At 37.1% G+C, this 72089-nt stretch overlaps 1 long non-coding RNA gene across 1 annotated transcript; it reads left to right on the forward strand.

Moving 5' to 3' along the window:
- The first annotated feature begins 22193 nt into the window (after window positions 1-22193).
- On the forward strand, window positions 22194-48018 carry LOC145524424 (uncharacterized). The gene is made up of 3 exons (XR_014067494.1): window positions 22194-22275; window positions 39721-39915; window positions 48002-48018. It is a non-coding gene; the product is annotated as an uncharacterized LOC145524424 (long non-coding RNA).
- The last annotated feature ends 24071 nt before the right edge of the window (window positions 48019-72089 follow it).

Here is a 72089-nt window from a genome sequence, read left to right on the forward strand (position 1 = left end):
TATTATAGAAACTCAGAGTTAGGGATGGTCTCCACATTTGATCTCCCCCCTCCCTTTCCTCTACTTATTGCAAATAAGTAGATGAGATTTTCTATGTGGAGTCAGACAATTCAAACCCAGCTGTCACTTGATAGCTGATGACCTGGGCATATCACTTAGTTCTTCGGTTCATGGTTTATTCATATGAAAGATGTTAAAATAATATATAATTCTCAGAATTGCTGAGAGTGTTTTAAAAGATACAGATTACATAGAATTAGTGGTCAGCAAAATTGAATTTCACTTCCCTTAGCAATTCATAAAAAGTTGTGTTGGTCAATTGCTTGTTTATTCTCAGATTTATCATCACCCATGCCCTGCTCCGGCTAACTGGTACCAATGTTATCTCTGTATGAATGATAGTTTCTATTTTCCTGGCTGGGTGATGTCTAGTACAATCATTTAATCTCCTTGTGAAGGGTTATTATCACAGATTTTATTTTTATTTGGGTTTACTTTTTAAGTTAATCATGGCTATTTTCAGTTATTCACATTTCCCTGGTTAGCATAGGTTTATAAGAATCGAAATGAACAAAGTGATTAGACACTTTTATTTTTCTTTTTGCACATTAGGAAAAGTTTCATAAATCTAATTTTACTATTCTTTAGCTGTGCCACATCTTCTAATTTGTATTTACAAGTAATTTCACCCAGTGAATAAGCACTTGGACTATTTCAAATTATGCTTATGGAAATCGCATTCTAATTTCATTCTAATTTTTTTAAAATTATATTTTAATAGCTTCAGTGCTCTCAAATGCAATAACTGTTTAATTATTTTGACTATATTGTAATGTGTGCCTATTTTCTATTCATGATCCATCTGTGTTATTGAAAACCTTGCAATTAATTCTTAGGAGTTAATGAATTACTAGAGGGAAAAATCTAATGTTGGCCATTGAAGGACTGAATTATTTACTACTCAGAGAAAGATAGAGTGCATGTATTTACATAGATGATCATTTAGTTTCATCTTATCCCAGAGTATAATAGCTGAGTGGTAATCACTCTTAACTTGGAGACAGTTTTGTCCAACTCTGCGCAGCTGTTGAAAGGAAAAGTTATTATACATGTTCAGCATTGAGGGTAAGGAGGAAGGATTATAAAGAGGCTGTTTTCATTAGTTAGGATAAGTAATGCTAATGGCTGCAACACACTGAGATCTCAGTGGATTAAAGAAATGAAAAAGTTTTTTTTTGCTAATTAAAAAAATGTTTCTCTTTTTCTTAATATAAGAAAATGTTTAATATTTTATTGTCTTTTTAATTTTTACAATGTTTTGTTGTTTTCTGCTATACAACAATGCAAATCTGCCACAATTTTACATACATCCCCTCCCGGCCCTCCTCCCATCGTATCCCTTCTGGTCATTACCTGTAAATCAGCTATGCTGCTGCTGCTAAGACACTTCAGTCGTGTCCGACTCTGTGTGACCCCCTAGACGGCAGCCCACCAGGCTCCTCTGTCCCTGGGATTCTCCAGGCAAGAACACTGGAGTGGGTTGCCATTTTCTTCTCCAATGCATGAAAGTGAAAAGTGAAAGTGAAGTTGCTCAGTCGTGTCCAACTCTTAGCGACCCCATGGACTGCAGCCCACCAAGCTCCTCCGTCCATGGGATTCTCCAGGCAAGAGTACTGGAGTGAGTTGCCATTACATTCTCCGTTACAAGGATACCTATATCCCCTCCCTCTTGGATCTTCCTCCCGATGCAATGATACAGGCTCCATCAAACTTGTAATCCAACCATCTCACCTATGGACTTCACGTAGGATGTTTTCAAGGAGCAGAACTGGAAATAATTTACATCACTTCTGCCTGATTCATTGATCAGCACCTGGTATCACCGACTTAATCTAATTACAAGATAAGTTCCAACAGCACAGGGAATAATAGGTGAATGTTTTCTATGTCTGCTATGTTCATAGAAGGTGGGGATGGGAACCAGGAGAAAAAACTGCACATCAGTCTTTTTCTTCCTGGAATATCTGGACTTCTTGCTTTTCTGAGGAATTCTTCTATAGGTCTTTTGGTAAGAGATAGAGATTTGGAAGCTACTTTCTTCTTGACGCCTATCCAAATAACCTTCAGGCAAAATGTTCATTGCTCTTTTCCCTACATTAAAATTTTTTTGTATCATTAATGTCAATAACAGCTTCTAATCATTGAACACTTACTTTATGGCACTCTATATATATATACATATATATATATACTTCTATGTATATCTGTATATCCTCATATAATTTATTAAATTCCACCCCAAATTCTATAATATAGATATTATCACTCTTTTATAAATGAGGACATGGAGGATTTAAAAATTAAGTAAAAAACTCACTTTTGCAACACAGAGCTAAGATGCAGAGCAAATGCAGGAGTTAAAGGTCTGTCTGTTTCCAAACAAACACTCTTTCCCATGATGTGTATCTGCCTTCACTGTCTATCTTGTATCTTTTCATAGAGCAATTAATAAAATGCATTGCAACTGTGCAGATGGTCTCTCTGAGCTAGTCTTTAAAACTCCAGAGTCCAGAATGTTTCAAGTCTTCCAAACACATATGCTAATAAATGATAGACCATTAATTAAGGCTCATGAGAATTTACAGATGTTCTTTCTTTCCTTCTTTCTATACCTTCTTTACCTTGTCAACTGGTTGCAGTACAGCCTAGGTTAACTAGAAAGTGCAAGCAGTTATTTTGTGTAGCGCTTGATAATACCTGAGCTCTGAGAAGAGCTCAGGGCAGTTTCCATCACTGACTTAGTTCACACGAGCAATCTAAGGAGATGTTTCCCTGCTGTTGTTCTCCTTCACTTGTTTCCCTGCTGTTACTACTACTTGCATCAGTTTCTTAAGGTCACTGTACAAAGTGCCACAAACTTGTTGATTTAAAACAATAGTTATTTATGTTTTCATAAAGGCTAAAAGCTTTTTTCATAGAGGCTAAAAGCTCAACATCATGGTGTTAGCAGGGCCATGCTCTCTCTGAAACCTGTAGCAGACAATCCTTCCTTGTCTTTTCCTAGCTTCTAGGGGTAAACAGGCTTTTCCTAGCTTCTCTCCATCCTCGGTGCCTCTCAGCCTGATTTCCGCCTCTTTCCTCATATGCCTTTTCCATGTGTGTTTATTTTCAGATGGCGTTTTTCTCTTCATATAAGGACATCAGTCAGATTAGATTAGAGCCACTTTAATAATTTATCTTAATTTGATTACACCTGTGAACAAACCAGTTTGCCGGTGTTGGGAAGTAGGACTTCAATACATAAGTTTCGGAGATGGAATTCAATCAATAACACTATGCTAATTATACTAACTTCCCCGCTTGAGCCCTTTATCTTGCCAATGCAACTGTGTTCATTCACATTCAGCTCATTTACCCCTACTTTCTGTGGCTTGTATAAATTACTACAACTTATCTTTCATCTTTGCTCTGATTTCTTCTCCTTTCTTACTCTGCTGCCTAATTCAGGCCCTTTTGATCCAGGAGCCAGGATTCCTGTAGGTTGGTGGTACCTGGAGTAATCCCTGTTAACTCAAAGACATCATCATCTCCGTTCACCTGCTGCATCTCTGGTTTCTACATGACAGTTCCAGGAAATTCTAAAGCTAAAGTACATTCCATCCCTCCTAAAAAGTGGATTCCCAATGGATTTATAACAGAGTCCTTTGGAGGATACTCAAAGAGGTAGATGAGTTCTTATCATTTGATATGCTAGATGAAGTCTAAGTCATTCACACATGCATTTATTTTGGTATTCACTGAGCAATTAATTAAAACATATTTTGGGGAGATTTAATTGACGTGGAGGAGCCTGGCATAGAATACAATTTTAGTACATCAGGAAAAAAGTTGTGTAGAAAGTGGGGGTCAAAGTACCCCCAAAACATTTACTGGCTTTCCTGCTCTAAGGGGCTTCCCTTGTGGCTCAGCTGGTAAAGAATCTGCCTACAATGTGGGAGACCTGGATTCAGTCCCTGGGTTGGGATGATCCCCTGGAGAAGGGAAAGGCTAGCCACTCCAGTATTCTGCCCTGGAGAATTCCACGGACTGTAAAGTCTATGGGGTCGCAAAGAGTCGGACACGACTGAGAGACTTCCATTTTTACTGCTCTAAAGCAAGACATACTCATGGCAACCCTTTGATGAGTGGAGCCATTTTAGAAAGTTTGAAATTGAAGAATAAAACATGTTTTGGGAGATTTCATTGTAGTGGAGGAACCCAGCATAACATATGATTTCAGTACATCAGGCAAAAAATAGTTGTGTAGAAAGAGGGGGTCAAAGTACCCACAAAACATTCATTGGCTTTACTGCTCTAAAGCAAGACATACTCATGGCAACCCTTTGATGAGCGGGACCATTTTAGAACGTTTAACTTTTTTTAAGAGGTTTTGAATATAGCCACTATAAGGGCCCACTTTATACCAGGCACTTCAGAAAACCATATGAAGGTTGGAGTCCAGCTGTGATATAGCTACATATGAGGAGTCTGCTCTAGACTTGGCTAGCCCTAGAAAGAAGCCAGAATGCTACAAAACCTAGGCTAGCCCCCCAAACATTTCAGGTTATAAATATTGAAATTGTAGATTTTCTAGCTCCTGGAGGATAGGAGTTATCTTCCACTTTTTTGTTTATTTAATTTATAGTGCCCAATAAAGTTCCTGGTTCAAAGTAGATACTCAACAAAGTGTTAAATAATTCCATGTATGCTAGTACCTGTAGATGCAATTGCAAACACTTTAAGCTTCACACCTTTGACCAATGACTCTTTCATCTCTGCCTCTCCAATCCTTAATAAGGGTTCTAGAATACAATAAGCTTGACTTTAGTTTGATTAGCTATCAATATTGTCCAATTTTAAAATGTGCTACAATCTGTCAAGCACCCACATTTGCTGCATTTGGCTGAGAGCTTACCTCAAGAAAAAATACCCAAACCTTTTCCATTGAGTTGCTTTTTATTCTTAGAAGAAGCTAGTTGATTAATTATCTACTCTGATGATTTATTTTTGGAACAATTGCTCATGATGTTTAATGCAAAGTAATGGCAAACTGGGATTGGCAGCATGTGGGCTCAATGTAATGTGTGATTATTTTCTTCATTAATTATATCCAAAGCTGATTATTTCTTTTGCAGTTTTCTTGACGTTTAATAATTTTTCAGGTAATTCAGGAGAATGTATTTTTTTTTTTTTTTGCAAAAGACATAATTTGGTTTAATTCCCAGTACTTGGTTTCTAAGTGGGTTTAAAAAACAATCTATATAGATTTCTTTTTTCTCTTGCCTTAAGAGAAATATTGATCACCAGATTGCTCCTTTGTAAAGAGGGGTCAAATCACCCAATTCTTCAGGAAAAATAAAACAAAACTTACTCAACTGATGACCTCACTTCTTTTATTCATAAATACTTTTGTTCATATATATTCATGATAAAGTAAGATCAATATTGAATAATTTCAATACATATAACTTTTCGAAGCATCATTGAATTCATTCAGAAACTTTTTGTAGATTTTATATTTGAGGACTCTTTGTTACAAACTTATTGTATGGTGGCATAATAAAATATGTGAATGTCCAATATTTTAAGAGTAAAGTATTTAAAATAATAAGAAAAACTCTAGGATTTCCAATTTAAATTTAGACTGATACATACAACATTAATTTCCAATAGAATAGAGTGATGATAAAATTTACCATAGTTTTTTCAGAGAAAATAGATTTTCCAATAGAGAAATTTACACTTGATATTACAAAAAAAATCTGAATAGAAATACTTCAAAATAGCATTGACTATGACAGTTCTAAAAACATTAGACACTCAATTCTAGTAACCTAAATGTTCCTCATCCAATCTGAATTTGATGGTCCATGTATTTTATGCAGTTCCTTTCATCTGCTTGGGACATTTTAGTCTCCATGTCTCCACATCTGTCAAGGACTCATCAAGGCTTAGTTCAAATTGTTCCTCCTTACAAGGATTCCATACTCACTCCCTAGCATTTTTGGAAGTGATCTGTCCCATAAGGTTTTTTTTTTCTTTTTACACATTTTTTGTTTGTATATGTATAATTATATGGATTCATGTGGGCAACCATGAGCTTCTTGAGGATAGACAGAGCAATTGATATATTTCCATCTCCTAAGCAACTAGTTCTGATAGAATGGGAAACAGGCCTCTATCTCCAACCAGAAACAAAGGCACACGAACCAGCCAAAGTCAACTTCAAAAAACACAGAAATTATACCCCCAGACTTTGACTTCCCTCGGTCTCTGTGCTATATTGTAATGCATTATGAATAAGTTGTCTCATTAAATGCTAAAAACACCTAGTGAGAAAATCATGAAACTGTGCCCCATATTCTGTCATGCACAGTGTTATGGTTACCACTCTACGCACACTAAATATTTCCAGAGACCTCCCCCTCCAAGGAGAATTACAATTTTCTTGAGAAATAAAATAATCCATAATCCACCTCTTGCTGCTTCAGGGCAAAGGTAATAGGATGTGTAATATGAGCAAATAAGATTCTACTGAGTTCCTGCTGCTGTTTCTCCTAGGGTGCTTGGTGGCACTTTTGTATTTTTTAGATTTTCTATTTGTTATTCTCATTCCATGTCTTTTTTTCTTATGCCTGAAATATTTTCCACCCTTTCAACATTCTTTTAAAGCCCTGTGAGTGTCATTGTACACCAAATCTGTACAATGTAGCGATATCTGCCTCTTTCTAATAAAATCCAAGGGTGAAAGGTATTCTTCAGTACAAAAAATTTGACATTTGCTCTAATCTATCATCTGTTTTGTCTGCAAGTTTATTATTTTAAGGTACTCATTATTTGAGTAATTCCTAAATGTCCTCAACGAACACTCTCTACATTTTCTCCCATCTCCTACTGCTTTGATAATAAAATTAGACTCCTTTATTAGTCAATGAAAACACTCTGAAATTTAAATTTCAGAGACTCTTTAAATTTTATTCTAATCTCCTCATATTTCCTTTTTGAAAATGTCTATTAATAACCCAATCAATATTTTGTGTCTTAGTTCATGCTATGGAATTTCAGGTGCTTTTGGACAACTTGAATCGCATTGTAACTCTCAGTGTCCTGAACCTGTGTTTCACATTTTCAGAAAAGTCTGACCACAAAAGTATCTTTGTTTTGCATTAAAATAAGCCATTTTCTTAAAATGTTTTCCCACTAATCTTCTAACCTCTAACCATCTAATTCAAGGCCAATTTGAATGGATTTAACTCATCTTTACAAATTACAGCTTATTATTTTATGTTCTCAAAGTTCGCTTTCTCTTGGATGATCCAGTTACTGCTACTTCAGTCATGTGGCTCCTATTTTCTTGACATTATCTTTTCACCTATGTATCTCTTTTGAAATGTGATATTCAAAACTGAGCCCTGTCTTCCAAGAATGATATGAAAAATGTTGAACAGAGACACATTTTTCTTCAGTGTGTCTCTGCCCGGTGATTTCAAGTTCCCTTGGCTTCCCAGAACTGCATACTCTATCTCTTCATTCAGTGATCTGACTGTGTTCCCTGGAGATTTACAGGCAGCAGTTTGGAGCAGTCCTAGGACTCACTCCATTTAATTCTCACTTCTCAGGGCTCAATTATTATTATTATTATTATTATTATTTTTATTTTTATTATTTTGGTCTGGTGTCCAGTGTCTAGACAGTCATTGCCCAATATATTTTTTTTTTCTAGTTTTCAGTTGTTTCAAGGCAAGATAGTGCAAGAAATCCCTGGATTGCTTCTTTAGTTAGAGTCCCCATTGGGTTTTGTTAACTATTTCTCCTGGCACCCCTGTCTCTGCTTTTTTAAAAATATGCTTTGAAATTTGTCATATAATACTTCCATCTTTAATGGGTTTTCTTTTCTTTCTCTTTGTTATAACTTTCCCCTCCTCAAACTAAGTCCAGATGTGTTGCAGCTTCTCCATCTATGTTTGTGAGGATGTTTAGTTGAGAGTAGTATCTTACAGTAGCTCTGGGAGTCTTTCCTTAGTAATATTAGATATATCAGTGATGTAGTTGCTAAGCCAAAAGGAAACTGCTTATGCTTTGGCTTTGAAACTTTTGTTTTCCTTACCTACTAAAGAAACATTGGAATCTTTAATTCTAGAGGTTTAGGATATCCACTCGAGCAGCTTATTTCAAGCAATATTAGAGTACCACATATCTGACATATTTATTTCATCACATAAAGAAACTTGAGCTTTGTTTACACTAACCCCAGAACCCAGAGAACACATATTTTTCCAGCTCTGGACCTCAGAGATATTTAGCTTGTATTTGTCATTATTTTTAAATTGTATCTATTTGAATATTGGAGCTGAATAGCTGGAAAAGGACAACAAAGTCATCTTATTCTGAAGTCTCCAGATATTTTTTTTTTCTTTTTAATATGCCTTTAATACATTACTCACCACTTGCTCTTATTAGCTAATGGTACATGTAACTTTTTCCTTCCTAACAGTGTGGATTGTTTGAAGGTAAGAACTGTGAGATAAAATACATTTATCTCTGTATTATTTTCCCCCTATATTTAGACCTTTAAGACACTTTGAAACTCCCACTCACCTAACGAACCATACTTGTGAATCATAAATAGTTATTTGTACTCAGAGAAAATACCCATTTAATAAACAGAAAACACATCTATTTTCAGAGTCTACCACAGATTGTCTTAGGAAGAAAATATCATCTTTGTAATGGCTCTGTGAGCTAAGAGAGTCTGGGTGGTATGGGTTGAGACAAAATTATTGTTTACTTGCTTTTGATTAAAAACAAAACTGGAGAGAGATTTGTGATGGAGAAAGAAGAAGCAAAAGTAAAACATGGAAAAGTGAATCCAATTAAAGTGACTGAAGTCTAAGTCTCTATAGAGCAAAAAAGACTGACAGACTCTTAAAAAAAGGCTTAGCTAATACAACTTTAATTGTTGACTGTAATTCATCATACTGTAGCTCATTTTATGTTTACTTAGACTTTGATAAAGTTTCCCTAACATGACCTTATGGTACTATGTCTTGTTAGTTTTTCTTTTCTTTTATAATTAAGAGTGAAAATAATATTTACTTGGAATGGGAATAAATAGGAATTATAGTACATAAAAGAATGAGCAAGGATCAATATCAGGTATATACATCTGTATATGGTAAACTTTTATAGCAATTATTAATAAAATGACAATAATATTGTATTTACTAGTGATTCACACATCATTTAATTCTCCAAAAGTCTACAAATGAGAAAAATCTAGATTCACAGAGCTTGACTTTCCCATTCTCATACATCCAGCACATTTTAGACTGAGAGAGAATTCAAATCCTGGGTATTCTGAGTTCAGGTGGGGTGCTCATCATAAGATAATACTGTTCTTACAGAGAAGATGAAATACAAAAGCCACACATTTCTGTTTATATTACTGGAATAAATAAGATACATATTAAGGAGAAAAGAAAGCAGATTACTGTTAAATTTATTTAGAGCTTAATTTATTTAGACACTGTAGTGTTTTACTTGCATTAATCCAATTCTTTTTCACAACTAGTTTATAAATAAGTTGGTATTATTTCTCTGTATTACATATTACAAAGTGAGGGTGAGAAGCTGAAGTTACTTCACCAAAATCACAGGTCAGGCAAGTCATAGTATCAGAACTCAAGCTCCGGCAGCCTCTAGTCAAGTATTAAGCCTAAGCTAGTCTTAATACTGTTCTATACTGTACCCTTGGTTTTAAAGATGAAATAGACAGGGGAACTTTCAAATTTGTTGGTAATTGAGGGAAACTGCATCAATAGATCCAGCCATTACTGAAAACCAAGCTCTTCAACAAGACATATTCAAGCATACATGACACAACTGCCTTTCTGTTCAATTGACTTTAGTCATATAATCAGCGAGCATTCATCATGCTGAACGCAAGCAGTATGGCGCACGCGTTTAAGATAAAGGGGTTTTAAAGATTCATGCCTTTTCTTTTTCCTTCATTCCTTCTCTTATAGAAAAATAACAATATATCATAAGGACACTGCCAAGCAATTTATAACCTTCCCTGTTGTGAGCAAGAAAATATACTTTACAGTGACTTTTAATTACATGATTTATTTACGTATTCATTTAATTAGGTAAGCACATAGATCCTCTAAAGCAATGTTTCTTAATCTTTATTTAGATTATGTACCCTCAGTCAAGGTTTACTAAGTTCTTCATTCTGTCTTTTGCACAATGAGAATCACACAATCATTTTTCCAGACATAAAATATTTTAATATTGCATATGATCTTTAAAGGGCATGTATGTCACTCTACTTTACCTTACTTCAGAATTTTCCATTATCATATTTTTCTCTTATCCTCTCCCTCTGTCTTTAAGAATCCCCATTCTAACACCAATATTCTTTTAACGGTCATATTGTTCCCCTAAACTCCTTCCCTACTTCCCTCAACTCTGCCCTCTATACCTGCTCTCCATGTGATAAATCTATTTAAAGTCCTCTGAGAATATTGGAAATAAAAGCAAAAATAAACAAATGGGACCTAATTAAAATTAAAAGCTTTTGCACAACAAAGGAAACTATAAGCAAGGTGAAAAGGCAGCCTTCAGAATGGGAGAAAATAATAGCAAATGAAGCAACAGACAATTAATCTCAAAAATATACAAGCAACTCCTGCAGCTGAATTCCAGAAAAATAAACGACCCAATCAAAAAATGGGCCAAAGAACTAAACAGACATTTCTCCAAAGAAGACATACAGATGGCTAACAAACACATGAAAAGATGCTTCAACATCACTCATTATTAGAGAAATGCAAATCAAAACCACAATGAGGTACCATTTCACGCCCGTCAGAATGGCTGCTATCCAAAAGTCTACAAGCAATAAATGCTGGAGAGGGTGTGGAGAAAAGGGAACCCTCTTACACTGTTGGTGGGAATGCAAACTAGTACAGCCACTATGGAGAACAGTGTGGAGATTCCTTAAAAAACTGGGAATAGAACTGCCATACGACCCAGCAATCCCACTGCTGGGCATACACACTGAGGAAACCAGAATTGAAAGAGACGCATGTACCCCAATGTTCATCGCAGCACTGTTTACAATAGCCAGGACATGGAAGCAACCTAGATGTCCATCAGCAGACGAATGGATAAGGAAGCTGTGGTACATATACACAATGGAATATTACTCAGCCATTAAAAAAAATACATCGAGATGGATGAAAGTGGAGCCCATTATACAGAGTGAAGTAAGCCAGAAAGAAAAACACCAATACAGTATACTAATGCATATATATGGAATTTGAAAGATGGTGACGATAACCCTATATGCGAGACAGAATAAGAGACACAGATGCATAGAACAGTCTTATGGACTCTGAAGGAGAAGGTGAGGGTGGGACGTTCTGAGACAATAACACTGAAACATGTATATTATCATATGTGAAACAGAACACCATTCCAGGTTTGATGCATGAGACAAAAGCTCAGGGCTGGGGCAATGGGATGACCCAGAGGGATGGGATGGGGAGGGAGGTGGGAGGGGGGTTCAGGAAGGGGAACACATGTAAACCCATGGCTGATGCATGTCAGTGTATGGTAAAAACCACTATAATATTGTAAAGTATTTAGCCCCCAACTAAAATAAATAAATTTATTAATAAAAATAAAAAAAATAAAGTCCTCTGGTATTTAAAATATTTGTTTATAGATACAGAGCTTGCATTTCCATCACTTTATTCTTTTGCCTGATAGGTAGCTCTGAAACAAGTTATCTTATTCATTAGAAGTAATGGGGTGGTGGTAGGCGGGTAAGACAACAAAGCTCAAGAAGTGAAATGTTATCTACTTTGCTGTTCTTTCTCCAAGAAAATTAGTAATTAGGTTTATTGATTGGGGTAACCTCAATCGCATCGATTTTCAAGAAGCTGCAGAGAAAAAAAAGCAAGTAAGAAAGAAAAGAAAACTCATTTCCTGTCTACCTTTGTAGAAAATAGCTTTTCTAAACCTCAGTTTTACAAGCACTATTCTGTACAAATAAACCTTAGAGGCTGTGACTTTTTGCTTAAGATTCTTTCAGTGTTCAGGAAATGTGGGCTCTGAGATGCCAGGAGGATCATCTGCAAAGCAAATCTAGGGGTCCCGGATATTAGTCTCATAGCTGAGATGCATGAAAAACACCCAGAATAAGGTGAAACCACATCGTTCTGTCAAGAAAGAAGAAAAAGGTAACAGGGAACTAAGAATTCAACATATGGGATGTCAGAGGCATTGTGGGGAATTCTGCCGCAGGGGAAAAGACAGAGAAATGGCTGAGAGAAGAGGCCTTAGCAGAGGTTTGGAAGTGACAGGTGTGCATGTGGAAACAGCTCATGAAAGGGGGTGTGTGGTTGTTCTGATGAAAAAAGAAAAGAAACAAATATTCCTGCCCCCTTGAAAACATCTGCTTGTCCATTGCTATGTGAACAGCGAGATTTCAGAATTCACTGATAAAAATACAATTTTGTCATCTTATCATTCAAGGTTTAGTAACAGCTCTAGTCACATACTCTTTATGGGGTTCTGGAGGCAAGAATGCTGGAGTGGTTTGCCATTCCCTTCTCCAGTGGACAAGGTTTTGTCAGAACTCTCCACGATGACCCATCAGTCTTGGATGAGATGATTGGATGACGTCATCCTCCTAATCCATAGCCATAAGTTTGAGCAAACTGTGGGAGATAGTGAAGGACAGGGAAGTCTGGCGTGTTACACCTTAAGGGGTTGCAGAGTCAGACACGACTTAGCAGCTGAACAACAACTAATCACTTAGCGCTTAAATAAGTTCTGTATCCTCTCTAAATTTCAAGCTTGTGTGTGTGTGTGTGTGTGTGAAATGGGGATTATGAAACCCATTTTGTGGGATTCATATGATAACTTAAATGGTGTATTAACTTGCCTTACTAGCACATGGGTATCAATCACTCATTTCGAGGTGTTTGAAAAAATTAAATGAAGATGTTGCCTAGAGAAGACGATCCTAAGAAAACTATGAGAGGATGAGCAGTGAGTAAAGCCCTTAAGGGACCACCACCTGAGCAAATGGAGGATAATCCGAAAGAAAGAAAACTATGGCACTTACTCTTTATATGTCAGTGAATAGGCGCTCACATGGTCACAAATAGTAAGAAATTTGTTACTGAAAGTAATATTTTTCAGCCCTTTATGTCAGGCACTGTTTTGAGATCTCAGAACTTGTCTTTAATCCTACCCAACGAGATATATTCTATTCATATTCTTATTTTATGAATGAAAAATCTAATGAACAAAGAGATTAACCTCATGGCCGCTGAGGTAAGCAGAGTAAAACCCCAGGAGGAGACCTTATTAGAAAATGTGTATCTTAATCAGCTTGAAATCCTGCCTCTCACTGTGTTGATACGGGGATATATGTATTTCATAGTTTTACACTCAAACCATTGAATTGATGTTGTTTTACATTAGCTAAATGCATGAATTCATGACACAGATAATGTACCTATATCTCAGTTATCCTACAAACTGCTGGCAGGTAGCATAGTGAATATGGTCACAATGCAATATCCTAAATCTTCTCACTCAGTCTGCTGTATATCTGAGGATTTGCATCACTGTCCGTGTAGTTGTTAAGTCTCAAGTGTGGTCTTAATTCCTCACTTAGTCTCACCTTACCAATTTCAGTCTATTTATAATACTAAAGATTCTACCTGGAAACACTTTTTTCCCATATCATTTTTAAAAATCTGTATTATGACTACCTTAGACCGAGCCACAGTTGTTTTATCATGCTCACAAATGCAACATCTTCTCAACTGGTATTCCTGTCAAAATTCATTCTCTTTACAGGGCCTTCCTGATTTAGCCCTGCCTACCTAGGCACAGTCTCCCATCTCTCTTCCCCTTCCCCTCTACATTTTTTCCACCCTGGCTTTTTTATGAACCTTGAAACACAGCTCATATCTACTTTCAAGCCGGAACTTTGCATTACTAGTGTCTTTCTTGTCCTTAAGTTTTCAGGTTAAATGTCACCATTTCTAGTAAGAACTCTCATGACCACCCAATCAGAAATAAAGAGCAATAAATGAATAATCATTAAACTGATTCTCATTTTTATTAAAATGTTAATAATCATTAAAAGACTACCAATAAAATTGTTGTAAGAACGTACCAATACAAATGTTTCCATCATAAGGGGTTGTTAATTGCTCAGATGAGTGACAGACTAAAAGAGGACTTAAGATCAAGCATGTACTGGATTAGCTGACAATAAAAAGTTGGCCAACAGTTTGTGTGCCTGAAGCTTACTCTACTTGGAGTCTAAATCTATTTAGAAGTGAGGGATATATTCAGGATCAATCTTAGGCATGGACATACCTCTTGATTTGGTTTCTGTCGTGAGAGGTAGTCATCATAAGCCTTGAATTTGGAAAGGTGTGCTCTGAAAAGGAGTACAAACATTGCTGTATTAAAAATAAATGTTTCTCTTTGCTCAGTTGTCTCCAAAACTCTCTATAGGGGTTAATTAGACTAAAGAGATAAATAGGGTTTAGGAAGGGAAAATATAAATAAAATAAATAGAAGTCAAGTGTTGTTTTCCCCCCTCTCTCTCCCCTCTTTCTTTCTTTCTTTTCTTCTTTTGTTCTTTATTTTGATGTGAGCTTGAGAGAGAGAAAGTGCAGGAGGGTCTTGGGATTCTGTTGATGTCTTTGTTATTAAGAAATAGAGAATTGCTGGAGGAGGTTGTTTAGCAGCTTGGACTGTATTTTTATCTTCTAATTTCCTTTGGTTTGGAGGTAATAGGAACAGACATAAGACTGGATTATCTCGATTGGGGGAAGGATACAGAAGCATCTGATGTCCTCTGGGGAACATCTCATTAACAGCAGTAACAATCCCTGCAATTTATTGAGCGCTCTCTCTATACCAGAACTGTGCCAAGCTCTTTATGCAACATTTTGGATATGTTGGATTGAATTCAATTCTCACAATCCTATGGAGCTGTTATTATCATCTTTATTTTATTTTGCAAGCATAAAAACCGAGGCTTAGAAATGTTTTATAATTTACCCCAAAGAATTCAGCTAAGATAGGATTGCAGACAGAATCAATTTTACCTGTTTTTAAGGTTTGACTATTTTGCTATATTGTTTATATCTATGTCAACTAATTTGGATTAATTAAAGTTTCCAAAGTTTATTTTTCCAGATGTCAAGCATTTTTGCATCAGAGATAGGAGTCAATAATTCTTTCCTTCTCCCCACCTCCTGAAATAGCCATTCCTAGGAATCCACATCTCCTTCTTAAGGACAGGAGTGATTCTCTTTTGTCTGCTTACTGTTTGCAGCCAATACTATTGTCCCTTCTCTACAATTGTAAGCAATCATTTTACATATCCCTTTCAGTTCTCTTGAGTTTTCCTTTTTTACATACTATTGTTTAGGGGAGTAGATATTGGACAATTGCATGCAGTAATTCCATAAATAAATATTTGTTTTCTAAGACAAGTATTGAATATTCAAAATTTTAAAATATTGTGGTATTAAATATATATTAGAAGGAAGGCAAATAAGCAAGCCTCATCAATATTCCTTGTTGTAAGCGTGGACTAGAGTGGTATCACAAGAGGAATCAAGAGGTAGGATTCTGAATAGATTTTTAATGTATTCAGCAGAACTTCCTATAGAGTTTCATGAATGGCTTGAACAAAAGAGAAAAATAACAGATGGTTTCAAAATTTTGGCCCAAATAATTTTTTTAGAAATGTTGCCATCAACTGAAATGATAATTCCAAAAGGGTACACATTTTGGAGGGAGATGGTGAATTCAGTATCAGTAGTAGATATTAAATATCAAAGGGGAGAGACTCAGTAGCCAGTTAGATATATAAATTGGAGTTTGGAAGAGGTTTCTGGACTAACCATAAAAATGTTGTATTTTAGAATGTTGCACATGAAATGGAGAAAAACTAAGAAAGAAAGAAGATAGGCAATTGTGCACATAATGAAGTTCAGTTCAGTTCAGTCTCTCAGTCGTGTCCGACTCTCTGCGACCCCATGAATTGCAGCACGCCAGGCCTCTCTGTCCATCACCAACTCCCGGAGTCTATCCAAACCCATGTTCATCGAGTCGGTGATGCCACCCAACCATCTCATCCTCTGTCGTCCCCTTCTCCTCCCGCCCCCAATCCTACCCAGCATTAGGGTCTTTTCCAATGAGTCGACACTTCGCATGAGGTGCCCAAAGTATTGGAGTTTCAGCTTCAACATCAGTCCTTCCAATGAACACCCAGGATTGATCTCTTTTAGGATGGATTAATTGGATCTCCTTGCAGTCCAAGGGACTCTCAAGAGTCTTCTCCAACACCACAGTTCAAAAGCATCAATTCTGCGGCTCTCAGCTTTCTTCACCATCCAACTCTCACATCCATACGTGACCACTGGAAAAACCACAGCCTTGACTAGACAGACTTTTGTTGGCAAAGTAATGTCTCTGCTTTTAAATATGCTATCTAGGTTGGCCATAACCTTCCTTCCAGGGAGTAACCGTCTTTTAATTTCATGGCTGCAGTCACCATCAGCAGTGATTCTGGAGCCCAAAAAAGTAAAGTCTCACACTGTTTCCACTGTTTCCCCATCTATTTCCCATGGAGTGATGGGACCAGATGCCATGATCTTAGTTTTCTGAATGTTGAGCTTTAAGCCAACTTTTTCACTCTCCTCCTTCACCTTCATCAAGAGGCTCTTTAGTTCTTCTTCACTCTCTGCCATAAGGGTGGTGTCATCCACATATCTGAGGTTATTGATATTTCTCCCGGCAATCTTGATTCCAGCTTGTGTTTCTTCCAGCCCAGCATTTCTCATGATGTACTCTGCATATAAGTTAAATAAGCAGGGTGACAATATACAGCCTTGACGTACTCGTTTTCCTATTTGGAACCAGTCTGTTGTTCCATGTCCAGTTCTAACTGTTGCTTCCTGACCTGCATACAGGTTTCTCAAGAGACAGGTCAGATGGTCTGGTATTCCCATCTCTTTCAGAATTTCCACAGTTTATTGTGATCCACACAGTCAAAGGCTTTGGCATAGTCAATAAAGCAGAAATACATGTTTTTCTGGAACTCTCTTGCTTTTTCGATGATCCAGTGGATATTGGCAATTTGATCTCTGGTTCCTCTGCCTTTTCTAAAACCAGCTTGAACATCTGGAAGTTCACGGTTCACGTATTGCTGAAGCCTGGCTTGGAGAATTTTCAGCATTACTTTACTAGCATGTGAGATGAGTGCAATTGTGTGGTAGTTTGAGCATTCTTTGGCATTGCCTTTCTTTGGGATTGGAACGAAAACTGACCTTTTCCAGTCCTGTGGCCGCTGCTGAGTTTTCCAAATTTGCTGGCATATCGAGTGCAGCACTTTCACAGCATCACCTTTGAGGATTTGAAATAGCTCAACTGGAATTCCATCACCTCCACGTAATGAAGAGAGGGTTGAAATTTTAAACAGTGATGAGGGAGGGTGTCATTCAGAAGATGACATTTGGGTAAAGACCTATACTAAGTGAGAGAGTGAGTCATATGGATATGAATGGAAAAGAAACTCTTGGAGATGCACAAAGGCTCTGGATCTGAATGTGTCTGGAGTAGAGTAAGCATGGATGCGGCTAACAGGAGATAAAAGTCAGAGCAGTAGCTGTGGGTCAAATCATCTAGTGCTTTGTGCATGCTAAGTCGCTTCAGGTCTCGTCCAACTCTTTGCAACCCTATGGACTGTAGCCTCCCAAGCTTCTCTGTCCATGGGATTCTCCAGGCAAGAATACTGAGTGGATTGCCATGCCCTTTTCCAGGGGAACCTTCCCAACTCAGGGATCGAACCCATGTCTCTTACATCTCCTGCATTGGCAGGCAGGTTCTTTGCCACTAGCGCCATCTGGAATCTATCACAAAGATATTATATTTTTTTATATTGAATGAACATAAATTTGTATTGAATTATACAAATATATATAGACAGATTTATATTGAATGAAATAGAAAGATATTGGAGTGTTTTGAGAAAGTTGTGATATGAGTCAACTTGCATTCTAAGAGTCATTTTGGACTGTGTGTTGACTACAGCCTGAAGGGTGGCAAGGTATAAGAAAAAGAGTAATTAGGAAATTAATGCAACAATCCACGAAAGAGGTGATGCTCCCTTGTACAAGACAGTGGAAAGCAGCAGTTGAGGACAAAGTAGCATTGGGACTCTAGATATATTTTAAAGCTATAACATACTCATTTGAGTAGAAGTGAGATATTCATGTTTGCTCACCACAAAGGAATTCAGGAGAACTTAATATTTCTAAGTTTTCTCAATAAATATTAGCTGCAGATCTACAAAATTCCAGGAATTGTCTTAGATAATCAAGAGCAACAAGACAAAGATGTAAGTCTACAGTTCGGCGTAGGGAAGAAGATACCAAAGCAAGCAATTGAAGAAATGTTAGGAATATGAGTGGCTAGGAAATTCCTTAAAATGAACTGAAGAGCTTTTATGGGAACTGGGATAAGAGGGTAGGTGCTTAATCTGGGCACTTGTAAAAGACTTTATATGTAGTATCTACCAATTAAAATCTTACCCATATCAAGACTTTTCTTAAGAATCCTGACAGAGGGAGTAAGATTTTATATAGGTGAATATGGTATTCTGCTTCATTATTCTTTCAGGGGAATACACAGAAGAATAATGAAAGACATGAAAAGTCAAAAATCAAGGTCTTTGAAATATGGAAAACTCTATTCTTCCTTTTCTACTATGCAATGCTATTTTCTAACCAGCAACTTCTTTTCATATTCAAGTTTCAGCAATACTAATACAGTTTGGCCAATTTCCTTCACTATTTCATAAGCATTTCCTCACCAGCCTCCACCATCTCTACTACCCCACAATAAATTTCCATCTTTTAAATACTTCCCTATGTTCATTCATTTACTAAGCATGTCAGTTCAGTACAGTTTAGTTCAGTTCAGTTGCTCAGTTGTATCCAACTCTTTGCGACTCCATGAACTGCAGCACGCCAGGCCTCCCTGTCCATCACCAACTCCTGGAGTTTACCCAAACTCATGTCCATTGAGTCGATAATGCCATGCAACCATCTCATCCTCTGTTGTCCCCTTCTCCTCCCGCCTTCAATCTTTCCCAGCATCAGGGTCTTTTCAAATGAGTCAGCTCTTCGCATCATGTGGACAAAGCATTGGAGTTTCAGCTTCAACATCAGTCCTTCCAATGAACACTCAGGACTGATCTCCTTTAGGATGGACAATTTGAATTGCCTCGCAATCCAAGGGACTCTCAATAGTCTTCTCCAACACCACAGTTCAAAAGCATCAATTCTTCAGCACTCAGCTTTCTTTACAGTCCAACTCTCACATCCATACATGACCACTGGAAAAACCATAGCCTTGACTAGACGGACCTTTGTTGGCATGTATTGAATATAATTGTGTGCCATGTTCCGAGCAGGAATCTATACATATAAGGAGAAGTAAAATAAAAAAAATAGTTCTCCTGCTTTCATTAAAATTTCTCCATTCTCAGAGCAGTGGCTTTACATTTAGACTCTCATACTTCTTCTGAACAATAACTTTTCATTAATCTTCTTATCCCCAATCTCTCTACTGCAATCTATTCTCTATTCTGGCATCAGAGTGACAGTGAACTGTGAAGAAAATACACGCCTGATCACTTTACATCCTTGATTTATGTTAGCACTTTTTTGGTTGTAGACAATACAAGTTAATTCAAATTGGCTTAACCAAAAAAATGGAAATTCTTTAATATACACAACTGAAAACTCTAAGCATGTTGTGGGCGTTAGGAAAGACAAAGCAAATCTTCAAATCTTCCCCAAATCTTCAAATGACAAAGCAAGTCTCAGTCTCTCTTCATCATTAGCTTTGCTCTGCAAGATGTTGGCTTCATTTCTAAGAAGGCTTTATCACATGGCATGATGTACATTTTTCATTTCAGTGACTTTTATTGAACTAGTAAATCTGAAGTAAGGGAAAGATATAACTTTCAACTTTATTTTACAGGTTATAATGATAAGATTAATTTTCAGTTTTTCTTTTTCTTTTTCCTGAAAAGTGAGTTTGATGTATGTAGATAAATAAAACTACCCTCGATACAACTAACAGTAAATTTCGTTCATGGTTCTCTAGGTTAGTACCTATTATTTCCCAGAGTTTAGATACAACATATTTTCCTGTTGTTGTGACAGAGTTGTCAGAGGTTGAAAAGGGCCTTTATTGAAATAGCTTAAACAAATGGAAATAGAAGCTCCTAAAGGCCTTTAAGGCTGGTATGAAAATATAGAGGGCTATTTGGTCAGATAGCAATTGCAATCCATCTCCTCCCTGACCTCAAAAGCTATTAACAGATGTCAAAGACAAACAGTTATTACAAGTTTCTTTTACATGGGCCAATCCCTGGTGTGTAGTAAAACAGACTGCTATTTTTTACTCTTTTGAAGGAATGGGGGCCAATGAAGTTTGGAGGAAAGAAGAGAAGGGAGAAGGAAGTGCCTGGGTGCTAGTTTATGAGAAGAGAAGTATCAGGTTACCTTAAACCTGCAGAAGATGGCCAAATTTGGTTGTGTTTTTTTGTTTTTTTTTTTTCTTTTTAATCTAGGTTATCCCAGGCAAGAATACTGGAGTGGGTTGCCATTCCCTTCTCCAGGAAAACTTCCCAACCCAGGGATCAAACCTGGATCTCCTGCATTGCAGGCAGATTCTTAACCATCTGAGCCACCAGGAAACCCCTTAATCTAGGTTACAGGTTGTTAAAATTGAATAGGATATTGGATATCACCTATTACATAACTCTGATTTTAGGAACTTGGAGCTCAGAGGCCTTAAGCAGTTATGGAGACAGGCTGGACCCTGGGACCTGGGATCCTATGCTGCAGAGCTTGCACCTGGACAAACATCTCCTCCAGCAACAGAATACAAAGAAACTAAACAACTGTATATATGTGCAGTTGGAGCATTAAATTGTGAACAAAAAGGCAGAACACCCAACTTCCACTTTAGGAACAAATCAGGGTCCTGCACATGGTCCCCACACAACACCGGCAAAGGGTAGGCAGACCACCTAAGCCATCCCTTTGGCCCAAACCACGGGTCCACCCCTACCCTCATCCCATTTTAAGGGACCAACTTGCTTTCCCCGGCCCTTCCCCCTCCCCACTCTCCTCTCCACTGCTCCGACCAGAGCAAACAAGGGAACCTGTACTTGTTTTCAGTCCCTCATGATGCAGCCTGAGTCCCAGTAGAGCTTTGTCTGAATTGCTCATTGGCCTCATCAATTTCTACAGATTAAAGAGCCCAAGAACCCAGATTGATACAATCCAAGGTCACACAGCAAGTGACAGGCAAAGGTTTGATATGTGTCTCTTTGACTCTTGACCCAATAGTCTTCCTATTGCTCTTCTTGAGTGTTCATTTATAAATCATCTTAGGAAGTGCCTACTTCCTAAGGGTTATGACATTCAACAAGACACTCATGAACAAAATAATTATCAAAATAGAGATAGAGGAACTTCATATGAGGAACTATGTGGTAGAAAAATCTTGGCCATTTATTCTTTATTCCTGTGTGATCCTGACTCAGTAATCCTAAGGGTATCTGAGGCTTCTAGGAAGGGATTACAGGGCTCATGTTGCCAAAGATTGAGTAGCTTTGAGAAAATGGGAGATGTTTGAGGTCAATGCAAAGATACATGCCTATCCTCGCACATCCTTGCCTGCAGTGTCATAATAATTACTAACCATGACAAACCAGAAAGAACCATTTTTGATAAAAGAGGTGTTTCCTCTCCTGTTTGCTGTGTGTGTTTGTGTGTATGTGTGTATGTGTCTGTGTACACATGCATCTATGTTTATAATTTTAACTACCCTAATTTCAGTTTAAATCTGAGTAAAAAAAAAATAGCAGGCATTATAACATAATGAAGAAAGATATGGTTGAAGACCTAAAAATTCAGGACTCCACTATTGTTTTTGTTTAGTTGCTAAGTCGTGTCCGATTCTTTGTGACCCAATGGACTGTAGCCTATCAGGCTCCTCTGTCCTTGGAATTCTCCAGGCAAGAATACTGGAGTGGGTTGCCATTTCCTTCCCCAGGGGATCTTCCCAACCCAGGGATCAAACCTGAGTCTCCTTCATTCGCAGGTAGGTTCTTTACCACTGAACCATCAGGGAAGCCCCCAGGACGCCACTAGATGACAGTAAAATGTGACCTTGCATAAATCACTATTTCTTGTAGAATCTGAGTTTTTCTCGTAGTACAACAGAGGACTAGAAAAGATGATCACTTTGGCCGTCTTTCAGAGTTGAGAGCCCTGTGGGTAGGAAGGCAGCAGTCAGCTCGGGTGCCTGTTGTGCTGCAGCTTGGCTCTGCCCAGGCCCCCGCTGCTTCTTGGCACCACCGGTCTCCTTGATCATTGATGCTGGCGTGATCTTTATTTTAATCACATCTTTCACTTACTTTTGGAAAGTGTGTGTTTTGCTCTGATTCTTCCTCCTACCATCTGCTTTTCCCACTAGTTCAAATAAAAGATTAACTGCATTTTTTTTGCCTTCTGAAATAATATGTCAATACATTGCAGTTGATTTCATTTTATGATAGCCTTTTTTGAAGAGCCATGACTTCTGCCAGCCTTCTCCTTTCATCATCTTCCTTTGCTTTTCTCTCGGGCACGTTGTTTGAGTCCCTTATCTTCCTTCTGGAATGGCTTCCAGCCTCCTCACTTCTCTTTATGCCTTCTCTTTTCATCCTCCAGACATTTCACAGAGTGAAGTTCCCAGTTTATTTCTGTCCCAAGTGTAAACAGTCCATAAAATATTAACAAACAGTCATATCTGGCTTCTGGGTTCCTCATTCCAAAAATTAATGTTTTTCATAATCCTAAGTAATCCCCTTAAAAAAGCAAACGTAAAAACAAAGCAAACTCAGGTACAAGAGTTTTCTAGAACCCTGAGAGAGGGATATATTTTACTTGGGATTGAAGATATTAATAATTTTCTAGATATGTTGCTTGCAACTTCATCCATTATAGAAGAATAGTCACATATTTTAGAAAAAGAGAAAGTTTAATTCAAGTCTCAGCTTCATCTTTCATCCACTGAGACCTTGTGAAATTATTGAAACTTTCTAAGTCTTTCATTGTCTTCCCTCTCAATTGTTGATAGTTAACCCACAAATTTTAAAAGATGTCAAGAAATACATTTCAAAACTTCCAAGATCTATCAGCTGTCTAAGAAGAAATAAAAGGATAGAAAAATGAAATAATATTTATCACTGGGCTAATTCTCTGGTGGTATGCTTCTCGAAAGAACTTATACTATTTATACTTATACTACTTATCTGCTCTGAGACATCCTTTCTAGTCTGAAACTAAATTTGCTTTGAGGAGACTTTGTTAGTGTATTGGAAATGGATTAGAACTTTCACAAGTATGTCAAAGGCTCTCCACATTTAGTTGTTGATAAACCACTTAACAGTATGTTATTCTAAAGTAGTGTAATGGCATTATGGGGATACATTAAAACCAAATAGCCAAACACTTTTTGCAATCATATCACAACAAATGTAGTTTTTACTTCATTAATTATCTTGAATGTCTGCTTTATGCTAGACGGTAATAGATTCTGAGGATGCAGGGATGAACGATATAAGCTTCCTTCTCTCATGGAGCCTATAGTTAAGCTCTACACTGGTTTAAGGATCAAATCAACCCAGGGTAGGTCACAGTGCTTACAACAAAGTACTTATAAACAAACAGAATTACCCTAAGGTGAATGAAGTATAAATTTCAGGGACCTGCAGCTGCACCATTATTCCAAGGGGTCCACAGGGACACTGATATTGATACACATGCTCATAGCGCTATACTAAAGTGTTTTTTTGGGGGGTGTGTGTGTGTGCAGAGTATAATTACTTAACAATACTCTGTTAGTTTCTGCTAGCCAGGACACAGAAACAGTCTAAACGTCCAACAAGAGATGAGTGGTTAAAGAAGATATGATACATTTATTAAACTTTTGATGTGAAATAATTGTAGATTCACATGCAGTTGGAATAGATTTCTCCAATGGTAATATCTTGTAAAACAATGGTATAACATCAAAACCATGAGTGTGCCATTGATACAATAAACAATATAGATACAATGTACAATACACATCTTATTAAATTTCATCAGTTTGCATGTATTCATTTTTGTGTGTCTTTGTGTATTTAGTTCTCTACAATGTTATCACACATGTGGTTTTCTGTGTCCTCTGTATCCTTCCTCACAGTCATGATACCTTTTTATAACAATATCCCCCTTCCTTCCACTGTTCCTTCTGGAGCCACTAATCTGTTCTACATCTCTGTTGTTATTTTGAGATTTGGTATATAAATGAAATCATACCATTACTCCCTCCATATAATTCTCTCAGTTTACATCTAAGTCATTGCATATATCAACAGTTCATTCCTTCATATTGCTGAATATTGTCAATTTTTAGTATTCATCTTTGTCAATTTTGCCTTGAAAATACACAGGAAGTATTTTGGACCAGAGACAGATGATCATACTCACTGAAAAATCAAATAATGCCTATGTCTAGAGGTTTTAGCAAAATTTATTCAAAAAGATCAGGTCTACAGAAACATAAAAACCTCTTACCTACAATCTATAGTAGTACTACGTGTTATTAATATTTCTGTTTGTTATACCACCTTAAGGACAATTGGGTTGTTTCCATTGTTTGGCTATTACAAATGAAACTTCAATGTACATTCATGCATGTTTTTTTTTTTTTTAAATAAGAACATAAGTTTTTATTTCTCTGGTATAAATGCCCAAGAGCACTATTAGTAGGTCATATGGAAATTGCATGCTTTATATGAAACTGCCAAACTGTTTTCCAGAGTGACTGTACCATTTTATATCCCATTTTTATAAAAAAGTGTAAAATATTTATAAAATATTATTTTATAATAATTTATAAAATATTTTAACCACATGCAATTTAGACCACTCTCTCCAACTCACATCTTATCATATCTTCTCTTGTTGAGGAGCAATGTATCTACTGTAGATAATTTTGTGATCCAGCTGTTGAGAAATTGAATGAGAGATACACTTGTATTGAATTTAGTGAAACAATTACATGGTTTAAAGTCATATGCGTATAGTTCGGTATTCTCGTCTCAGTATAGGAATGGCTTTTAGAAATACTTTCACTATTCTATATCAACTCCATTGGTGATTTCAAATAAAGGTACACAATATGAATATATTTTACCCAGTGGAAGTAGAGATATTATAGATTAGAACTAAGGTTTGATACATAGAGAACCAAGAGTTTGCCTATGGAAAGTTCTTCCAAATTTTACATCTCATATATTTAAGACAATTTCTATAGATTTTCCCAAATTTGACAACATTCCTAAACTTAAAAAATATAGAACATTTATACGACTGAATTTTTGGTCATACAATAAATTAGTATGTGAATTACACTTCCTTAAGCATCAATAATTCCAAACACATTTAAATCAGCTCTACTAGGTAAAACACTTTTATCTTTTATTATCTCTATAGAGAAAGGAAAAAAAGAAACAAAATTTTGTTCTTATTGGTAGGCAATCAAAAAGCATGTAAATATGTACTTATTATGAGTATGTTGGAAGATAATAAAATTATTTTTTTTCCTGTTTTGGTGACTTTGTATTATTAGTATAGTTAGCTTTTTATAATTTGTACTTTGTTATAAACTATTTTCTTCAACTGATTGTATATTAACTGATATACCTCATTTTGCATGCTTACTTTTCTATTATCTTTATTAAAATAGTGCCCAAACTGTTGAACTCTAGGCCCCACAAAATCTGAACCTATCCCTACTTTTAAGCCAAGTTGTCATAAATTAACCAACTTAAATTTGACAAAAATGGCCAACATTAAGTAGCCATACCAATTTACCAGATTCACTTAATAATTTTACAAGTGAGAGATGAAGACTTTAGCATCCCAACCTAGTTCTGAAAATAGATAAACACACTTACTCCACAAAATCTAGAATAGGAGTGCCTAAAGAGAATTTATAAATTTATAAGAAATAGTGTTATTACTACTAACACTATTAATAAAATGTTTTTAGCAATTAGTATTTATTCTCTTTTTTAACTTAAAAATCACTTTAAATTTTTTGTTTAAGATTTAAAAAATTTTCTGGAATAATAATAACAGAAATATTATAACAAGATCTTCACTTTACACACTGGAAAAGGGAGTTTCAGCAAGATTGGATGACTTTCTTTGGGCCATAAAACTAATGTGGAACTGAAAAATGCCAGTCTTTTTACACCACAGTCCGTGGTTAATTCATTGCTCTTTATTGGATCCAAACAGAAGAAAGGCTCACTGCCAACATCATGACAGATAATAAACTATATCTGTGAATATCTTTAATTATAAATGCTGAAAGCATCTTTTAGAATGAATGTCAAAGTTGACCCTATTACAAGACTAGATTTATTCTTAAAGATATATTATGTTAAATGAAGCAAGTAAAGTGTGGTGTTAATTACAGTCTAAAATGGTGTGAAAATGTACCTGGGGGATGGCTAATTCATGAGGTCTAAAGGTCTTAGGTAATTTTAACATGAACAGGGCTTCCCAGGTGGCACAGTGGTGAAAAAATCTGTCTGCCAATCTGGCAGGAAAATTCCCTTTTTTTGGCAGAAAAATTCCTCTGCCACAGAATCCTTTTGCCATTGCAAGAGACATGAGAGAAGCCTGTTGATCCCTGGGTCAGGAAGATACTCTGGAGTAGGAAATGGCAACTCACTTCAGTATTCTTGCCTGGAAAATTCATGGACAAAGGAGTCTGGTGAGCTAAGTCCATGGGGTTTCAAAGAGTCAGACAGGACTGGCCATGAAGGTACGCACACATAAGAAGATAAAGGAGTCTTATCTTTCTAGGGGGCTATAGAATTCTCTTTCTCCTAATATATTTCTCCATTTTTATATACACAATTCTGAATAGTAACTAATCCTTCCCATTCTTTCTCTGTACTTTCCTTCTTTTAACTAATATTTTCATATGTATCACATCCTGGTCTATATTACATATTGTTTATCTGTTTATTGATTCAACAAATATTTGTTGAGTATTCACTATGTCCTAAGCACTATATTAGACACCGAGATAGAGATATGAACTAAACTAACAAAAATAAGTGTCTTTGTGTTTTTTTTCTTCATGAAACAAGAACCTCTATGGGTTGGGTCCAAGACAAACTCCCATCTTAGTATGAAAATTTCTCTGAATATCTCAAGTCAATTAAAGCACCAGGTGTTGAGTTGGACCTTGTAAATTGAGAACAAGGACTTTAAGGGAGAAAAAATTAGCTTTCATTGTTTTAAGGTTGTTCCATACCTAATCATACAACAGCCTTAGTGACTTGCTCAAGGTCAAAATAAACTAGTGAATTGCACAGACAGCACTTGAGCCTAGAAGTCTATGCTCTTATCCGTAGCCTATCAAAATTGTGGATGACTGTGAGAACAACACTTTTACATTGCCAATGGTGAAAGACTTGGCAATTGTTACATAATTTGTTGGCCAAAAGGAATTGTTTTATAAGAAATCAAATTGGGATTTAAGGAAGTGGGATTTGGAAGTATGCATAAGCTGGAGGATCTCAGGCAGGGTAACCATCTGTGGGTAAGAGATAATCATAAAATACCGGTATTTGCATGCAAAATATGCTATGTATTAGGCATTTCTCTCATCATTCAATGTACAAAACATAACTTTTTACTGTATTTCCATTTTCCTTATATTCCAAGATTTTTTCCTAATAAGTATTTATTGTGGAATTCTCAAATTCATATCTGGAAAAAAATTGCCTTTGACAAATGACTGATATGGATTTGACATTTACAGTAAAATATGCTAAATGTGATGATGCTGAGACCATTAAGGAGGGTTTAAAATTGGAGAAAGACTGTCAGAGCTTAAATTCACTTATTTCAATTCCTTCATTTTAGTAAGGATAAAATTGAACACCAGAGAGATTATGCATCTTAGTCAAATATATACGGTGATGTTGTGATAGAGCCTGATCAGGAACTCAGAAGTGTTCCCTATTTTGTCATCTTTTTTAAAAAATATAATGGTACTCTGATAAATATGAAGTAAGGACATTGCCTACTTTGTTCAAAAAATTTTATCCAAAAATTGTTTCATAGAAAATATGAATTATATATGCAAATTCACCCCTCCTGATTGTGTCAGGGTAAATTTCAATATTCGAAGTTAACCACCATCATCCCACGGCCTTTGATTCATTTAAGAATAGCTCACAATATACTTCAGACCAGTGTGAAAAGATGGGGAGACTGCTGGGAAAAGTCTTTGGAAATTTTTTTTTTTCATTGATTAAGAAAAACAAGGCAAAAAAAGAATTTAGTTCATCTTTTTTTGATACAAGGCACTGTGTCTTGCTCCTTGGAAGAAAAGTTATGACCAACCTAGACAGCATATTAAAAAGCAGAGTCCATCTAGCCAAAGCTATGGTTTTTCCAGTAATCATGTATGGATGTGAGAGTTGGACTATAAAGAAAGCTGAGCACCGGAGAATTGATGCTTTAGAACTGTGGTGTTGGAGAAGACTCTTGAGAGTCCCTTGGACTGCAAGGAGATCCAAGCAGTCCATCCTAAAGGAAATGAGTCCTGAATATTCATTGGAAGGACTGATGTTGAAGCCGAAACTCCAATACTTTGGCCACCTGACTCGAAGAACTGACTCATTTGAAAAGACCATGATGCTAGGAAAGATTGAAGGTAGGAGGAGGAGGGGACAACAGAGGATGAGATGGTTGGATGGCATCACCAACTCAATGGACATGAGTTTGAGTAAATTGCGGGAGTTGGTGATGGACAGGGAGGCCTGGCATGCTGTAGTCCATAGGGTCACAAAGAGTCAGAGATGACTGAGCGACTAAACTGAATTGAACTGTGTCTTCATGTGATACATGGAGTCTCAGCAGCCATGTTGCAACCATGAGGTAAGCTAGACTGATATACTGAAAATGTAAAAGAAGAAACCTGTAAAGAACCTGGACTTTTATGACACTACTAGCCATAAGAATTCTTGGGGCTGATGTTTCTAGACACATCTTGTTATGCAAGATGGTTAGTCTTCTGTTAACATCTTGTTATGCAAGTGTTTTAGGGAAAATGAGCCAGAGTTCAGTGTTGCTTAGCTAAAAGCATCCTAAATTACTCTAAGTCAAGGGTCAACAAACTATGACCATGAACCAAATTCAGCAATGCTCATTCATTCACTTTTTGTCTACAGCTGTGTTGAGTAGTTGTGACTGAGTTCATATCACTGGCAAAACGGAAAACGTTTGCTATCTGACTCTACAGAAAAAGCTTAATGACACGTTCTCTTGGACATGGTTATGTCTAAAATTTATTAAAATAAAAACATTTATTTAAATCACTGAATGTTTATACTGTTTAACCTATGAACTTGAGTCACAATAAAGTCACTACCAGATTGCAATTTCCATTCAATACTCTGAACTCAAGTGATTAAATTGTAGAATCCTAGCATGTTTGGCAGCTAGTCATTTGATTAATGAACTTTCATTTCATATTCCTTATTAGATAATATATGTACATGTGGGGCCTATGTTAATGAGCTATACCTGAAGGCTCACCTATCAGAATGCATGCTGATTGTGAATTTAACAATAAAGGCAGGGAGATGAGAAGGATGCTAACCATAAGTAAAAGAAAGGACTTTCATGCTGGGGATCACGCCCTACAAATTTTAGTGATTATTATGGCCATTTTTAAATATGGGAGGAAAAGCTGGAGTATACCTTATATATATGGCCCTGATGGTTGACAAGAAGAATGATTAAGGATCAAGAATGAAACTTAGATATGTGTGTGGATCTGTGCATGCACAATTGTGTATTTGTACACAAACACAGTTATCCTACATAAAAACATTATGATTCAAATGGCTAATTCTGACATAGGTATTTTGAATCTCTCCACAAGGTGACATTCATACTTGGTATTAGCTTCTCCTGTAAAGCAAATTGCAGAATTTTAGATGGTTGTAGAATAAACAGAAATATGATTTATGTTTTACAACTTCCATAGCTGATTTCACTGATTTCATAACAGTCATAAAAAGGCAAATGCTATGCTGCCATTTATACAAAGCTATAACTAAGCATTATGGTAAAGGAAAAATTAAAAAAAATGAAAAACCCTCCAATTTTGAATGAACCTGTGGATACTTCATATGTAAAAACTATCAAAATTGCAAAATTAATCACAGTGAATGTGTTAGAAATAGTAGGGAGTTTGATGACAGATGGCCTAGATTGTAAAGTTTTGTTATATTGTTAAAATCTGGGTAGTTTTAATTTAATAATTGAGAATATGAGCATGTTTTGCCTCTAAAATGGGTGAAATATCCCTTCTGGTCCTTAGGGTAAAATTTTAAAAATTGGGAAATGCCTCAACATGGGCGCTTGACGCTTAATAGATGCTCTATAAACAGTTGTGTTCTTACCCTTCTCGCATATTTACAATATTTCATGTACTATAAAGACTGCGCGCGCATGCGCGCACACACACACACACACACATATGCATGTGAGTGCACACTTTTAAGTATTAGAAGTATACTTTGCTCCTGATGATATGGCTGCTTTCCAAAACAGTCTCAAGTCTCTTGAACCTATCTGGAAGAGATCTCTGTAATGTTATCTATAACAGTTACTGTGTGATGTGTTCATTAGAGATATATTATGCTGAGCCATAAAAATGGCCATTTTTGATGTAAAAATGGCCAAATATAAACAATTTTATAGCATTTAACTAATAGATAACATTGAAGTTGGAGATAAAAATAAAGTGGGGAATGGGCATTTACATATATCGGTTCTTAAATGATGGACAGGATCCAGATACACTGCTGATGGGGAAGTCTTTCCAGGTACAAAAATACCTTGTTAATAGAGAAACTATTCAGAATGGAAACAGTCACCCCTCACAGGGTGTTCCCAGTAACAGAGACAAACGTTATGCATCCTTGTAAGAAAATGTGTCCACATTCCAAGAAAAAGCATGACAATATCCCTGTCAGTAGATGCTTAAATTCCTTTTATTAATTCTGATCCACTTGTGACCAGTTTCTGAGTATTTGATATAATAGCTTAAAGTCACCGAGCTCTTTTTCTTCACAAATAATATTTGTATTTCCTTGACAGTCAGTTTATTAAAGAAAACTCATTATAATCTTTTGCCTCATTCGGTCAAGTTATCCATCATAATTTCCAATGTATAAAGTGTGTTCAAGCATGGTGTAGATCTAATCACCAAGTACAAAAACAACAATAGTATCACAGTCTGCACTAATTCCATGGGATCTTAAAGGTAAATAATGACAAGCCTTAGATATTAGATCTGACAATTGTAGGCAAAGAGAAAATCTGTCAGAAGAGAGAATACCATGTTGATGCATGTTGTCATGTAAAACAGAAATAACATGTGTTTTGGGCTCAAAAGAAGAGATGTATGTATTTATCTTTTACTTCTTCCACTTAACACATAATCACTGAAAGAACAAATCAGCACTCAACTACTTAATAACCTAATTTTTAGATTTAATCAGAAATCCTTACATAGCTTTTGAGATTTAACTCAACTAATACAACTAATCTTGGATTGTAGAATAGATAGGGCACATTTATTTCTCTGAGTGTTTTTGTAGGATATATACATGTATGATGCATATGCTCAGATTAATTTTTTTTCCCCAAACTTCCTCTGAATTTACATGGAGAAGTCTCCTGAGTGTTTATTTCTGTTCACCTCAAAATGAAGCAAAACAAAAAAAACCAGTTTGTCTTAAGCTATGTGTACTGAAGCTCTCATGGGAAGTGGGAATGAAAAATAAACAAAATATCATTTGTATCTGTTTCATCAGACTGGAATCTAGTAGTTGCATAACTACAAAGGTCTAGGTGGACTGCCAGTGAGGATCCTGGCCTGGGGCTGGTGGGGAAGGAGCAGGAGGGACCACGGTAACAGGTGTCAGCAAACACAAATACTTGTGAGGCAAAAACAAACAAAATCTGCAGGGGCTTTGGTTTCTTCAGTGGCGAAAGCTGCTGAGATTGTTTGCAGGTAAGTCACTGGGCACAGAATTAGCTCTTATTGCTTGGCTGATATTGGTAGCTTCTACTTTTCTTTCTAGTTCCTAGCAGCCTCTACACATCTCAGCTTTGCTGGTCTCTGGTTGCGGTGAAACTAAAGTGGGTCTTTCACGCGGTTCTCTGAAAGGCTGGGGAAACTGGTCATTCCCTGCTTCTTCCCCGATTGAGTGAAAATTTTTCTAGCTGGGGAGTTTCCTCTTGAAAATTGTCATTGTCCTGTCATTGTCCTTGAAAAGTGTCGTTGTCCTGAGCAATGACACTTTAGAAGGTGAGATGATGCAGCAAATGAAGCTGTCCTTTTTTCCCTTTATGATCAATCATTTTCAATTTGTTGGTTCTACCCTGTCGCTTTGTGTTGCATAAGTTTCTTAAGTGAACTAGAGAAATTTCCCAGAACTGTTTTTATCCATGCCTAGATTTGTGAGGTGACGGAGGCTGATAAATCTTACTACACCATCTTGGTAATATTGGAGGTTCATTTGTTTTATTCATCGATTCATTGAAAGATATTTAGTAAATATTAACTATGCATGTGGCACTATGATCGAAGCTTCAGTATGGAAGTTACTTGAGTGTAGGATCCCTGCCCAATGCATCTTTGACTCTCTCAGCCCTTGAATAATATGAAGAAAAAGTAAAAGGAAATATACCTGTATATTTCCTGTAAAAGGCATGGAAGTGGAAAAAGGGTAAAGAATGAGGGAAGATGACAGTGAAGGGAAACAGAATGAGAGGAGGAAGGGTAGAAATGTCCAGATGTGGTTATAAAAATAATTTGTGTCAGAAGACACCTCTGATCTCCAAGGCCACTTTTATAATCACTACATATGTCATCTTTGGCCTCATTTCCCTTATCTTGATAATGAGGATAATAATAGACACTTTCTTCTTGTGATGATTAAATGAGAACATCACTACAAAGAGTTTGGCACAAAATCATTCAATACAGGATAGTTGCTGTTATCTAGATAAATAAATCTTAGGAGTTATATCTTTTGAGACATTTTCTTTCCAAAATCCTTGAGGATAATGTATATGGGAAGAATTAAGACCAAGAAAATCAAATCTGAAGAAGCAGTGAAATTAAATGAACTCATTATTATGACCCACATTACAGAGATTAATGAATTTCAAAAGAATAAGCAACAATGCAAATACAGAATAAGGAAGAATTTAATTAAAGAATACAAAAAGAAAGACTAGTAAGATCATGGTTGCCGTAACTAAGTAGTTAGAATACGTGAGGGAATGGAAGCTGGCCTGTCCTTCCACTCTATATCAGTCAAACTCTCTTTCCATTAAAACTCTGGGTCCCTAAATGTAAGACCAGAAACTATAAAACTCTTAGAGGACTTTTATGCAGGCAGAACCACTAGATGGCACAAATCAAAGCAAGATCCTCTATGATCCACCTGCTAGAGTAATGGAAATAAAAACAAAAGTAAGCAAGTGGGACCTGATTAAATTTAAAAGCTTTTTGCACAGAAAAAGAAACTATAATGAGGGTGAAAAGACAACCCTTGGAATGAGAGAAAATAATAGCAAATGAAACAACCACCAAAGGATTAATTTCCAAATATAGAGCAGCTCATACAACTCAATGCCAGAGAAACAAACAACCCAACCAAAAAGTGGGAAAAAGACCTAAACAGACATTTCTCCAGAGAAGACATACAGATGGCTAATAAACACATGAAATGATGCTCAACATCGCTCATTATTAGGGAATTGCAAATCAAAACTATAATGATATATCCCCTCACACCAGTCAGAACAGCCATCATCAAAAAGTCTACAATCAGTAAATGCTGGCGAGGGTGTGGAGAAAAGAGAATGCTCTTGCACTGTTGGTGGGAATGTAAATTGATACAGCCACTATGGAAGACACTATAGAGATTCCTTAAAAGACAAGGAATGAAATCACCATATGATCCAGCAATCCCACTTCTAGGCATATACCCCGAGGAAACCAAAATTGAAAAAGACACATGTATCCCATTGATGATTGCAGCATTATTTACAATAGCTAGAACATGGAAGCAGCCTAGATGTCCATCAACAGATGAATGGATAAAGAAGCTGTGGTACATATACACAATGGAATATTACTCAGCCATAATAAAGGAACACATTTGAGTCAGCTCTGATGAGGTGGATGAACCTAGAACCTATTACACAGAGTGAAGTGATTCAGAAAGAGAAAGATAAATATCGTATTCTAACATATATATGCGGAATCTAGAAGAATGGCCGGAGAAGGCAATGGCACCCCACTCCAGTACTCTTGTCTGGAAAATCCCATGGATGGAGGAGCCTGGTAGGCTGCAGTTCATGGGGTCGCGAAGAGTCGGACACGACTGAGCAACTTCACTTTCACTTTTCACTTTCATGCATTGGAGAAGGAAATGGCAACCCACTGCAGTGTTCTTGCCTGGAGAATCCCAGGGACGGCGGAGCCTGGTGGGCTGCCGTCTGTGGGGTCGCACAGAGTCGGACACGACTGAAGTGACTTAGCAGCAGCAGCAGCAGCAGAATGGTACTGAAGAACTTATTTATAGGACAGCAAAAGAGAAGCAGACATAGAGAACAGACTTATGGACATGGGGAGAGGGGAGAAGAGGGTGAGATGTATGGAAAGAGTAACATGGAAACTTACGTTACCATATGTAAAATAGATAGCCAAAGGGAATTTGCTGTATGGCTCAGGAAACTCAAACTGGGGCTCTGTATCAACCTAGAGGAGTGGGATGGGGAGGGAGATAGGAGGGAGGTTGAAAAGAGAGGGGATATATGTATACCTATGGCTGATTCATGTTGAGGTTTGACAGAGAAGAGCAAAATTCTGTAACGCAATTACCCTTCAATAAAAAAAAATAAATTAAAAAAAAAGAAAAAGGAGAATTTGAACATCTAAAAAAAAAAAAACCAAACAAACCTCTGGGTCCCATTTGGGCTGCCTTTGTTTAAAAGGATGAAGTGAAACTAGAAAAGCTTTTAGAATGAATGATAATAATGGAACAAAATCTTTTAAAGAAGTGATAGAAATAATTTAACTCATATGACTTAGCATACAGCTGAGTATGAAGCTACATAATTAGTTATGTAATTTATACAAGGGCCTTAAATTCACCTTTTTTCCTGAATATGTAAATGAGTATTTTCCACAGAAACATAAAAAGGAAGAAACAAAAAGAAGGGAAGTGCAAAAGCTCAAATTAAAACAAGAATGATTTTAGTTAAAACGAGGGAAGAGCTTAATTTATAATAAAACCATGAGAAGAGATGGCCTGAGGGTATTGTTTGCAGTCTATTACTTGTGCATTTTTCAACATGTTAACAAAGAAACTACTATTTATCCTCGATTGTTTGTATATAGTCCTTTTGAAAGGCCAGAAACTCTAATGATGAATCTCTAATTTTAGTCATTAATAGTTCAGACAAATCATTTAATTATTTCAAATTCATTAGTCATAGAAGAACCAAGTAATTGTGTGCTGGGTGTAGAGTTGCGTTATACAATAGCTAAGCTAGAGTAGAAACTGAAATCCTAATTAACAGAGTTATATGCAATTATCAGATAGTGATAATAGTCAATGTTTTCTGAGTGCCTATCCTTGTCAAAGATTATGGTAAGCCATTTAACACTTGTTTTTTCATTCACTCCTCGCAATATATTTGAGTCAGCCAGTATTAATCTTTCCATTAAGACCCCAGATCAATTCCTCGTTCGGGAAGATCCTCTTGAGAATGGATAGACTACCCACTCCAGTAATCTTGGGCTTCCCTGGAGACTCAGACGGTAAAGAACCCACCTGCAATGTGGGAGACCTGGGTTCAATCCCTGGGTTGGGGATCAGCTACACACTCCAGTATTCTTGCCAGGAGGATTTCATGGAAAGAGGAGCCTGACAGGCTACAGTCCATGGGATCACAAGAGTTGGACATGACTAAGCCACTTTCAATTTAAAGGGTTATAGAAGAGTTTTAAAGACATATACTAAATATGAGAGCTGAGATGTAGACCCAAGCCCAAGCAGAAACCCAGGGTCAAGGTCTTAACATTAAACCATGCTGATTTTCAGACTAAGTTAGCATACTGGTTTTGACACCCCTTTTAGTATAAGGGCAGAATGGACATTTACAACATGTAACAGTGAGTTGTATGGTTTTTTTTTTTTTTTTCAAATAATGTCAACTGAAAATTTAGTCACGACCTGAAAGTACAGAGTTATTTTATTTGGTGAGAATGTTAAGGACTCCAAGCCCTGGAGACAGTATCTCAGTAGCCCTGAGAAAATTGCTCCAAAGAGGCAAGAGAGGGAGTCAGGCCACATATAAGTTTGCAACAAAGCAGGCAGGCGGTCTGAACGTCAAAGATGTTAACAATAAAGTATTAAGGAAAATCAGATATCAAGCTAAGGACTTTAGCCTTTTACTAGGTAAGGGAAGATCCAAGTCTGTAGGCTCACCCACTTCAGTCTTTTCATATGCACCCCAGCTATCTGGGGCCGAATCCTGTCTAGATTGTTCTCAACCTTAATTCCTTGTTCACTATAAGGGGTCCGGTGTAATGGATGGCAGCTTTTTTCATCTACCACTCCCCAGCTGCTCAGCAATCACTGTGGGTGGGGGGGTGGGGGCCCCTGCTGGATGGTAGGCAGGCATTATTTTCACTTTTGGGAGCCCTCATTCACATTTGGAGGTTAGAAATTGTTGATGGCTGTGACATTTCTTGCCCACCAACATGGCAAGAAATATTTCATTTTGCAATAACCATGATTTTTGCTCAGGAATCTAATACTCTGAAATGACAAACAGGAATAATTGAGGATCTTATTTTTTATTTCATTTTCACTTACCTATTTTCATATGATGCTCTGTGTTACTTTCAAATCAACTGGAACACAACAACTAATGAAAGTTTTTTTGACTTAAACACTCATCAAATTGTTTTTTAATTTGTATGTAAACTTAAATGTTCTCAAGTTCAGTGTCCTTTTCATGATTAAGATGGCATTTTTCTACTTTAAAAATAAAAACAAAACAACTTTCTCTTAAGAGAAAGAAAAAAGAACAATCATTCTATATATTATCAGTTTTGAGAAGCAGCATGTTTTTTTTTTCTTTTTAATTAGAGGAAACTTGCTTTACAGTGTTGTGAGAAACATCATGTTTTTTAATCTTAAAATAGAGAACCTTTTTTTTTTAACTGAGTGATTAAATCTCATTCATAACTACCAAGGCTGAATATGAACTGTCAGATATCCAGGATATATATTCTCATCTGAAATTCCTGACCTGAACCATATATCGCAATTTCACACTGAATGTTTTCATTTTCAGCTTTTCTGTGGCAACATCTTCACATTTGTAGCAAATTTTCATATACATCATGATGAACTAGGAAGGGAAAAAAACTATAGACTTTTTATAGTTTGCTTATTGTTCTCTCTCTCCATGCTACACTGAGCAGTTCTGCATCCTCAAAAAATAATGAAAGACCCACTATCAGAAAAGACAGAGGAGAACTCCAATGAGTTTTCAGAATTAAATCTAATATGCTTTTCCAAAAGAAAAAAATGCTTTAAATTAAAGCTGATCCATATTTAAACCACTCCGTATTAGCTAATGCATTAAAAGAAGTAAGCAAAGGGTAAAGTTTGAATTAATTAATCCAGCCAGTAAGGACATTCTACCTTTAATTTTATTTTAAAATTAAAACTATATATGTATACTTAGGGTGTACAACATGATCACTTACTATACATATACACAGTGAAATGATCACTACAGTCAAACTAATTAACATAATATCTCCTTACATAATTACCTTTCTAAAATGAGAATGTCTGGTGGCTCAGCAGTAAAGAATTTATCGTCCAAAGCAGGAGACATTGGTTGGATCCCTGGGTATGGAAGATCCCCTGGAGAAGGAAATGGCAGACCACTCCAGTATTCTTGCCAAGGGAAATCCCATGGACACAGGAACCTAGTGGTCCAGGAACCTAGTGGGCTACAGTCCCTGGGATTGCAAAAAAGTCAGACATGACTTAGCAACTAAGCAACAACCTGAAATTTACTCTCTTTGCAAATTTCCAATATTTAATACAGTGTTATTAACTACAGTCATCATGTGATACATTAGATCTCTAGACATATTCCTCTATACTGATTGATTGAAATTGTATTAACAAAGAGAAAAATAAGGATGTTGGAATGATTTGTAAAAATTATTGTTTATTACATGAGTTTCTTTGTGTGCATAAGAATTGCTGGGTGCTCTATTTAATCAGAGAAACCAAAATGAATCGATGTGACCAGGACATCTTTTATTGCTTTTCTATAATGGATCTTTAGAATAAGTGTGATTCTTCCATGTGTCATCCTGTAGATATTTTATGTCAAATAGGTACATACATTTCCTTTGTGCAAATGGTGCAAATTCACATGAACTTTCCCACTTACCACTCCCCTAAAGTGTTAGTTGCTCTGTCGTTTCCAACACTTTGCAACTCATGGCTCCACCAGGCTCCTCTGTCCGTGGAATTCTCCAGGCAAGAATAATGGAGTGGGTTGTCATTCCCTTCGCTAGGGATTGAACCCAGGTCTCCTGCATTGCAGGCAGATTCTTTACCACCAGGGAAGCTCATGGTCTCCTACAAAATAATGACTTAAAAACAAATAGTGCATTAGATATATGGAATTTGAAAGATGGTAACGATAACCCTATATGCGAGACAGAATAAGAGACACAGATGCATAGAACAATTTTATGGACTCTGAGGGAGAAGGTGAGGGTGGGACGTTCTGGGAGAATAGCATTGAAACATGTATATTATCATATGTGAAACAGAACACCATTCCATGTTCGATGCATGAGACAAGGGCTCAGGGCTGGGGCAATGGGATGACCCAGAGGGATGGGATGGGGAGGGAGGTGGGTGCGGGGTCCAGGAAGGGGAACACATGTAAACCCATGGCTGATTCATGTCAATGTATGGCAAAAACTATTACAATATTGTGAAGTAATTAGCCCCCAACTAAAATAAATAAATTTATAAAAAAAAAAAAAAAGAAAGTAATGCAATGAAGCAAAAAAAAAAAAAAAAAAAAACAAATAGTGGTCCTGGATATGACTTCTTAGAAGTGATTTAGAAGAAATAGAAGCAGTTCATTTGAAAGAACCTAGGGTTTCAGTACATAATTGGATTCAGTCTTCAGAACTTGGTAAAGTCAGTAGAAGTCACACAGAAACTAAACTATCATAATAGTTTATGCATAGCTTTCATGCTTTGCTTACTGTTCAATGCTGTGATAGTCACAGTAGATCTACTGAAATGACAATTTTAATTTTCATGTATTACAGGAACTCATCAGTATACACACAGAGATCACTTTGGAACTTTGAGGGGAAAATGTGCTAAACATCTTACTTGAGTGCAGAATGATACACTCTTCTCATATTTTCTGCTGCCAATGAACAGAAAACATCTAACGATATCCTATGAAAATTTTAAAATGTATTTATTTTGATGCAACTTGCATGGTGATATTTTCAAAAGTTTTGATGGTTTGCAACATTTTTTTTCAGTGTCCTTGCTTAGTTTTTTATTACTGAGGAAGGAATGGGAAATTAGAGTAAGCAAATGAATGCTTATGCAAGATATAGAACCAAATCATTTTGCTGTACACATGAAACTAACACAATATCGTAAAGAAGCCATCAGTTAATTTAAAAAAAGACTATTTTGCATCTCTTTGTTGTTTGTGATAGAATGCTATTATTTTTTGTGGTAGTCATTTAGTTTCACTTTTAAAAATTTAAGTCCTAACTTTGATGTCAATATCAGTGAAAAATTCTTCTGTGTTGAGCTAGATACTTTGTGCTGGCATCCTAATACAGTGTGTCTGGAAGTCACATGCTTCTTTGAAGAAACAAATGGGGAAAACTTTTAAAACTTAGGCATTTGCTTGTGTTGTTTAGTCGCAAAGTCATGTTCCACTCTTTGCGACCCCATGGACTGTAGTCCACCAGGTTCCTCTGTCCATGAGATTTCGCAAGTAAGAATACTGAGGTGAGTTGCCAGTTTCTCCTCCAGGGGATCTTCCCAACCTGGAGATTGAACTCACATCTCCTGCATTACAGGTGCACATTAAGGTCCATTTGCATATTTAAGTCTAAATTCTGTACTAGATGTGTTCACTGTTTTTATTGTAAAAAATATCTTGGAGAGTGATTTTATGTGATCAAGCAACATCATGCCTTCATGCCTCTCATCCTTTCAAATCCTGAAGTAAAATCTAAAGAGAAGACATCATTATGATAAAAGTCAAAGTAGCTAATCTTTCCAAAATCATTGACATCAATCAAATATGCTCATGGTATTTTATAGGACCAAATTTCAAGGACCTTTGGTGTGGACCAAATATCTTATGCACATTTGGACAGGACCAAATGTCCTGCAAGATTTTCTTTCTTTTGGAAAACAGAAGGGATGTTCTTACTTGTATTTATACTGTGCTCAGATTCTAAAATGCCCCAAATTATAACATAGCTACATGGGCATATCTAATATATCTAAAATTAAAGATAAAAAAAAAGAATAAACATAAAAAAGCCTATCCAGATTTATCATTTTGCTAGTCTACTGTGTATATACTAGTTGGATTATACAGGGTTCATCCGGTGGGTTTTATATTTCAAATAGTTAATACACAAAAGAGATACGTGTGTTCATTAAAAGTTCTTCAGAAAAAGTTATTTTCAGTTCTCTCAACATTATTCTGCATCTTCTTCCATTTTGCATCAGTAAACAAACAAAAAAATTGTTTTCTTTGCAACTGAAATTAGAGTTCAGTTACTAACATAAATATGTATAAAGTCATATTGTCAAAATTAAAGGTATGGGCAGAACTAGAAATAATGATTAAAAGTATGAACTGATACCTAGCTCTGTGCATTTTCAGATTTATACTTAATATTTTATGAAGGCTGTGAAATTATTCTCAATTTCTAGAAGAGGATTTTGAAGTGCATTACCATACAAGCTTCATGAGGACAGGATCTTTTTTCTTCACTGTTTTCTGCTCAGAATTTACAGTGGTGCCTGTGTATTTCATGTGTTTTATAAATATGTGATTAGACAATTATTTTTCATTGAATTTTATTATGTCATAGGCCATTATGGTCCATCTTGACTTTCCCCATGCAAAGAGATCACTTGCCCCCCAACCCAGTATGAAGCATTTTTATAATTTTGTTTTGATATTCTGTTTGAATTTTTCACTATCTGCTTTGACTTCTCTGAAACCCCAATAATGAGAGAGAGAGATTGATTTGAATCCCAGTTTTGCCCCTTCTAATCCGTGTCAGTTGAATACATGTCCAATTTAGTATTATCTATAATATTTCACAGTGTACTGTGAATTTGCTCAATTCTTTGAAACTAAACTGGACTTCCTTTGGAGATTTCCTTTAACTAGTATATAATTTGCAGTCAAAGAAGAGAGAAAAAGGATACTTTCACTAAGTATGTTAAGATGTCAGCAAGAAAAGAAGACTACAGTCTGTTCAATAAAAATTTACATTTTAAACTTTAGGAAGGAAAAAATCAAATTTAGTTTCTTTTCCCAGAATATTTTGAAGATAAATAAAATGATGACGATAATGTAGATATTTTTGATGAGTCTGCTAAAATAGCCTGTTAATAATATGGCTAACACACTGTGCATTTTTATGAAAGAAATACACTTCCATGTTATCCAAGTAGTAACTGGGGTTTATATGAGTAGTCTTTGATAAACTGTATTAAAAAGTAACCACCTAATTCTCTATTCTGGATCAATTTCATAAAGATTACTCTTGTTTTGCTTTACTCATTGGGAAACATTGCTAAAGTGAGATATAGAAGTGAATATTTGGCAAATAAATATTGGAATCTGTGCATGATTCATTATAATTTTATAAGTCTTATACCTATTATTTCCTGATGCTGAACAAGCTACTACTTGCCCTGATATAAAGAGGTGCCAAAAGAAAATACGGTACCTTCTTTACTGAGTTTAATATTCACTGTGGGTGGGGGAGAAGAAAGGAGGTCCATTAAATCAATGAACTGGTGAAGCTCGGGTTTACTAGGTGTGATAGCCTCATATCGCTTGGCTTTGGGTATGATGGATAACAAAGAGGTGTGTTCTGAAACTTCTAAATCTGTATAAGTAAAAAGAGCAAGAAGTCCCAATGACACAATTTTGGCAGGTACTTAAACATAAAATACAAAAAGAAGTTAATTGTTGGCTTCTAAACATCAAGATTAACTTTAGTAAATGCCCCAGCTGATGTAAGTAACTAAGCATATTTAGAGATTCTGACTGAAGATGCAGTAAGCATGAACTTTTGCTCAAACTCAAGTGGGGCATAGTTGAATGTGGGACATTTAAAATGATCAGGGAAAGGATGTCACGGACTTCATAAATTTGATTTTAGTTTTGCATGTTTTCCTTAAAAAAGGATAAGATTATATCTAATGAACGAAGTTGATAATTCTCTCTTTGCCTTCACCACAGACAATTTGTGCACATATTTTAGAATTTGAGTCAGTGTATCACTTTCCTGAGGTTTTAGTTAAACGTGCTTCCTTAGTATCAGAGGTAATAAGGACTTGTGAAGTGTTTTTCCTCTTTGTGTCATGAGCAATTGGGCTAATTCATTAGTTTTGGAGTCCTACAGGAAGAAAAATGCTTCAAAGAACAATGATTGCTTTAAAAAGCATGAAAAGAAGCAGATGAACGCATGAGCAGTAAAAGATCTTTCCCTTAGAGCCATGTTCATCCTCCGCTTAAAACAATTGTTTAAAGTTAAAAGTATTAAATTGCCCCCTTAGCATTTTGAAATGTTTTGCTACTTTGGCTATGGTGCTTCATCAAAATGATGCACAGAAAGGTAAAGGGCATTTATAGATTACTGCAAAAGCAAATCTATAAGATAAACTAGGGCTGGCCCTGTGTGTTAGATACTACTTACATTTTCACTTCACAGACACTCAACTAAATTGTGGCACAAAATCAAATACAGAATTTTCCAGAAGCCTTTCCTAAAGATACACTTAATACTGGGGCAGTGGGAAAGGTTGAGATTTTGGAGGATGGTGAGCTTCTAAAGCATAGAAAGAGAAAAAGAAACAAATAGCAATATTATTTACACTTCCATAGTTACTGCCTCCCCCTGGCTTCTACTGACATAAGGCTTGGTCTACATTTTCCCACACCCTGACCCCAGTCTGTCATCCATGTCATTTTTATGGCTCTTGTTGTTTAAATTGTAATGACCCTATCCTTTTCCCGAACCCATTCTTTGGAAATTAGCGTAATAAAATCCCTGTTATGTGTGTGGCAATCATAGAAGGATAATCGTGAAAAGTTATGCTAACAACTGCTACAACTGTTACCCCTGTCCCCTCTGTGATCACTGCTTTACCTCTGAGAAGGAAATGTAACTCCTTTCTAGAACTGTCTCTTCCTCATTTTCTGCAATGACCCTGTTTAAAAAAAAATAAATATTAAATAGCAAGGAGAAATAAGTGAGGAAGATGAATACTGGGGAAAGAAGTAAGGTTAAAAACCTTTTCTTGACTGTTTAACTGTAATGTCACTGGTCAAATGTGTTGTTTAATACACACCCACAAACACCCTAATAATAAAAAGCAGTCATTTACTTTTTGATAAAAGGCTATCGTATGGGCATAGCTATGAAATTGGTGGAATCTCTGATAATCATACAATGAAAGTGGATAATTAATACTTGGAGAAGATATGATGACATTGTCCTCTCCAAATGGGTTCTGAATCTAGTCTTCTCAATAAGATGTGGCAACATGACACATTTGACCGTAACTATAAGGAAGCTTGTGAACAGTTTAGTCTCCAAGAACAGTTGTGACAGCAATTTCTCTGGTAGTATTAGACAATGGCTAGTAGTACAGTACTCTAATTACATGCATAATTCTTCAGAAAAATAAAAACTGTTTTTGGATCTGACAAGCTCAATAAAGGATGTCTGTTAAAAAAAAAAGAAGTGAAGTTTATGTATGAATTATATTGCTCTCTACTCAATAAATATTATAGTTTACAATGAACTGCAGGGAAAGGTTTATCATTTGATCCATAATTATTTAGATTTTATACAATAGATTTAAGTTTGGAATTGGAAAGAAAAAATCATTTTTCAACTAAATTAACTTTACAACTAGCAACTTTTTCAATGAGAAATTGATAGAGTAGAATGTTTCCAAGGAAGAGATCTTATCTATAAAGGGAGTACTTGCTGCTGAATGTTTCACTAAAGCTTCAGTTCTCAAGAGGACACATCATCTTTATAATAAGCACATTCTGATTACATCAATAACATTCTACTGTTAGGTGACTAGCATAAGACATCAGCAGTTATGACTTGAATTGCAGTGTGCAGACAGTAAAAACTGTTTTATTTTAAAAATATATTAATGTTATTTTTTTCTGTTAAAATGTACTTAACATTTTTATCAGTAGGCAAAAAAAAAAAAATTATAGAACTGAGCAACTCAATTCCTGAAGCACTTCCATTGCTCCTGATAATTAATTTGAGAAGCAAAGTCTTATCATATACTAGCATCTGTCCAATATCCTTGTTTTGGGTAAATTAAATTCTGACTGATTCATGAAATAGATGAGAAGGAAGATTGATTCAGTTTTTCACTGTCTTTTTGAATCATATGACCTAGGACTTTTTTGAGGAAGCGTCACAAAGTAGGAATACATTAAGAAATATTTTAAAAAACAATATTTATAACTAGCATCCTCACTATACCTAAGCTCTCTTTCCCACTGCTTCAAAGGTCTAATTAAAGATATTTTATATGGCAAAAACTATTACAATATTGTAAAGTAATTAGCCCCCAACTAAAATAAATAAATTTATATAAAAAAAAAAAGATATTTTAACAAGGTCAGAGTTACTATTGTATAAAATTATGAAGCAGTTATGTACTGAAAGGACTTCCTAGGTGGCTCAGGGGTAAATAATATGTCTTCCAATGCAGGAGATGTAGGTTTTTATCCCTGGATCCAGGAAGATTCCCTGGAGGAGGAAATGGAAGCCCACTTTAGTATTCTTGCCTGGAGAATCCCATAGACAGAGAAGCCTGGCAGGCTACAGTCTATGGGGGCCACAAAAGAGTTAACCACAAAGGCTCGACTGAGCACGGATGTATGTATTGAAAAGCAAGACCATTGAAAATGGAGAGATTAGGTGATACATCAATTAAAATAATGTTATCATATATGGCTTATTGGCCTGAAATTACTAGTAACCAGGATTCTGCTTTGGAACTAAATTGTCCCTCTAAATGTGCTAACCTGGTAAACTGAGTCTCATTACCAACTTCTCCAACACAATGTACAATCAAATGATCTTTCATTTAACCTAACTTCATAGCTTGATTTATGATGATATAATTGATGCAATTGTTGAGTATTGATTACTTTCACAGCTGTTTAAGTGAATTAACACATATTCATTCATTCACAAAACTTCAATAAATTAGAGATAATTATTTTTTTCTTATTATCTTTGGATTATAATGTGGGCAAACAATGAAGATTTTTCTACATGGAGGTAGACCAGCCCATACTGTATTTTCATTTCTCATTATGAATGATTAAATTGGCATTCTAGTTTACATCGCAAATCCCAATGAATTTAGTTAGAGCTCTTCTCCTTCTCCAACTCACCCTTATTCCCCTTAACAATTATCAAGAGTCTGAACTTGTAAATTTTTGTTCATGTCAAACTGTGATTCATACCAAAATAATGTGACCTTGAGTTGTCTTTATTGAGCAATTATCCCTCTTCCCTAACTGAGAGATCTATTAGGTCTCCCTCTGAAGCATTTTCACTTCTCAAACAAGTCTAACACAGTTTTTCTTCCTTTCTTTCTTTCTTTCTTTTTTTCTTTCCTTCTTTCCTTCCTTCTTTCTTTCTTTCTTTCTTTCTTTCTTCCTTTCTTCCTTTCTTCCTTCCTTCCTTCCTTCCTTCCTTCCTTTCTTCCTTCCTTTCTTTCTTTCTTTCTTTCTTCAGGCAAGGCTTTATTGGGGCTCACTTTGACTTTTCACTTTCATGCATTGGAGAAGGAAATGGCAACCCACTCCAGTGTTCTTGCCTGGAGAATCCCAGGGACGGGGGAGCCTGGTGGGCTTCCGTCTATGGGGTTGCACAAAGTCGGACATGACTGAAGCGACTTAGCAGCAGCTGCAGCAGGGAGGAGTAAGAACAAAGAACAGTTTCCCTTGCTTGCTCTTTCTGGGGTGACAGGGTGAGAGTTTGTTCCTTATATGGGGTGAGGACAGGAATGTGTCCAGGGGTCAGGCCAGAGGTTTGGCTTGGGTGTTTTGCCCACACTATAGGTGGTGTTGTGTGCAAGGGCATAAGCAGTACCCTATTTTTTGCTCCCAACCCCCCGCCTCTTCAAAAGTGGCAGTTGGATTTTTTAGTCTCTTTGTATCTTTTGTCCAGAATTTGCCCTAACTGTGCATGCATGTGGTTAATTTTAGTCCCATAGAGTTTCTTTGTATTTTGTTGCTCTAGGAGAGGTTGTGTATCAAGGGGTCCCAGTTCCCAGCCTGTCTCATTTCCCGCTGAGAGACTCTATACCCTTATTCTTAAGGGTTAAGGGGCTGAAGTCCCTTCCTCTGGACTTCTTCCTTCTGCACAAGAGCCACAGACCCTAGCCCACCCTAGAGGTGTAGAAGTCCCTCGCTCACTGTTCCAAGGACAGGTAGGGACCTGGGATCACTTTCTACTCAAATGGGCTGAATGCCTTGAACCATCATGAGCCTTACTTCAAACTGTTAAAGCCTAAAAGACACAAACTTAACCAAAAGGTTAAGCAAGGGTTAAAAAGGAGAAGAAACAGCAATAACCTTGTTTCTTGATGAAACCCACATTTCATCAAGTCTCCACTTAAAAGGATAATTGATGACACTAAGAGGAAAGCTTGCTGTGGTTCAGTTGCCAAGTTGTGTCCAATTCTAAGACCATGTATCCTGCAACTCTTTCTTGTGGTCATATTAACCCTTAGCAATTTATTATTCATGACCTTATAAAAATTCATCATCACCCAAGGATTCTTCTCTTCAATATCTTCAGAACCTCAGATTTGTGTGCTTCCCCTGAACAAAACAGGATTCTCACCAGATGCATTGGCAGAGAATCCTTCAGTGTGATTAGGAGATTCAATCATAGTCACAAATACTCTTTCCTCTCATTCCCCAATTCTGCTCCCCTTCTGGCTGGTAACAGTACTATTTCCAAACATTTCCTTTCACTATTGAATTTAAAAATAGAATAACTATTACGTAAGTTTTAAATGGTGGTATTATTCCATTGAAATTTTCACAGCTGTACTTCCCAGGATTTCACCTTCTAATAATACACATGACAGTTTCAAAATTCTCCCATCTGAATTATCAAAAATTAAAGATTCAAATATGAGGATTCTATTTTAAAGTTCAAGCTGTTAACTTTTTAATTAAATTGGTTAATTGGAAAATATTTTTGCTCAATTCATATAGTAAATGCTATTCCTACAATCATCACTACTTCAAGTTTGGAGAAAAATAAAAAGTACTCCTCATGTCTGTGCTACTCCTAAAATTTGGTGGAACTAAAAGCATGCTTCATGATATGTGCAAATTAAATGATGAATCTGCTTTCAGCTCACAGAGGTGAAAGTGTTAGTCACTCAGTTGTGTGTTTGTGACCCTATGGAATGTAGCCCACCAGGTTGCTCTGTCCATGGAATTATCCAAGCAAGAATACTGGAGTGGGTTGCCATTCCCTTCTCCAGGACCTGGGTCTCCTGCATGGCAGGTGGATTATTTACCATCTGAGTCACCACTTTCACAGTTTTTAGATGTGAGTATAATAGTTTTTGAGGTCTCTGAAAAACTGTAGATGAATTTAAAAACTGTAAATGAATAATTTTCTTGAACCCAACATAAGCCAAAGTCAAAGGGCAATCACCTAACCCCAAATCTGGGAAGCGACAGAGCCCAGAAAACATGACCTAAGCACTGGCTGACCTGAGACAGACCCTGCTGCTTCTTTATAAAGTGATAAGAACAACTCAATTAAGAATTTTTAAGCAAATTTCTAAGTTCTAAGTGTGGGCTACAGCGAGTGTGTGAGGACTTTGAGGGCTACCCATAAAGATGAATTTGTACCTTCTTAAAACTTACCTCAATGAATGTCCAAATATGCATAGGGGAGAATGGAGGAAATTATAAAGAATTTCAATTTTTTCCCATAATATTTTAGCTTTGCAAGCTACAGTCTCTGTCACAACTAATTAACTCATATTATATCAAAAACATAGTCATAGACTATACATACATGGTTGTGAGTCTGTTCCAATAAAACTCCATTTATAGATATTTATATTTGAATTTCATGTAATACTGTGTTTCACAAAATATTCTTTTCATTTTTTAACTTCTTAAAATGTAAAATAATTCTTAGCTCTAAGACTACACAAAACCAAACAGCAGCCTGGATTTGACCCATGTGCTGTGTTTGATAAAGTTTCTCAAACATTTGAAAAGTTTAGGCTCTAGAAATGAATTTATGAGGTCTTTATTAACTTTCTACTGTTGCTATAACAATTTATTGTAATAAATGAACACAAATTTAATGGCTTAAAAATACACAAAATTGTCATCTCACATTTCTATAGATCACAAGTCTGGGCACAGTATGGCTCAACTGGTTCTCTGCTCTGGGCTTTGTTGGGCTGAAATCAAGGTTAGCAGGACTTCGTTTCTGTCTGAAGGCTCTAGGGGAGAATATGTTCCCAGGCTTATTTCAAGCTGTTGCCACAATTCAGTTCCATATGGTTGTAGGACTGAGCCTCTTGTTTCTTAGGTGGATGCCATTTGGAAGCCTCCCTAGTGTTTAGAGCTACCCACATTCTCCGACTCGTGGAATCCTTCAAAACTAGTAACAGTAGATAATATCCTTCCCACAATTCAAATCTCTGACTTTTCTCATCTGCCTTATCTTTCCGAAGTCTCTTCTGTCACATCTCTTCTACTGCATTGTTCTGACTTCTGTTTGCACTTTTAAGGGGCCATGTGATCACACTGGGCCCACATGAACAATCCAGGAAAATCCCCCTTTCTTAAAGTTGGCTGATTACCAACACTAACTCTATTACTAAAGACTCATTTGCCATGTAAAGTAACATATTCACAAACATAACACCAGGAGTGGATGAAGATCATAACATGAGAAGGGACAAAATTCACAAGGTCCATGCCACCATATTTATTCTGACCAAAACCATCTAGTTTCCTTGTTGAATTGTTAAGAGGTCCAATCCTTTCACCTCTTCCTTTTCTTGTAATACTCTCTCTCTGCTTAAAGACATGTGAATAGGACCTCCCTAGTGGTACAGTGCATAAGAATCCACCAGTTAATGCAGCGGGCATAGGTTTGATCTCTGGTACAGGAATGTTCCACATGCCACAGAGCAACTAAGTCTCTGTGCCACAACTGCTGAGTCCACACTCTAGAGCTGGCAAGCTGCAGCTTCTGAGCCCACGTGCTGCAACTACTAAAGCCTGTGTGCCTAGAGCTTGTGCTCTGCAACGAGAGAAGCCACAGCAATAAGTCTGTGCACAGCAACAAAGACCTACAGCAAAAAAAAAAAAAAAAAGACATACAATGATGCATGCGTGTATGTGTGTGTGTATGTGCTCAGTCACTCTGTCATGTCCGACTGTTTGTGACCCTCTGGACTGTAGCCTGCCTGGCTACTCTGTCCATGGAATTTTCCAGGCAGGAATACTAGAGTGGGCTGACATTTCCTACTCCAGGGGATTTTCCCAACCCAGGGACTGAAGCTGCATCCCTTGTGTCTCCTGAATCGGCAGGCAGATTCTTTACCAAACATATACAGAGAAACCAGAAAAATTATTGTCATAGGTGATGGTCTGGACAAGTCTTTTTACTTTGAATACTTTCTAGGGGATTCTAAAATCATCCAGATTGGAAGCACTCTTCAAATTTTTTAAAGAAAATACAGATATTTGGTGCCAAGATCTTGAGTATAGTTTCAGTTTTCTACTGACAGTCTAAAGTGACTTACAGCAGAGAGAAAGGTTTTAAATGGACAAATCCAGCAACTTCAGTTTTCTGCTTTTCTTAAAATAAGCAATCCATTAAAATAATCTCGATATTAATCAACTGAAAATTATCAACTATATAGAAGCTTTAGTTTTTATTCTCTTTTTGAATATAGTTGAATTATCAAATATAGATAGTATCTCCTTGGTAATGTGCTCATAAGGAACTTGAGTGATTAAACGTGATGTTGGGAAGACTGAATTTTGAGGACTATATATTATACGATGATAATATATGCTGAATTCTATGTATTCATAAAAAATATGTAACAATATAACTGGGCTCTATTAAGTACATAAAGGCTAAGCTAACAAAATTATGAAGTAGCTGGCATGGGTCTTTGGCACTCACCTATTTCCTGGATCAGTGTATTTTTACCACCATCCAAGCCTCAACTTTCCCAAATGCCGATTATCTTCACCTTTCAAGTGTGGTCTTGCTTTATTTCAACTCTCATCTTTTTCCTAAGCTGAGACCTTTCCAAAATCAGTAAAAGACTTTAGAATTATGAAAGGGAGATTCTGAGAGAAGAAATATTGTATATACTGAAATTTTAGTTACTATAAATGCAGAGGGTGGGTGCAGCAACTATCAAGTTTAAAGCTTCCATTCACACAGTTCCTGTTGTGCCAGGATTCTTGAATTATGTTCCATAACTTTTTAACACTTTGATTTTAGTTTTTTCTTAATTTTTTATTTACATTAGGTGCTTTTAGTAGCTGCTGCCTAATGAAATCAATGAATAAGAACAAAAAAAATTATAAAACGGTAAAAGTATTACGTGCACAACCTGTTCTAGGCACTTTGGCATCAGAATATTTTTGAAAAGAACTGGCCACCTAACTGTTTACTGCATGATTCATAACTATTAAGTTGTCAAATACCCCCAAATTTATGTGTATATCCTACACTATCCAAATCAAAGTCCAAGGATTGTAATTTGTAGAAATGGAGAAACTGACTCCGAAATTTATATGTATATACAAACCCAGATTAGTCTGCTTGAAAAGGAAGAAGTTGGAAGATTTACATTTTATTATCTCAAGATTTACTCTAAATCTTTATTCATCAAGACAATTTGAAACATTGTGATGAGACTAAATAAATAGAGCAAGAAAATATAATTGATATTTCAAAATTATACTCACAGAAGTAGTCACATTAATTTCCAAAGAAGGAGTAGTTTTAAGTTAGTGGGAAAAATGTTAGTATTTTTCAGCAGTTGGTAATGGGACAGTTTGATATTCAGATGGGGGAAAAGCAAAACAAATCAAAACCACAAACCTTACTTCAAATCATCCATAGAAGTTAACTTAAGCTGATCCTACACCTAAGTGTGAATAGTAAATCTATAAAGCTTCTAAACTAAAGCTCAAGAGAATATCTTTGTGATTTATATTAAATATTACTTTTAGTGGAAAACACACAGATAACATTAATTATAAGATGAGAAAAACAATAAATTGGACTTATCATAATTTAAACCTCTTAAAAGACATCATTAAGAAAATAAATAGGTGAAACATGGAGAAGATATTAAAAGAATCACATATCTGATAAATGAATTTATCCAGAATATATTTTTAAAACTCCTATTATGTATTAAAAAGTTAAAGAGTAACAGTAAAAATGAGAAAAGACTTGAACATATGTTTCAAAAGGAAGATAAAAAAATGAGCAGAAAAACATGCAACGGATGTTCAACAACATTGATCTTCAGGGTAATGTAAAGTAAAAACAGAATAAAAAGATCATACTTTATACTTAAATGCTAAAAAGAAAAAAAGAGAAAAAGAGAGATTTAGCATTGTAGAGGTTGTGGAACAATTAGAACTGGAATATAAAATGATATTAACCATTGGAAACGAGTATGATAATTTCTGATGGTCACAAATGAACCCACCCTTCCACCTAGGAATTGAACTCTTACGCAGAAAATATTCATGGTAACTTTATTCAAAATAGCCAACAACTAGTAACAACCAAATATCCATCAATGGTAAATGAATAAATACATCACTACATATTAATACAATGGAGTATTACTCAGTGATTAAAAGGAATGACATTATTGTTGATTTATGCAGCAGTGTGGATAAATCTAAAAATATTAAGGAAAGATATCTGACTTAAAAGATTATACAGTGTATGACTCCACTTACATGAAGTTCTAGAGTGGTCAAAGTCCATCCTTGTTGAGGAACAGACCTTTTTTTTTCTCTTTTGGAAGAGGAGGCAGTTAACTGCAAAGAAGCAGTAGCGAATGTTCTGGAGGGTATTTCTGTGCTCTATATCTGGACTGGGTTACATTGATATTTACATAGTAAATTCACGTGTCAAAACTCAATTACATTTAAAAATCTGTCCATATTATTGTAGCTACACTATTCCTCTTAAGTCTCATCTATAGCCAATGAGAAAAATCAATATTTTGATTACTTCTGACTCTAGGCATCTGCATCAATGCTCTGAAACAGCCCAGAAGACATCGAAATGGAAATACTTAACTTTCCCTCACCAAAGACCCTAAACCAGGTCAGCACCTGAATCCAGGGACTTTGTTGTGTGGCGTCAGCATTCCCTAGGTAAAAAGGCTTTCTCTGACTCTATATTTTAAAATACGTCACCTGAGTGTGGAGCCCAGGGCAGGGGAGATTCTCTATGACTAAGCGGGCAGCTCCATTGTGGGGACAATGCCTAGTGACAATTCTTTCCATCCTTCAGTGTCTAGTTCCTTTCTTCAGTCTGTTATTTGTATTATCCTCTGGCTACTAGTGGGGTTAGGGGCTTCCCTGGTGGCTCAGACCCCAAAGAATCTGCCTGCAATGCAAGAGACCTGGGTTCAATCCCTGGATTGGGAAGATCTCCTGGAGAAGAGAAAGGCTACCCACTCCTGTATTCTTGCCTGGAGAATTCCAAGAACAGAGGAGCCTGTAGGGCTACAGTCCATGGAGTTGCAAAAAGTCGGACAGGACTGAGCAACTAAAACCCATTTTTCACTGTCACTACCTGAGCTGAAGGGAAATTGGTCTTAGAAAGGGAAAATTTGGGTCCTTCACTGGTGAGACTACTGACTTCTCATAAGGGGCTGAGACAGGTAAAATGGGCTTGGTTCCTCCGTGGCCCTAATTGCAGGCGGGAGATACGAACACCTGAGGCGTCCGTCCGCGGGCTCCACCGGTGACCTGCGGCGCGACCCACCTCCCTGGCAGCGCCCCTTGGCTCGGGTCGCTCAGGCTCGGGTGCCCTCGCGTGGGTCTGAGGCCCAGCGCTGGCAGGTAGTGCACCAGTAGTGCGCTGGTCTGAGTTTCCTGCTTGTCGCCTGCCTGCCGGAGTCGTCCTTCCCTCCTTGCCTCACTCTCTCGCCTCCTCTGGATCCGGTCACTTCTTGCTGCCGGATTCTATCTCTGGCTGACCACGGGTCCCTCCAGCAGAGGACAGATGGCGATGGACTCAGGGAAGGATGCCCGCGAGGCGAGCCTCCCAGAGATTGTTCGGTGTCCCCGAAGCTCAGGCGACGCAAGGGCTCAAGGGCTCATTGTCACTTGTGCTGGAGGCGGAGATGGGCATGGAGGGGGTGCCCAGCGAAGGCCCCGAGCTCTAGTAACCGCACTTTACACCTGCCCTAGGCTGATCGTTTGTTCTCCCTTCATCAAAGGATGGGGCAGGGGCAAGGAGGGAAATCTAATCTGCCAGTAATCGAATCTGCTTGTTGACTCTGCAGGAGATGAGACTGAATTCACTGGCCAAGATGCTTAGGGTCACAGGCAGGTGCCTCTAACGGGATTGAACAGTCTTTGGAAGGAAAGAGGATTTTATTTTTCCCGGCGTTTTCCAAATTCCTCATGGGAATGGAGAACTCAGTCAGCTGCTATTTTAAAAATAACAGGCAAATGCAATGACAAATCTCTCCTACATAGTAATATTTTTGCACATGGAATCCTCAAAAAGGGAACCACCTTTACATACTGAAATAAATTATAAAATTAACAAATTCTGGGTATCTAAAGTACAACAATTGTGATTATAGCTAATAGCACTGTATTATATATGTGAAAGTTGCTAAGACAGTAAATCTTAAGAGTTTTCAAAAAATAAAGGTAATTAGGGACTTCTCTGGCTGTTCAGGCAAGAAGAATTCACCTTCCAATACAGGCGGCGCAGAATCCATCCATAGTCCAAGGAGCTATGATCCCACATGCTTCAGAGTCAACCAATCAAAACATAAGACAAAAGCAAAGTTGTGTCAATATTGCTTTAAAATGAACTTTAAAAATGGCCCCCATCAAAGTAATGATGTGATGAGATGGAGGTGTTACAGTGTATAACTGTGTCAACACATTGTATACCATATATTTACACAATGTTGTATGTCTATTATATCTCAGTATCAGTTCAGCTCAGTTCAGTTCAGTTGCTCAGTCATGTCCGACTCTATGCAACCCCATGGACTGCAGCATGCCAGGCTTCCCTGTCCATCACCAACTCCCAGAGTTTACTCAGACTTGCATCCATTGAGTCAGTGATACCATGCAACCATCTCATCCTCTGTTGTCCCCTTCTCCTCCCACCTTCAGTCTTTCTCAGCATCTGGGTCTTTTCCAGTGAGTCAGTTCTTCATATCAGGTGGCCAAAGGATTGGAGTTTCAGATTAAGCATCAGTCCTTCCAGGTGAATATTCAGGACTCATTTCCTTCAGGATGGACTGGTTGGATCTCTTTGCTGTCCAAGGGACTCTCAAGAGTCTTCTCCAACACCACAGTTCAAAAGCATCAATTCTTCTGCGTTCACCTTTCTTTATAGTTCAACTCTCACATCCATACATGACTACTGGAAAAACCATAGCTTAGACTAGACAGACTTTGTTGGCAAAGTAATGTCTCTGCTTTTTAATATGTTGTCTAGGTTGGTCATAAATTTTCTTCCAAGGAGCAAGTGTCTTTTAATTTCATGGCTGCAGTCACCATCTGCAGTGATTTTGGAGCCCAAGAAAATAAAGTGTCATTGTTTCTACTGTTTCCCCATCTATTTGCCATGAAGTGATGGGACAAGATGCCATGATCTTAGTTTTCTGAATGTTGAGCTTTAAGCCAACTTTTTCACTCTCCTCTTTCACTTTCATCAAGAGGCTGTTTAGTTCTTCGCTTTCTGCCATAAGGGTGGTGTCATTCACATATCTGAGTTTATTGATATTTCTCCCGGCAGTCTTGATTCCAGCTTGTGCTTCATCCAGTCCAGCATTTCTCATGATGTACTCTGAATATAAGTTAAATAAACTATACATCTCATTATAGCTGGGAATGTGTGTAAACCAATATCCTTTAAGATATGGCATATTTTTGAGATTCCAGCAAACTATCCTCATAAAATTAATGTTTATAAAACTTTATACAACAGTTCATTTGTTCCTCACAACAATTAGTCTAGTGAATAAGAAATAATATCACTTGTAGAATCAAGGAAACTGAACTTTATCATGTTCTGACCATCCTAAATCATAAAAAAGCCCTCCTTTCACAAACACTGGTGTCCTTCTTGGCACAAAATTGTGGCTCAATAAATCATGAGATGAATAAACCCAGAAGGTCAAAGATAGACTGGTCCTTGGAAATTTCTGTTTGGAAAGCTCAGTTCATATTCCTCTTCTTAAGGGCAAGACTTTCCAAAGCAATTATAAGTGCAGTGTTCCTTGTAGTCTCATTTTAAAAAAGATGTTGTTTGTAGGAAAATTGTCTTTTGTGAATTTTATTAAAAAGTGGATACAAGTTTAAACACCAATCCTTTGAGTTTCTATTTTGAATGGGACTGATATTTGAAACACTGCCTTAACATCCTCTGTTTCTAAAATAAATGCACAGGAACGTGTGTTTATTGCATACCAGTCCCTTGAGCAACAGTACAATTCACAATACATATAACTAGATGCATAGACATCAACTCATTTAGGAAGGATATGTTATCTGGGGGGGAAATGACAACATGCTTTAAAGCAGAACTCTTACTCCAGCAGGGTACGGTGGTTTCTAACAATAGCTATCTTGCTTAGTTTGAAAGACTATGATTTGAGCTGTGTATACAACCAGAACATACGGCTACTTAGTTATAAGGGAAAGAGTTTATTAGGAAACTGCGTTCATAATTTGTAGAATGCATTTTTATTTGCATAGCAAATTGTTTTATTTCATATTCTCATCAAGTAGCAAATTTTGCTAGTCGCTTTTATTATTCTCCTCTTTTAAAGTGGAAGAATCAAACTCAGAGAGGCCAAATAACTTGTACAAGGTTGCTTAGCAACTAATATAGTGGAGAGGTCACTAACATTCAGCTTGTATCATTTCAAAACTTATGCTTTCTTGAGAAAAACTACGCAAGGAAAGATCATTTCTTGTGTAAAAAAAGACCTTTTCCTTCTTTAAAAAATAGTTGTACAAACCTGTATAACAAGTAAAATTTTATTACTCTTATTCGATATACTAGAATAAAGTAACAGACTACCCTGATAGCTTGCTAGTTTACTAGATATCCTAGTTAGTTTGCTAGGATAGTTTGCTAGAATCTCAAAAATATATTGTATCTTAAAGGATATTGGTTTACACATTTTGCCAGCTATATTGAAATGTAATAGACATACAACATTGTGTAAATGTATGATGCACAACGTGTTGACACGTTTATACACTGTATAATGCATCTTATCACTTAATTACTTTGATGCTTTTAAAGTTCAACCATGGAAAGGAGTTATCACAATAAACTTTGCTTAGGTTGTTTTAACAACCCTGTTGTGCTGGAGTATCTGGTTCCCATAAATAACCTCAAGGAAGATTGGCCTGTTGCACATTTTCTACCAGCAGAAAACAGGTCTACCTTATCAAGATCTGAGTACATCAGAGAATCACTTCTTGGAAAATGAAACTAAGTGAGCTTTTGTAAACCACTAGGTTTAGAGAATTAAAGTATTTTTTTTTAACGTTTAATTTTGGGTGGGGATATAGCTGATTAACAAACAATGTTGTGCTTGTTTCAGGTGAAAATGAAGGGACTCAGCTGTATGTATGCATGTATCCATTCTCCACTAAGTACCCTCCCATCCAGGCTGCCACATAACACTGAGCAGAGTTCCACACGCTATACTGTAGGTCCTTGTTGGTTTTGCATTTTAAATATAGCAGTGTGTACATGATCTTTCCAAACTCCCTGACTCTCCCTTCCCCTCATCCTTTCATCCCAAATTATATTAATAGTACAGATCTGTCACTCTAGAGTTTTTCCTTTTTGTGAAATTATAGGACTTTAAGTCTTCATTGCCTATGATATTCTGTCTTTTCAGTCACAAGGCAACTCAAATGCTGAACTGATTTAATGGCAGGTGTTGATACATAGATTGTAACACTTAAGTTGTACAGACAGTGGCCTCGCTTAGCAGACAGTTCAGTCTTATGCTGAGTCCCATCTTTGGCCTGAGGGAAAAATGTCTGTAGCCCCCATATCTCCACCTGGATGAAGAATAGCAGAAAAACCCATGCATCTCCCCTGAATCTATCTTCCATAAAATAATGTGATTGAGAGCAATAGAGACTTGTGGAAATAAGCAAGTGTTTACTGAAGATAATCACTGTGGATTTTCATTTAAGTCATAGTTGAATCCACGTTATAATTGAGATTGCCTCTAGTTATTATTGTCCTATATCTATACTTTCAAGAATGTCTAATTTCTACATAACAATTATTTATTTATGAATTGCTTATTGTATATATTATGTACCATGCATTGTACTAAGTACTACAAGTTGGCTTAATATTACAAAATAATTAAATATCATTCCCTGTGCTATATAGTAGATCTTTGTCCGTTATCAATTTTATATATAGTAGTCTGTATATGTTGATCCCAAACTGCTAATTTATTTATCCTCTCTCTCTTTCCCTTTTAGTGACCATAAGTTTGTTTTCTATGTCTGTGGATCTATTTCTATTTTGTATATAAGTTTTTTTGCATATTTTTTTTAGATTCCACATATAAGCTCTATCATATGATCTTTCTCTGTCTGCCTTACTCCACTTAGTGTGATCATCTCTAGGTTTATCCATGTCACTGCAAATGGTATTATTTCATTTCTTCTTATGGCTGAGTAATAGCCCATTGCATACATATACCACATCTTATTTACCCAGTTATCTGTTGATAAATATTTGGGTTCCTTCCATGTTTTGGTTCTTGCAAATAGTGATTCAATGAACATCGATGTGTGTGTATCTTCTCAAATTATATTTTTTCCAGATATGTGTCTAGGAATGGGATTGCAGGATCACATAGTAGCACTATTTTTAGTTTTTTGAGGAACTTCCATACTGCATTCCATAGAGGCTACACCAATGTACATTCCCACCAACAGTATAAGAGAGTTCCTTTATCTTCACACTTTCTCTAGCATATTGCTGAAAGATATTTAATGATGGTCATTCTGATGGGATTGAGGTGATACCTCATTGTTTTGATTTGCAAATACTATATGATCTCTCTTATATAGTGAAACTTTATATATATATATATGTGTGTATATATATAAGCTTTTATTTTAAAAGCATTTTTATTTTCACTTTGAACAGCAAAAGCAGTCAAATGTCCTGAAATAAATGTACTTAAAGGATAAGATTTCCTGAAACTCTTATGTAAAAGAAAACACTACCCTTCCCCCATATTGATTCCCTTTGTAAATAGAACAGTCTTCAGTAAAAGAGTGTATCAATCGCAGAAATCTTTCAATGGTTGAATTTTGTGTGGTTAAAAACTATAACACATTCAAACTGTTCCATTAGAATTGATCCCTTTCAACTCTGTATCTATATTGTAGTCCTATTTTGTATTTTTATATAAAAGTATAGCTTCCAAAGAAAATATGATACTGTGAACTCTTTGATGGAAGGCACTTTTTATTGTCATTTTTCAAATCTCTCATAGATTAATATGGCCCTAAAGACCAGTATAAAGTAAGGTTTTATATATATATGTATATATATAACTATATACATATATTTATGTATGTGTATAACAAGTGATTTTTAATATTCAAAAGGAAGTAGGTTGAAGTACAGATTTCACATGACTATTTTGTCTTATGTCTGACTGTATCAAAAAGTCTTCCTTAGTACTTGTATTTATTTCATGAATTAAAGCAGAAACTGTCATTTCTTTGTGGATTTATGATGTTCCAGATAAGCACTGATAGTTTGACATGTTGACACATTATGTTATTTTATTCTCACAACACTGCTATGAAACAGATCTGGAGGAAACAGAAGTTCAGGGAGGTTAAATATTCTGAAATTTACTGGGATTCAAACCTATTTTTTATAATTAGAAAATGTAGCCAACTTGCCCCCAAAAGAGTTCTATGCAATGTAATTATATTTACTTTATTATCTATGCCATTTTAGAGTACATTCAATTCTGAAAAGACCAATATTAACTTTCTAGGTTATGAACCACTGTACATTCGCCATATAATTATAGGAAGTTTAGTGAATTGCTGCTTTGTACACTTTTAAGGCATGTTTTCTTGTTATAGCCAAGGCTTTTATATCAATCACAAACATCTCAGACAAAGATTAAAACTATTCTACATCCTCAAATTAATGCCCTCTGTCCCTAGAACTGCCTGCCCTTACTAAGTTCATTCCTAGGATCATTAGTAATCAGTTGTGAAATTAAAATGAAAGTCTAATTATGAAAAATGGAAGATTGCATGCATTTACCAATTACATATTCAACACAGGGTACAAATATTTTGCTCTATAAAAATAATCAGTTTAGATTTTTTATGGATAAACACCCTAGTAAAATTTCAGATTGTTTTGGCATATCATGAGTAGTATTACAATTTCATTTCTGTTGATTGAAAGACCAGAGTAAAGCTAGTAGTTTTTAAAAGGGAAGATAAGGTAAATGTATCATAAATAAATAGCAATATTAAGTGATTATACACCTACTAAGATTAAGTTTAAATGAGCCATTTAACTAAAATTTATGTATAGCCATGTGTCTGTATACATATACACCCTTGGACATAGTTTTGCATATGTATATATATATATGTATCTGCACATACATGCACACACTTTAAAAAGTTTATAGCGTTTGTGGAGGCTTATTGGATATATTGTCTCCTCCAATACTCCCCACAATGCTATAGGGAAGGCAATATTTCACTTCAGATATGAGAAAAGAGAAATTCAGTTATGAAGTTTTTGCTTATAATGCTACTTAATGGCAGAAATGATACTGCCTTCAAGGTAAGTAATCAATTCATTCACCTAATAAACCCAGCACCATGTCTGCACATTCATGATACGTAATAAACCATGTACTCTCTTGCATTTTGTAGCAAACCTAACAGTTGTGGCTGTTGTTTAGTTGCTCAGTTGTGTCTGGCCCTTTTGTGACCCCATGGACTCTAGCCCGGCACACTCCTCTGTCCATGGGATTTCCCAGACAAGAATGCTGGAGTGCATTGCCATTTCCTTCTCCAGGGGATCTTCCTAACCCAAGGATCAAATCCATGTCTCCTGCATTGCAGGCAAATTCTTTGCCACTGAGTCATCTGGAAAGCCCAAATCCAACAGTAATTAGGCCTATTTTGCCTGCATGTCATGGGATTGGGTCCTGATGAACCTATCCAAATAGGAAGATCCTTTCTGCCTTGCAGTGTTTCGGAGAAACCTTGACAGCCTACGCTTATGTAAACCAGTGCATGGCAATCACCAGCCACAGTCTAGACTGAGGAGTAGCCACTCAGATCTAACGATCAGGTTGTCAGTAAGGGGGACGTTCCCCTCTCTACCTCTCTTGAATTCCTGTGGCTGGACAAATCATAAAGTCAACATAAAACAGATGAATGGGAGGAAAAGATACACATTTTAATTTGTGAGGCCAGAGTTCTCATAGAAATGGGAACTGCTGCTGCTGCTGCTAAGTCGCTTCAGTTGTGTCCGACTCTGTGCGACCCCATAGACGGCAGCCCACCGGGCTCCCCCGTCCCTGGGATTCTCCAGGCAAGAATACTGGAGTGGGTTGCCATTTCCTTCTCCAATGCATGAAAGTGAAAAGTGAAAGTGAAGCCGCTCAGTCGTGTCCGACACCTAGCGACCCCATAGACTGCAGCCCACTAGGCTCCTCCATCCATGGGGTTTGCCAGGCAGGAGTACTGGAGTGGGGTGCCATTGCCTTCTCCGGAAATGGGAACTATGAGGGCCAAAAAAAGCAACTTTCACAGATTTTCAGACAAACAAACAATATATTTGAGAAGAATTGACAAGACAAAGAAGTTTAACTTTGGGTGCTTCATCAGTAAAGAATTTGAGCAAAGTTTGAGCTTGAATAGTAAATTAGCAAAGAAGTAGTACAATTTGTTTCTCTTGGTTTCTTAGCTCTGAATTCCCTGTCTCTGATGGTAAAAATGTCTTTCTACCTGCTGGTACAGAGAGAGCAACTTTCACAAGGAAGATTTATTTGTTGCTTTAAGGGAAACAGAGAGGAGGGTCAAAGTGTCTCCTTTGCATCTGCTTTTTCTTAAGTAACTTAATTCAGAATAATCAACATGCCATTGAGGTACTGGAGGCCTTCTCTGGGCCTCAACAAGGGGAAGCCAGAGATTTCTGTTCAACGACTATGTTGTAGATGGGAATCTTGTAGTCTCTCAGGTTATAGACAATGAAGTATGTTGCTTCAGAAGCTAAAGTTAATCATTTTGGAACATAAAGAGCAAAGCTTAGTATAATTTGACATTGATGAAAACAGCAGAAAGAAATGAACTGGGTCCTTCCTGATGTAAGGTGGATGGGGAATCTGTTCCGAAGTCTCTCTTATCTGTGCACTTGCCAATTTCTATTTTGTAACTTGCTACTGAAAATGTTATCTTATTATTTCTTGGCCTAGGGGGGAAAGTAGTTATTCTTGTTTACAGAGGCATCTTAAAGTACCATCTAATTCATAGTCACAAAGTTTTCATTATATGAAGATGCTGCTGCTGCTGCTAAGTCGCTTCAGTCGTGTCCGACTCTGTGCGACCCCATAGACGGCAGCCCACCAGGCTCCCCCGTCCCTGGGATTCTCCAGGCAAGAACACTGGAGTGGGTTGCTATTTCCTTCTCCAATACATGAAAGTGAAAAGTGAAAGTGAAGTCGCTCAGTCGTGTCCGACTCCTAGCAACCCCATGGACGGCAGCCTATCAGGCTCCTCTGTCCATGGGATTTGCCAGGCAAGAGTATGAAGATGATTAATGTCATTTCATTGAACTTATGTAAGAGTGTACCTTTCTTTTATAGATTTTTTGTTTTTATTCTTTGTAGTGGAACACTTGATAAGTAGCAGCTTTTCTTTTCAAATTAGTTGTTGAAGATGGTGATGAAATTCCCAAATGCTCTTTCTGCCCTGATTTTATGGAGCAGAGATATACAGGAGTCCTACTTTCTGTCAAGTATTCTCACTAAATTCAGGTAGAAAGCAACCTCATCTGAAGACATTTGCCAGCCTGAAAATTACCACCCAAAGCTCAGGTTGGTTGTTTGAACTCATGTAAAACGATCGATTGCATACTCAAACCTATTTAGAAGAAAAGCCAGGAATGAACCATGCTGGACTGGACAAAAGGATCAAGTGAGGTAGACGGTGAAGGCCACAATTCACCTTTAAAACATGTTAAAAGGAGCCGGGTAAAAGACAGAGAATGGCTGAGCTGTACCCTAGAGACATCAACACCAATAGCGAGGGGGGCCCAGGTAGGGGGCATGGAAGGAAGGGAGACACAATAATTTCAAAATATCAGATTTATCATATCAGGAGGAATTAAGATTGTGAAAATTCAGGTGCATCAGGTTTTCAAGGATCCAGTCAACCAAAAGACATAAAATCTAGTAGTGATATACAGAATATATATATGAATTTACCAACCACTTTGTACCAGGCTAAGTCATTTTTGAGGGGACTTCAGCCCACACCTGCCATGATGTCCTTTGGACTGACATTTTGTATGAGCTATTCTATGTCTAGTATTTGGTCCTCATTACACACTCACTCTCTTTATTTGTTCCTCCCTCTCTCTTTATTCACTCTCTCTCATTATTTCTTTGTGCCTGTTTCGTATCTGAATCAGGCATTTCTTTTCACCTATTTAGTTATGGCAACACTGGATTGGACAGGGATACAGTGTCCAAGTGAATGAAGAGGAGCATTATACATCTAGTGTAAACTCCTGTTTATAGTTTTTAAAGAGTTTCCTCTCTGAAAACACACTCTGGTGTGTGTGTGTGCATGTGCGTGTGCGTGTGTGTGTTGCCTAAGATTCAGAACAGAAATTAGGCTGCCTTTCTGATGAACTTATAGTTCTAGTGAATATATTGGAAAACAGAGTACAGGACGTGCTATTAGTTGCAAATGGCAAAGTACTACAAGAAAATAATGAACTCAGGGAAGGATTAACTTGCTAGCAAACACAAATAAAAGGGATAGAGAAAGTCTAGGAATCTCTGGACTTGCAATATGGCAAAGGGCATTTACCACGAGACTTTTGGCAATGTCTCAAGACATTTTTGGTAAATAATTTGGTAGTGGGTGGGTAGTTATTACTGACATGGGCTTCCCTGGTTGCTCAGACAGTAAAGAATCCACTTGTAATGTGGGAGACCTGGGTTCGATCCCTGGGTTGGGGAGATCCCCTGGAGGAGGGCTTAGCAACCCACTCCAGTATTCTTGCCTGGAGAATCCCCACGGACAGAGGAGCCTGGTGGGCTACAGTGCACAGGATGGCAAAGAACGAGCCACTACTGGTTGACTCAAAAACAGTTGTTATAAACAGTTGTTATACAGCACAGTTGTTAAATAGCACAACAGTTGTTACAAACCAGAAATGCAGTTGAACACCCTACAATACACGTCAGTCTTCCACAGATAAGAATTTCTTATCCAGTCCCAAATGCCAATAGTTCCTATTTCGAGAAAACCTGACTTAGATATATAAAGTACTAACTAAAGTATTGGCTTTAGAGATGATGAAGGTTTTAATCAGAGATGCTATGTAACTTGCCGAATATTGTATAGTAAAATAAGAGATTTGAGCCCATATCTGACTGCATCCAATGACGATTTTTTTCTTTCTAAGAGACCTGGTGAAAAAAAAATTAATTGTTGCCTGCCGTTCAGGTTCTACAGGGACCAAGTCATTAGCCACTGAAGTCACTGACCTACAGCTCACCCTGAAAAGAATTCAGTACAAAGGACAAGAGGAGGCCCTCAGTGTTTTGAGAAAACAGGCCCTTAGATAGTTGGATATATTTCAGGAAAAATTTTAATGGACCCAGATTCTTGCATCTTCCCTTTAATAGGAAGGGTTAAAATCATTAACTGAGTTATCCGATCCTTATGACTACGGGTAGCCTTTTACTGAGAAGTCTGCTTGGCTGCACGGATTCCCTAGCCAGAATCACACACACACTCACCTCTTCTCCTGCCTCTTCAGAGTAGTTCCTCACAGCTATCTGAAAGACTGTCTTCCAGGCTACAGTCTTGAGTAAGACACTAAATGAAACTCACCTCACAGCTCTTACACTGAGGATTTTTTTTTTTTTTTTTTTTGGTCAACAGTGGGGAGAATGTTTTAAGGTTGCCAGCTCTTTCTACTGCCTTTATCATTCAGTTTTATTTTGGAACAGGAGATAGATGGTCTCTGAAGAATAAGAACATTCGAGCCTCTGGGCAGGAGAGACTCTCCCAGGTTTTATTGTGCAGTGATCAGCAGATTCTGCTGATTTAAGTGTGGCATTTCCTCTTCCTCAGCTGAGGTCAGGAACTGACTGCTGTGTTGTAAGGACCCAGGGCAGAAGGCTGCAAGACAGGCTACATAGCGCAAGTTTAGACCTGATGCTTAGAAAGAAGATAATAGGATCAGGAAAAAAAGACCTGCTTTCATACAGACATGCATTTCAGTAGAAATCGCAAGCTAACAAGTGATAGACATGGTAATAACTTGACAACCACTTCACAGCCCTCGGATATCTAGTAGCCTCCTGCCAGGCAAAAAAAAAAAAGTCACCTAATCTTGACAGATGCTCTTAGATCAATAAACTACAGATGGTGTTTAACAACAATGTCCCTGGCTCTGCTTCCTCTCTATATACACACTTCTCTGAGAGATGTATCTGACATCCATACAAATATCATGCTGAATAAAGAACCAAGATCCTGACTCTAAATACATGGTTTGGGCAAAGTATCACTTGACCCTCTAACCCTCTATTTCTGTATCTACAAAACACAAGGATGCGAGGAGGAGAGGAATTAAAATGCTTGAAAAATCCATAGAAATGTAAGGATCCAATAAGAAGACATATACAAAGCATTTAGGACCATGTCTCAGTCAGTCAGTTCAGTTGCTCAATCGTGTCCAACTCTTTACTAACCCATGGAGTGCAGCATGCCAGGCTTTCCTGTCTATTACCAACTTCCAGAGCTTGCTCAAACTCATGTCCATTGAGTCGGTAATGACATCCAATTTTCTCACTCTCTGTCGTCTCCTTCTACTCCTACCTTCAATCTTTCCCAGCATCAGGGTCTTTTCAAATGAGTCAGTTCTTCACATCAGGTGGCCAAAGGATTGGAACTTCTGCTTCAGCATCAATCCTTGCAATGAATATTCAGTACTTATTTCCCTTAGGATGGACTGATTTGACCTCCTTGCAGTCCAAGGGACTCTCTAGAGTCTTCTCCAATAAGGCAGTTTGAAAGCATCAGTTCTGCAGTGCTCAGCTTTCTTTATGGCCCAACTCTCATATCTATACATGACTATTGGAAAAAACATGGCTTTGACTAGATGGACCTTTGTCAGCAAAGTAATGTCTCTGCTTTTTAATATGCTGTCTAGGTTGGTCGTAGCTTTTCTCCCAAGGAGCAAGCGTCTTTTAATTTCATGGTTGCAATCACCATCTGCAGTGATTTTGGAGCCCAAGAAAATAAAGTTTCTTACTGTTTCCATTGTTTCCCCATCTATTTGACATGAAGTGATGGGTCCAGAGGCCATGATCTTAGTTTTTTGAATGTTTTAAGCCAGCTTTTTCATTCTCCTCTTCCACTTTCATGAAGACACTCTTTAGGTCTCCACTTTCTGCCATAAGGGTGATGTTATTTGCATATCTGAGGTGATTGATATTTCTCCTGACAATCTTGATTCCAGTTTATGCTTCATCCAGCCCTACATTTCACATGATATACTCTGGGCTCCAAAATTACTGCTGATGGTGATTGCAGCCATGAAATTAAAAGACGCTTACTCCTTGGAAGGAAGGTTATGACCAACCTAGAAAGCATACTTGAAAGCAGACACATTACTTTGCCAACAAAGGTCCGTCTAGTCAAGGCTATGGTTTTTCCAGTGGTCATGTATGGATGTGAGAGTTGGACAGTGAAGAAAGCTGAGCACTGAAGAATTGATGTTTTTGAACTGTGGTGTTGGAGAAGACTCTTGAGAGTCCCTTGGACTGCAAGGAGATCCAACCAGTCCATCCTAAAGGAGATCAATCCTGGGTGTTCATTGGAAGGACTGATGTTGAAGCTGAAACTCCGATACTTTGGCTACCTCATGTGAAGAGTTGACTCATCGGAAAAGACCCTAATGCTGGGAAGGATCGGGGGCAGGAGAAGGGGACGACAGAGGATGAGATGGTTGGATGGCATCACCAACTCGATGGACATGGGTTTAGGTAAACTCCGGGAGTTGGTGATGGACAGGAAGGCCTGGCATGCTGCGATTCATGGGGTTGCAAAGAGTCGGACACAGCTGAGTGACTGAACTGAACTGACTCTGAATATAAGTTAAATAAGCAGGGAAACAATATACAGCCTGACGTACCCTTTTCCCAGTTTGGAACCAGTCCATTGTTCCTTGTACGGTTCTAACTGTTGCTTCTTGATCGGCATACAGATTTCTCAGGAGGCAGGTCAGGTGGTCTGGTAGTCCTATCTCTTGAAAAATTTTCCACATTTTGTTGTGATCCACACAGTCAAAGGCTTTAGCGTAGTCAGTGAAGTAGAAGTAGATTTTTTTCTGGAATTTTGTTGTTTTTTTGTAGGATCCAACAGATGTTGCAATTTGATCTCTGTTTCCTCTGCCTTTTTAAAATCCAGCTTGAATCGTTCACGTACTGTTGAAGCCTCACTTGGAGAATTTTGAGCATTACTTTTCTAGCATGTGAGATGAGTGCAATTGTGCAGTGGTTTGAACATTCTGTGGCATTGCCTTTCTTTGGGATTCAAATGAAAATTGACCTTTCCAGTTCTGTGGCCACTGCTGAGTTTTCCAAATTTACTGGCATATTGAGTGCAGCACTTTCACAGCATCATCTTTTAGGATTTTAAAGAGTTCAGCTGGAATTTCATCACCTCCACTAGCTTTGTTCGTAGTGATGCTTCCCAAGGCCCACTTGATTTCACACTCCAGGATGTCTGGCTCTAGGTGAGTGATCACACCATCGTGGTTATCTGGGTCATTAAGATCTTTTTGTACAGTTCTTCTGTGTATTCTTGCCACCTTTTCTTGATATCTTCTGCTTCTCATAGGTCCATACCATTTCTGTCCTTTATTGTGCCCATCCTTTTGTGAAATGTTCCATTGATATGGTCTTCTTTACAGACCAGGACCTGGTGGACCGGAGTCAATGAAAAGAAAGAGAGAGACAGAGAGAAGGATGTGGGGGACCCAAGTCTCTAGTGGAACAAGGGTGTTTTATTAGCAAGAATGCAGGCTTATATATCTTTGGTAAAATGATTATGCAGCAATTACAACGGATAAAATGGTCGCTGATGCTGAAAGAAATCACGGATGGGAGTAACTGAAAGGAATCCAAGTAGATACCCTTTCTCATGATCTCAGTCCTGAGAACTACGTTCAGCTCTACTCTTTCCAGAATAGGAACTGATAAGGAACAGAGAATCCTTGAGAAATGGCACACAAAGGAAGAAAAGTGCAACATAGTGGATTCCTTAAAGTTAAACGTCCCCTGACACATTGGTATCTCTAATTTTCTTGAACAGAGCTCTAGCGTATAGTAAGACTCAGTATGATTTCAGTCTATTTAATTCAGTAAGAACTGAACATACAGCCATAAATTCACATCACCTAAATTCATTCATTCATTTTATGGGACATTTACTATGTTGAATAAGAGTAACAGAAATAGATAACTCTTGTTTTATTTTAATTACTAGGCAAAGACCACTGAGTCTTCCACCATTTCATTCCTTTCTTTATAAGGACAATTTTTACCTCACACTCTCAGGAGTAATATGTGATAATCTCCCTAGGTCATAGCTTATATCTTTAATTTAATTACATCTGTAAACTCACTTTTACTATGTTAAGTGATATACTAACAGGTTCTGGGATTGGGACGTGGATATTTTGGGTGGGGCGATTGTAGAGGTACCACAAGTTCTATCAGTTTTTGCCTTGTGTGTATGATTTTGAGGCTCTGCTCTTTGGTGTGTATACATTTAGAACCATTATGTCTTTCTGATAGATTGATGATTTTATCATTTAAACTATCTTGTAACTTTCTTTGCTCTGACATCCTCTTTATATACTACCAATATGTCCAATTTTTAAATTTTTAATTCATCTTTGCACAGTATTTTTCATCCTTTTATTTCAATTTACCTGTATTGTTATGTTGCAATTGAGTTTTTTCTGAGTAACATAGGTTGTCTCTGTGTATGTATGTATGTTGGTATGTGATTTATCCACCCTGCAATTTTTGTCTTTTTATAAAAGAGTTTTCAATAGGGACCATTTTTTAAAGTCTTTATTTAATTTGTTACAATATCGCTTCAGTTTTAAGCTTTGTGTTTTTGGGCCCAAGGAATGTAGGATCTTAGCACTCTGACCAGGGGTCGAACCCACACCCCCAGTATTGATAGGTGAGGTCTTAACCACTGGGTCACATGGGAAGTATCAATTTTTGTCTTTTGATTGATATGTTTAAGTCATTTGCATTTAAGATAGTTATTGATATGCCATGGCAGTTATTAATTCTGCCATTTAGTTTTTTGTGTTCTCTTTGTTTCTTCTAGCTCTTTTATTGTTTCTTTTCTTATAATTCTGTGGGTTACTTGAAAGATTTTTTAAATTCCATCTTTAGTTACAATGTTTTTGAGTATATTTCTTTGTATACTTTTCACAGTGGTTGCTCTAGTTATTACAATATATTCATATATTTGTGACTTAAAACGGTGTACTGATGCCAACCTTTTGTCACACAAGTAAACTGTGAAATCGTCACTTTGATTTGGAGTTTTATCTTCCTCCACTTTTAAATGCCATAGTCTTGAGTATTAATTTTTGTTTTGACTACAAAACATGATTTATAAAACTTATAAAAAGAAAGTATAATGCATTGCTTTTACTCCTATGTTTGCTCTGTTATTTCTTCCTGCTTCCTGAGGCTTCAGTATTCTTATTTTTAAATCAGTTTCTTTTCTACTTAAAATTTCTTCAATCAATCCTTAAGAGTAGGTTGTTAGTGAAAAATTCTTTAGTATTTCTTTGCTTTGACTGATTCTCTCTGTTTGATTCTACTCTTTCCTCTTGTAACTCTTGATGGGTGTAGAGTTTCTCGGGTCCAATTTAGGTGAACACTTGTCCAGGCTGCTTTTTATTGATGGTTTCCATTTTTGTTTGTTTGTTTGTTTTAAGGAGAAATGAATCAACTTGCGTTTCCTTGTACTGCTAGTTTGGGGATCTGGAAACCCTGATGTGGGTCTATGTTGTTTGGAGGCTATAAGATGCTCTGCCACTGAGCTGTTCACTCCTGGAGTCTCATCCAGTTCAGCTTCTTATCCTTTTCAGATTTCTCCTTTGGTTTTCTCTTGTTATTTGCATGGTTTATAACTATATTTAAAGAGGAAAAGCAGGACCATACGGGTCTGCATCATCTTCAGAGGACTAAAAATTAGAAACTGATTTCTGACCCAAGGTCCTTACAAGTTTAGTTATGCGCAATACTGAAAACAAACAACACACCACTGGAAATGTCTTTTGGATTCAGACTCATGTAGGGTCCTTAAACTCCATGCTTGACACAAACTTCATGGTAAATAGCAGGGTCTCAAGAGCCTACAATACAATGATAGTTGGGAAACTGTATTTACCATAATTTTTCTTACAAGTTTAAAGGTGCTTTAACCTATTCCTATGTAGAAACTGCAAACATCATCTTCCTTAATCATTCTGACCTTTATTTTTTCTCTTGAGTGTTGTTATTTTCCTTGTTCCTGGAGCTTTTCTGCTATAGCAAGTGGTAGCCATGAGTACAACCTTCTTAGTTCAGTTCAGTCGCTCAGTCGTGTCCAACTCTTTGCAACCCCATGAATCGCAGCACGCCAGGCCTCCCTGTCCATCACCAACTCCCAGAGTTTACCCAAACTCATGTCCATTGAGTCGGTGATGCCATCCAACCACCTCATCCTCTGTCGTCCCCTTCTCCTGCCCCCAATCCTTCCCAGCATTAGGGACTTTTCCAATGAGTCAACTCTTCGCAGGAGGTGACCGAAGTATTGGAGCTTCAGCTTCAACATCAGTCCTTCCAAAGACCACCCAGGATTGATCTCCTTTAGGATGGACTGGTTGGGTCTCCTTGCAGTCCAAGGGACTCTCAAGAGTCTTCTCCAACACCACAGTTCAGAAGCATCAATTCTTCAGCTCTCAGCTTTCTTCACCGTCCAACTCTCACATCCATACATGACTACTGGAAAAACCATAGCCTTGACTAGACGGACATTTGTTGGCAAAGTGATGTCTCTGCTTTTAAATATGCTATCTAGGTTGGTCATAACCTTCCTTCCAAGAAGTAAGCGTCTTTTAATTTCATGGCTGCAATCACCATCAGCAGTGATTTTGGAGCCCAAAAAAATAAAGTCTGATGCTGTTTCCACTGTTTCCCCATCTATTTCCCATGAAGTGATGGGACCAGATGCCATGATCTTAGTTTTCTGAACGTTGAGCTTTAAGCCAACTTTTTCACTCTCCTCTTTCACTTTTATCAAGAGGCTCTTTAGTTCTTCTTCACTTTCTGCCATAAGGGTGGTGTCATCTGCATATCTGAGGTTATTGATATTTCTCCCGGCAATCTTGATTCCAGCTTGTGTTTCTACCAGCCCAGCGTTTCTCATGATGTACTCTGCATATAAGTTAAATAAGCAGGGTGACAATATACAGCCTTGACGTACTCGTTTTCCTATTTGGAACCAGTCTGTTCCATGTCCAGTTCTAACTGTTGCTTCCTGACCTGCATACAGGTTTCTCACGAGACATGTCAAATGGTCTGGTATTCCCATCTCTTTCAGAATTTCCACAGTTTATTGTGATCCACACAGTCAAAGGCTTTGGCATAGTCAATAAAGCATAAATAGATGTTTTTCTGGAACTTTCTTGCTTTTTCAATGATCCAGCGGATATTGGCAATTTGATCTCTGGTT

Source organism: Giraffa tippelskirchi, chromosome 10 (assembly GCF_054371585.1).
Source record: "Giraffa tippelskirchi isolate mGirTip1 chromosome 10, T2T-mGirTip1v1.2.pri, whole genome shotgun sequence".
In the NCBI taxonomy this organism is placed as follows: Eukaryota; Metazoa; Chordata; class Mammalia; order Artiodactyla; family Giraffidae; genus Giraffa; species Giraffa tippelskirchi.